The sequence below is a fragment of the Aegilops tauschii genome, chromosome 6, assembly GCF_002575655.3.
Source record: "Aegilops tauschii subsp. strangulata cultivar AL8/78 chromosome 6, Aet v6.0, whole genome shotgun sequence".
Taxonomy (NCBI): Eukaryota; Viridiplantae; Streptophyta; class Magnoliopsida; order Poales; family Poaceae; genus Aegilops; species Aegilops tauschii.
The window spans coordinates 74,629,544-74,701,632 of record NC_053040.3 but is presented as its reverse complement, the minus strand read 5'-3'; the positions used below and the strand labels follow the sequence as shown (position 1 = coordinate 74,701,632).

Sequence of the window (72,089 nt, the reverse complement as noted above, 5' to 3'; positions counted from 1 at the left end):
GAGCATCCAGGTTCCGCTATTGGTTATTGACCGGAGACGTGTCTCAGTCATGTCTACATAGTTCTCAAACCCGTAAGGTCCGCACGCTTAAAGTTCTGTGACGATCGGTATTATGTGTTTATGTGATTTGATGTACCGAAGGTAGTTCGGAGTCCCGGATGAGATCGGGGACATGACGAGGAGTCTCGAAATGGTCGAGACGTAAGGATCGATATATTGTACGACTATATTCGGGCATCGGAAAGGTTTTGAGTGATTCGGGTATTTTTCGGGGTACCGGGGAGTTACGGGAATTCGCCGGGGGAAGTATTGGGCCTTCATGGGCCTTAGTGGAAACGAGAGAATGGCCACAAGGGGAGGCCCCCCATGGGCTAGTCCGAATTGGACTAGGGAGGGGGCGGCGCTCCCCTCTTTCCTTCTCCCTCTCCTACCCCTTCCCTCTCTCCCCTCTTGGAAAAGGAAGGGGACTCCAACTAGGATTGGGAATCCTAGTTGGACTCCCCCTATAGGCGCGCCCCTCCTAGGCCAGCCTCCTCTTCCCCCCTCCTTTATATACATGGGCAGGGGGGCACCCCAAAGGCACTCCAAGATTTATCTTAGCCGTGTGCGGTGCCCCCTCCATGGTTACACACCTCGATCATATCATCGTAGTGCTTAGGCGAAGCCCTGCGCCGGTAACTTCATCTTCACCGTCACCACACCGTCGTGCTGACGGAACTCTCCCTCATCCTCAACTAGATCAAGAGCTCAAGGGACTTCATCGAGCTGAACGTGTGCTGAACGCGGAGGTGCCGTATGTTCGGTGCTTGGATCGGTTGGATCGCGAAGACGTTCGACTACATCAACCGCGTTACTAAACGCTTCCGCTTTCGGTCTACGGGGGTACGTGGACACACTCTCCCCGCCCGTTGCTATGCTTATCCTAGATAGATCTTGCGTGATAGGAAAATTTTGAAATACTACGTTCCCCAACATTCTCCACACCCTCAATGAGAGTGTTCGTGCTTTGCTCTTTCATGCACACATGCCCGCCCATTTTTGGCCAGATGCTCTCGCCACCGCCACTCTCCTTCTCAACATCCGGCCTTGCAAACCACGGTGGAGCTATACACCTCATCATCTTCTGTTCGGGTCTCCTCCATCCTATGACAATCTTCACGTCTTTGGTTGCTTGTGTTACCCCAACATCACCGCTACCGCGCCACATAAACTTGCATCGCGTTCTCGCGCTTGTGTCTTCCTTGGCTATCAACCCAACACCGAAGGATTTCGCTCTTCGCCCTGGTCTCTCGTCGTGTGTTCGTCTCGTGGCATGTTTACTTTGATGAGGTTGTTTTTCCCTTTCAGCTGGTTTCGCCGAAGGCAGCCCTGTCCTCGGACGCTCCCACCCGGCGGCCTCGGGGAGCCCTTGCGCTTCCCTCGCCGTGCCTGCATGCCACTTTAGAGGGCCCTTCGGGTCTCTCGGCGGGACCTCCCTCGCCGGCTCAGGCGGAGCTGGCCTCGCCTCGGCAAGCTTCAGCGCCAGCACCTGCTGGCCCACTGGCACCTCCCTCGCCAGCCTCAGGAGGTCTCTCGACTGGGTCCTCGGCCGCCTCTCCCGTCGCGACCCCGCCCACGTTGGTTGCGGCCCTGCCCACCACAACGCTGGTTGCGGCCTCGCCCGCCGACTCGTCGTCCTCGCCACCCACGGCCTCGCCCGCGGCACTATCGCCGTCGCCTGCGGCCTCCCCTGCGGTTCCACCCGCGGACCCATCCACAGCCTTCTTGCCGTCCTCGCCACCCGCGGCCTCGCCCGCGGTCATGACGCCGTCATCGGCGGTCTCGTCTCCGGCATCGACCGCCGCCTCGTCGCCCGTGGTTGCTTCTGCGGCCCCATCCTCGCCAGAGGGTGCGGCTCCTCCTCGACGTCGGGCTCGGCCCCCGCCTCCACCGCCTCATCACTCTATGGTGACGCGCGCCAAAGACGGGATCCGTCAACCGAACCCTCGCTATCATAATCTCAGTGTCACGGTCATCTCTCCCGTACCGCGCTCGGTGCGCTCTGCATTGAGTGATCCGCATTGGCTCGCGGCTATGTGTTCTGAGTATGATACTCTCGTCGCCAACCGGACTTGGATGTTGGTCCCTCATCCGCCTGGTGCTAACATCATCACTGGCAAGTGGGTATTTCGGCATAAGTTTCTTCCGGATGGCTCTTTGGACAGGTACAAGGCTCATTGGGTTGTTTGCGGTTTTGCACAACGTGCCGGTGTTGACTTCTCGGAGACCTTCTCCCCGGTCGTCAAACCCGCCACGATTCGTGTTGTTCTTCAGCTCGCTGCATCTCGTCACTGGCCTGTTCATCAGCTCGACATCAAAAATGCCTTTCTTTATGGTCATCTCCAGGAGCATGTCCTCTATCAGCAGCCTACTGGTTTTGTTGATCCCACTCGGCCTGATGATGTCTGCTTGCTATCACGGTTTCTATATGGTCTGAAACAGGCGCCTCGTGCTTGGTATCAATGCATTGCAACATTCCTCACTGCTCTTGGGTTTCACAGCACCACCTCCGACACGTCGCTATTTGTGCTTCATCGAGCTAATCATGTCGCCATGCTTCTTTTGTATGTTTACGATATTGTCATCGCCGCCTCTCACGCAGATCTACTTCGCGACGTCATTGGTCGTCTTGGTTCTGAGTTTTGGCTGAAGGACTTGGGCGCATTGCACTTCTTCCTCTGCATTAATGTGCGACATGATGCCTCCGGATTTTTTCTTCATCAAGGACAGTATGCTCTTGATCTCTTGGATCGTGCTGGTATGACCGACTGCAAGCCTGTTTCTACTCCTGCCGAGGCCAAGCCAAAGCTCTCTGCTACTGTCGGGCAGCCTACCACTGATGTCGCTCTCTACCGCAGTATTGTTGGTGCTCTTCAGTACCTCACGCTCACCAGACCCGACATTCAGTTTGCAGTGCAGCAAGTTTGCTTGCATATGCACTCGCCTCGTGATGTTCATTGGTCTCTGGTCAAGCGCATTCTTCGGTACATTCGTGGCACACCGACCTTTGGACTTCGTCTTCGCGCCTCCGCCTCCACCGAGTTGTTTGCTTACACTGATGTGGATTGGGCCGGTTGTCCTGACACTCGGCGATCCACGTCGAGATATTGTGTCTTCTTCGGTGACTCTCTCATCTCATGGTCCTCTAAGCAACAGCCCACCATCTCCCGCTCAAGTGATGAGGCCGAGTACCGTGCCGTTGCCAACGTTGTTGCCGAGACATGTTGGCTCCGTCAACTACATGGAAAACTTCGGGTTTCAATCCCGAAAGCTACGGTGGTTTTTTGTGATAATGTTCCTGAAGGAAATATGCCCTAGAGGCAATAATAAAGTTATTATTTATTTCCTTATTTCATGATAAATGTTTATTATTCATTCTAGAATTGTATTAACCGGAAACTTAGTACATGTGTGAATACATAGACAAACAGAGTATCACTAGTATGCCTCTACTTGACTAGCTCGTTGAATCAAAGATGGTTAAGTTTACTAGCCATAGACATGAGTTGTCATTTGATTAACGGGATCACATCATTAGAAAATGATGTGATTAACTTGACCCATTCCGTTAGCTTAGCACTTGATCGTTTAGTATATTGCTATTGCTTTCTTCATGACTTATACATGTTCCTATGACTATGAGATTATGCAACTCCCGAATACCGGAGGAACACTTTGTGTGCTACCAAATGTCACAACATGACTGGGTGACTATAAAGGTGCTCTACAGGTGTCTTCGATGGTACTTGCTGAGTTGGCATAGATCGAGATTAGGATTTGTCACTCCGATTGTCGGAGACGTATCTCTGGGCCCCCTCGGTAATGCACATCATTATAAGCCTTGCAAACATTGTAACTAATGAGTTAGTTGCGGGATGATGCATTACGGAACGAGTAAAGAGACTTGCCGGTAACGAGATTGAACTAGGTATTGAGATACCGACGATCGAATCTCGGGCAAGTAACATATCGATGACAAAGGGAACAACATATGTTGTTATGCGATTTGACCGATCAAGATCTTCGTATAATATGTAGGAACCAATATGAGCATCCAGGTTCCGCTATTGGTTATTGACCGGAGACGTGTCTCGGTCATGTCTACATAGTTCTCGAACCCGTAGGGTCCGCACGCTTAAAGTTTTGTGACGATCGGTATTATGAGTATATGTGATTTGATGTACCGAAGGTAGTTCGGAGTCCCGGATGAGATCGGGGACATGACAAGGAGTCTCGAAATGGTCGAGACGTAAAGATCAATATATTGGACGAATATATTCGGACATCGGAAAGGTTCCGAGTGATTCAGGTATTTTTCGGGGGTACCGGGGAGTTACGGGAATACGAGGAAGAAGTAATGGGCCTCATGGGCCAAGTGGTGGAAGAGAGGAGGCAGGGTGCGCGGCCCCCCTAGCCCGAACCGAATTGGACTAGGGGGCCGGCCCCGCTTTCCTCCTTTTCCTCCCTCTCCTTCCTTCTCCCTCTCCTCCTTCCTTTCCTCCTCCTAGTAGGAGTAGGAAAGGGGAGAGGAGGACTCCTCCTCCTGGCGCGCCCTACAGGGGCCGGCCGGCCTCCCCCCTTGCTCCTTTATATAAGGGGGCAGGGGGGCACCCTACAACACACAAGTTGATCAGTTGATCTTTTAGCCGTGTGCGGTTCCCCCCTCCACCATAATCCACCTCGGTCATATGATCATATCGTTGCGGTGCTTAGGCGAAGCCCTGCGTCGGTAGCATCATCATCACGCCATCGTGCTGATGAAACTCTTCGGCGAAGCTTTGCTGGATCGGAGCTCGCGGGACATTATCGAGCTGAACGTGTGCTGAACTCGGAGGTGCCGTGCGTTTGGTGCTTGGATCGGTCGGATCGTGAAGACGTATGACTACATCAACCGCGTTGTGCTAACGCTTCCGCTTTCGGTCTACGAGGGTACGTGGACACACTCTCCCCTCTTATTGCTATGCATCACCATGATCCTATGTGTGCGTAGGAAATTTTTTGAAATTACTACGTTCCCCAATAGTGGCATCCGAGCCAGGTTTATGCGTAGATGTTATATGCACGAGTAGAACACAAGTGAGTTGTGGGCGATAATAGGCATACTGCTTACCAGCATGTCATACTTTGATTCGGCGGTATTGTTGGATGAAGCGGCCCGGACCGACATTACGCGTACGCTTACGCGAGACTGGTTCTACCGACGTGCTTTGCACACAGGTGGCTGGCGGGTGTCAGTTTCTCCAACTTTAGTTAAATCAAGTGTGGCTACGCCCGGTCCTTGTGAAGGTTAAAACAGCACTAACTTGACAAAATATCATTGTGGTTTTGATGCGTAGGTAAGAACGGTTCTTGCTCAGCCCATAGCAGCCACGTAAAACTTGCAACAACAAAGTAGAGGGCGTCTAACTTGTTTTTGCAGGACATGTTGTGATGTGATATGGTCAAGGCATGATGCTATATTTATTGTATGAGATGATCATGTTTTGTAATGGAGTTATCGGCAACTGGCAGAAGCCTTATGGTTGTCTCTTTATTGCATAAGATGCAAGCGCCAAATAATTGCTTTACTTTATTGCTATGCGATAGCAATAGTTGCAAGAGCAATAGTTGGCAAGACGACCATGCGACGACACATTGATATAGATCAAGATGATGGAGATCATGGTGTCATGCCGGTGACGATGGAGATCATGACGATGCTTTGGAGATGGAGATCAAAGGCACAAGATGATGATGGCCATATCATGTCACATATTTTGATTGCATGTGATGTTTATCTTTTATACATCTTATTTTGCTTAGTTCGACGGTAGCTTTATAAGATGATCCCTTACTAAAATTTCAAGGTATAAGTGTTCTCCCTGAGTATGCACCGTTGCCAAAGTTCGTCGTGCCGAGACACCACGTGATGATCGGGTGTGATAAGCTCAACGTTCATCTACAACGGGTGTAAGACAGTTTTGCACACGCAGAATACTTGGGTTAAACTTGACGAGCCTAGCATATGCAGATATGGCCTCGGAACACTGGAGACCGAAAGGTCGAGCGTGAATCATATAGTAGATATGATCAACATAGTGATGTTCACCATTGATAACTACTCCATCTCACGTGATGATCGGACATGGTTTAGTTGATTTGGATCACGTGATCATTTAGATGACTAGAGGGATGTCTATCTAAGTGGGAGTTCTTAAGTAATATGATTAATTGAACTTTAATTTATCATGAACTTAGTCCTGATAGTATTTGCATAACTATGTTGTAGATCAATAGCTCGCGATGTTGCTCCCCGTTTATTTTTGATATGTTCCTAGAGAAAAACTATGTTGAAAAATGTTAGTAGCAATGATGCGGACTAGCTCCGTAATCTGAGGTTTATCCTCTTTGCTGCACAGAAGAATTATGTCCTTGATGCACCGCTAGGTGACAGACCGATTGCAGGAGCAAAAGCAAACGTTATGAACGTTTGGCAAGCTCGATATGATGACTACTTGATAGTTTAGTGCACCATGCTTTACGGCTTAGAATCGGGGCTTCAAAGACGTTTTTGAAATGCCACGGAGCATATGAGATGTTCCAAGAGTTGAAATTAGTATTTCAGACTCATGCCCATGTCAAAAGGCTTAAGACCTTTGACAAGTACTTTGCCTACAAGATGGAGGAGAATAGCTCAACTAGTGAGCATGTGTTCAGAATGTCTGAGTACTACAATCGCTTGAATCAAGTGGGAGTTAATCTTCTAGATAAGATAGTGATTGACAAATTTCTCTAGTCACTATCACCAAGTTACTAGAACTTCGTGATGAACTATAATATGCAAGGAATAACGGAAACGATTCCCAAGCTCTTCGTGATGCTGAAATCGACGAAGGTAGAAATCAAGAAAGAGCATCAAGTGTTGATGGTTAACAAGACCACTAGTTTCAAGAAAAGGGCAAAGGGATAGAAGGGGAACTTCAAGAAGAACGGCAAGCAAGTTGCTGCTCAAGTGAAGAAGCCCAAGTCTGGACCTAAGCCTGAGACTAAGTGCTTCTACTACAAAGGGACTGGTCACTGGAAGCGGAGCTGCCCCAAGTATTTGGCGGATAAGAAGGATGGCAAGGTGAACAAAGTTATATTGGATGTACATGTTATTGATGTGTACTTTACTAGCGTTTATAGTAACCCCTCGGCATTTGATACTGGTTTAGTTGCTAGGAGTAGTAACTCGAAACGGGAGTTGCAGAATAAACAGAAACTAGTTAAGGGTGAGGTGACGACGTGTGTTGGAAGTAGTTCCAAGATTGATATGATCATCATCGCACACTCACTATACTTTCGGGATTAGTGTTGAACCTAAATAAGTGTTATTTGGTGTTTGCATTAAGCATGAATATGATTTGATCATGTTTATTGCAATACGATTATTCATTTAAGTCAAAGAATCATTGTTATTCTGTTTATGTGAATAAAACCTTCTATGGTCATACACCCAAGGCGAATGGTTTATTGAATCTCGATCGTAGTGATACACATATTCATAATATTGAAGCCAAAAGATGCAAAGTTAATAATGATAGTTTAACTTGTTTGTGGCACTGCCGTTTAGGTCATATTGGTGTAAAGCGCATGAAGAAAATCCATGCTGATGGGCTTTTGGAATCACTTGATTATGAATCAGTTGATGCTTGCGAATCATGCCTCATGGGCAAGATGACTAAAGACTCCGTTCTCCGGAACAATGGAGCGAGCAACAGACTTGTTGGAAATAATACATACTGATGTATGCAGTCCGATGAGTGTTGAGGCTCACGGCAGGTATCGTTATTTTCTGACCTTCACAGATGATTTGAGCAGATATGGGTATATCTACTTGATGAAACATAAGTATGAAACATTTGAAAAGTTCAAAGAATTTCAGAGTGAAGTGGAAAAAATCATCGTAACAAGAAAATAAAGTTTCTACGATCTGATCGCAGAAGCGAATATTTGAGTTACGAGTTTGGTCTTCAATTTAAACAATGTGGAATAGTTTCACAAACTCATGCCACCTGGAACACCACAGCGTAATGGTGTGTCCGAACGTCATAACCGTACTTTATTTGATATAGTGCAATATATGATGTCTCTTACCGATTTACCACTATCCTTTTGGGGTTATGCATTAGAGACAGCTACATTCATGTTAAATAGGGCACCGTCTAAATCCGTTGAGACAACACCGTATGAACTATGCATAAAACAGATTTTCGATCTCGGCGAAACTCAGGTATTCCAGAACTGCAACGATAAAATTGTGACGACAACACCTCGGAGCTCAACTCCCCGGGACACTGCCACAACCCCTAAATGTCAGGAGGCACCAAGAACAATGTTCTCGTCACAAAACCATCGGAACGATTCCAAGATACCCGCGTGATCCTAAAAAATTCAGTGAAATTTGAGGAGAGGAAAGGCAAAACATCTACGTCAGGGGGCCTCACCAGAGCGACGAAGGGACTGAGGAGTAAAAAGAATCCTACTCTCCGATATATATAATCCTAAGACTCAAAACATTTTTTTTCTAGACTCAACAACGCCAGCGATTCGATCAAGCAGGGGGCTCCTAAGTCGGGGATGGCTCTGATTACCAACTTGTAACGCCCACGATGCGGCTATATCTCCCACGTGTCGAGGCACGACTTGGAGGCATAACCGCAGGGTGGTTTTGTCGCAAGAAGGGTCATCTTCACACAATCCCATGTAATGAACAAGAATGGGATAAAGAGTTGGCTTACAGTCGCCACTTCACACAATACATAAATTAAACATACATCATTCAGGGTACAATCAAGGTCCGACTACGGAACCAAAATGAAAGAAGACAACCCCAAATGCTACATCCCCGATCGTCCCAACTGGACTCCACTACGGATCATCAGGAAACGAAACATAGTAACGACCAAGTTCCTCGTCGAACTCCCACTTGAGCTCGGTTGCGTCACCTGCACTGGTATCGTCGGCACCTGCAACTGTTTTGGTAGAATATGTGAGTCACGAGGACTCAGCAATCTCACGCCCGCGAGATCAAGACTATTTAAGCTTATAGGAAGGATGGGGTAATGAGGTGGAGCTGCAGCAAGCACTAAGCAAATATGGTGGCTAACATATGCAAATAAGAGCGAGAAGAGGAGCATCGCAACGGTCGCGAAGCTAGAAGTGATCAAGAAGTGATCCTGAAACTGCTTACATTCATACATAACCCAAACCGTGTTCACTTCCCGGGCTCCGCCGAAAAGAGACCATCACGGCTACACATGCGGTTGATGTATTTTAATTAAGTCAAGTGTCAAGTTCTCTACAACCGGACATTAACAAATTCCCATCTGCCACATAACCGCGGGCACGGCTTTCGAAAGATAATACCCTGCAGGGGTGTCCCAACTTAGCCCATCACAAGCTCTCACGGTCAACGAAGGATATACCTTCTCCCGGGAAGACCCGATCAGTCTCGGAATCCTGGTTTACAACACATTTCGACAATGGTAAAAAAAGACCAGCAAAGCCGCCCGATGTGCCGACAAATCCCGATAGGAGCTGCACATATCTCGTTCTCAGGGCACACCGGATGAACACTACGTACAACTAAAACCAGCCCTCGAGCTTCCCTGAGGTGGCGCTGCAAGTGGCTCTAGTTCGGACCAACACTCAGACGAGCACTGGCCCGGGGGGGTTAAAATAAAGATGACCCTCGGGCTCGCGAAAACCCAAGGGAAAAAGGCTTATGTGGCAAATGGTAAAACCAAGTTTGGGCCTTGCTAGAGGAGTTTTATTTAAGGCGAACTGTCAAGGGGGTCCCATAAATCACCCAACCGCGTAAGGAACGCAAAATCAAGGAACATAGCACCGGTATGACGGAAACTAGGGCAGCAAGAGTGGAACAAAACACCAGGCATAAGGCCGAGCCTTCCACCCTTTACCAAACATATAGATGCATTAATTAAATAAGAGAAATTGTGATATGCCAAACTATCCTTGTTCCAACATGGAACCAACTTCAACTTCACCTGCAACTATCAACGCTATAAGAAGGGCCGAGCAAAAGCGGTAACTTAGCCAAACAACGATTTTCTAGGAAAGGATGGTTAGAGGCTTGACATGGCAACATGGGAGGCATCATATAGCAAGTGGTAGGTAGCGCAGCATAGCAATAAAGCGAACAACTAGCAAGCAAAGATAGAAGTGATTTCGAGGGTATGGTCATCTTGCCTGCAAGGTTCTCAGAGTTGTCGAAAGCTTGATCCTCGTAAGCGTTCTCAACAGGTTCCTCGTAAGCGTTCTCGTCTCCCGGCTCTACCCAAAGCAAGAACACAAGCAAAGGACCAACAATCAATCACGGGAAATGCACAAGCAACATGATGCAATAAATGGCATGATATGCGAGATGTGATATGCAATGCATATGCGTGCTCCGGAAGGGAAAAGATGAATAAGCCATCAACTTGGCCAACCAAGTATGCCGCTGGAACGATGAGATGATTTTGGTTGAAGTCGATACAAGGATCACCGGAATCGAATGCACGGTTTGCAAATGACAAGCAAAACAAGGATGGCACCAATCTGCGATTAACAGCACGATGCCACTTAGTATGCAAGAAGAAGCTAAGCTACTGCACTCCAACATAACAATAAATCATATGAAAGTGATGTACTCAAGATGCTTGACAAAACATGAACACTGAGCTACGGCTAAATCACACCAGAGCAGGTTCAAACAAGCATGGCAAAAGTGCAAAAGATATCAGCTTCACAGACACAGTGAAAATACTAACATGCTAGAAATAATATCAGAAAGCCATGTTTAGAGCAAGCAAACAGCATGCTACAGGAACATATCATAGAAAATCAAGGCATGGCATGAATCTACGAAATGCATAGAACAACATTCCCTTACTAATCATGAGTCAAAAAGGCACAGAAGATATGATGGCACCTATATAAACATAGCAAGTTTTATTACCAGATTCAGACTTGGTACAAAACAGAGCATGGCATTAGCAGAATTATGAACGCATCTTTGCGAGCTCGATTCACTCATCACAAGGCATTGCAAGACAAAATAAGCATAGAATCAGCAAGAAGACATGTTCATGAAACTAACCATGGCAAGACCAAGCTCATAGCATGCAAGGATCAACTACAACAACCTTGGCAAAATTGATTAACATGTAAACAATCCGCCAGGAACATTTTATAGCAAAAGTAGAGCAAGTTTGAGACATTCTAGGGCACTCCATAATTGCAAACAGGGGCATGGATGGATAGAGCACATCTATATGTCCAAAACATCCTTACTGAACATACTCCAAAGAAGCATGTATCTCACTGTAGCAACATGGATACATGGCATCAAAATAACAGCAGGAAAAGGACTTAGCAAAATCCCGTCCCTGAAAACAGCAACATCACGAAGCCTAGTTTGCATGCTTGTGCTAGTCACCACATAGATCACAAAAATACATGGCAAGCACCTCTGTAAAGATGGCATCACATAGATCAAAACACATGTAGAACTCATTCTCATAAGATGCACACATCAAATGCAACAAAAATGACAAAACATCATAATCTGATAAGTAACAGCAGCAAACATCATATAGCACTCTTCCAACGATGATTTAGGCACCCAATGAACTCAAACAAGCATGGCACAATGGAACAAAGTGAAGAGCATCTCATGATGAACATTTTGATATATCATGCACGCAAAACAGAGCAGTATGCAAAGAGATATGACATGATGAATAGGAGCACATGATGTGAGGATTTCGGGACTTGGAAGAAAAACGGGGTCAACCTCAGATCTAGGGTTCTTCGTGCACGCGAGCCGAGGCGGGGCCGGGCTGGCCGGAGACGATGTGGCGGCGGCCGGAGGTGCCGGATCCGGGCGACGCTAGCCCGGATCTGGCCGGAGCTAGAGCCGGCGGCGACGGGCGAGGCGCGGGGCGCTGGGCGCCGGTGCGGGGCGGCGAGGTCCGGTGGTCGGGGCGGCGAGGTCCGGTGGAGTTCGGTGGAACGCGGGGGCGGAGCGGAGCGGAGGCGCGCGGGGGCGCGGGTTCAGGCGGCGGCGGCGATGGGCTCGGGGGCCGGCCTCGGGCCCGGCGGGCTTCGGTGGCGGGAGGCGGCGGCGCGCCATGTGGCGGCCTCCAGTTGGCTCGGGTGCGGCGGCGGATGCGTTTGGTCCGACCCGTACGTGTCCGGCTGCGGAGAGGGACTAGGCTAGGGTTTGGACTGCGCGAAAATCCGGGGGGAGCACATATTTATGGGAAGAGGGAGCTAGGAGACTCCAAATGAGGTGTAGTTTTCGCCCACACAATCGTGATCCAACGACGGAGAGCATGGAGGGGGTTTAGGTGGGTTATTGGGCTGTTTTGGACGGGTGTTGGGGTGCAACACACAAGAGGCCTTTGCGGTTAACCGGTTAACCGTTGGAGCATCAAACGGCCTCCAAATGGAACGAAACTTGACAGGTGGTCTACCGGTGGTGTACCAAGGCCACTTGGCAAGACTTGGTCCATTCGAGAACGTTTAACACCCGCTCACGAAAAGAGATAAGAGGGGTGCGCCGGTGCATGTGGGAGTGTCAGATTGCAAAACGGACAATGGGGGAAATGCTCGGATGCATGAGATGAACACATATGCAAATGAGATGCACATGATGACATGATATGAAATGCATGACATGAATAAAATGCAAAACGAAAGACAAAACCCAACCACGGAGGGAATGTCATAACACATAGCTGAAAATGGCAGGAGTTGGAGTTACAAATATAGAAAGTCACATCCGGGGTGTTACAACACCCCACCACTACAAGAGGATCTCGTCCCGAGATCTAGGACTGAAAGAACTCCGGATATTCGGAACGGAGGTGATCCTCGCGCTCCCAGGTGGCTTCTCGGTCGGAATGGTGTGACCACTTCACTTTCAGGAATTTGATAGACTTGTTGCAAGTCTTGCGCTCGGTTTCTTTGAGAATAGCAACGGGATGCTCATGATAAGACAGATCTTCTTGGAGATCAATCTCTTCGAAGTTGATGGTGCGCTCTGGAGTCTTGAAGCACTTGCGAAGCTGTGACACGTGAAACACATCATGCACATTCGCGAAGTTGGAGGGAGGCTCAAGTTGATAGGCGAGGTCGCCTCTTTTGCCAATGATCTTGAAGGGACCCAGGTATCTAGGGGCAAGCTTCCCTTTGATACCGAAGCGACGAGTGTCTTTCATTGGAGAGACGCGGAGGTAGACATGGTCTCCGATTTCAAAAGCCACATCACGGTGCTTGTCATCATAATAGCTCTTCTGGCGCGATTGTGTGGCTTTGAGATTCTCACGAATGACTTTGCACATTTCTTCAGCTTCTGTGATCAAGTTGTTGCCAAGAAGTTGGCGTTCACCAGTCTCTGACCAATTGAGAGGAGTACGGCACTTCCTGCCATAGAGAATTTCGAATGGGGCCTTGCCCGCACTTGCTTGGAAGCTGTTGTTGTAGGAGAACTCTGCATATGGGAGGCAATCTTCCCACTTCATGCCAAAGGAAATGACACAAGCCCTGAGCATATCTTCGAGGATTTGATTGACTCGCTCGACTTGGGCACTTGTTTGGGGATGGAAAGCTGTGTTGAAGCAAATGTTGGTGCCCATGGCCTTCTGGAAGGAGTCCCAGAACTTAGAAGTGAAGATGCTTCCATGATCTGAAGAAATCAATTGTGGAATGTCGTGCAAGGAGACAATCCTGGAGGTGTATAACTCTGCCAGCTGAGCTGCTATGATAGATTCTTTGATAGGAAGAAAATGAGCCACTTTTGTAAGCTTGTCGATGACAACGAAGATAGCATCATTTCCGCACTTGGACTTGGGAAATCCAGTCACGAAGTCCATTTCGATATGATCAAACTTCCATTCTGGAATAGCAAGAGGTTGGAGGAGACCAGCTGGTCGTTGGTGTTCTGCTTTCACCCTTCGACAGACATCACATTCGTTCACGAATTGAGCGATTTCTCGCTTCATTCGAGTCCACCATGTTGGAAATATGCCCTAGAGGCAATAATAAAATGGTTATTATTGTATTTCCTTGTTCATGATAATTGTCTGTTGTTCATGCTATAATTGTATTAACTGGAAACCGTAATACATGTGTGAATACATAGACCACAACATGTCCCTAGTAAGCCTCTAGTTGACTAGCTCGTTGATCAATAGATGGTTATGGTTTCCTGACCATGGACATTGGATGTCATTGATAACGGGATCACATCATTAGGAGAATGATGTGATGGACAAGACCCAATCCTAAGCATAGCACAAGATCGTGTAGTTCGTTTGCTAGAGCTTTTCTAATGTCAAGTATCATTTCCTTAGACCATGAGATTGTGCAACTCCCGGATACCGTAGGAATGCTTTGGGTGTACCAAACGTCACAACGTAACTGGGTGGCTATAAAGGTGCACTACAGGTATCCCCGAAACTGTCTGTTGGGTTGGCACGAATCGAGACTGGGATTTGTCACTCCGTATGACGGAGAGGTATCTCTGGGCCCACTCGGTAATGCATCATCGTAATGAGCTCAATGTGACCAAGTGTTTGGTCACGGGATCATGCATTGCGGTACGAGTAAAGTGACTTGCCGGTAACGAGATTGAACAAGGTATTGGGATACCGACGATCGAATCTCGGGCAAGTAACGTACCGATTGACAAAGGGAATTGTATACGGGATTGATTGAATCCTTGACATCGTGGTTCATCCGATGAGATCATCGTGGAACATGTGGGAGCCAACATGGGTATCCAGATCCCGCTGTTGGTTATTGACCGGAGAGTCGTCTCGGTCATGTCTGCATGTCTCCCGAACCCGTAGGGTCTACACACTTAAGGTTCGGTGACGCTAGAGTTGTAGAGATATTAGTATGCGGTTAACCAAAAGTTGTTCGGAGTCCCGGATGAGATCCCGGACGTCACGAGGAGTTCTGGAATGGTCCGTAGGTAAAGATTTATATATGGGAAGTCCTATTTTGGCCACCGGAAAATGTTCGGGATTTTTCGGTATTGTACCGGGAAGGTTCTAGAAGGTTCCGAAGTGGAGCCCACCTGCATGGGGGGACCCACATGAACGTGGGTAGTGGGGGCAAGGCCCCACACCCCTGGTCAAGGCGCACCAAGATCCCACCTTAGAAGGAATAAGATCATATCCCGAAGGGATAAGATCAAGATCCCTAAAAAAGGGGGATAACAATCGGTGGGGAAGGGAAATGATGGGATTTCTTTCCCCCACCTTTGCCAACGCCCCAATGGACTTGGAGGGCAAGAAACCAGCCCCCTCCACCCCTATATATAGTGGGGAGGCGCATGGGAGCAGCACCCCAAGCCCTGGCGCCTCCCTCCCTCCCATGACACCTCTTCCTCCCCGCTTGCGCTTGGTGAAGCCCTGCCGGGATCCCGCTACTTCCACCACCACGCCGTCGTGCTGCTGGATCTCCATCAAATTCTCCTCCCCCCTTGCTGAATCAAGAAGGAGGAGACGTCCCCGCTCCGTATGTGTGTTGAACGCGGAGGTGCCGTCCGTTCGGCGCTAGGATCATCGATGATTTGGATCACGACGAGTACGACTCCATCAACCCCGTTCTCTTGAACGCTTCCGCTCGCGATCTACAAGGGTATGTAGATGCACTCCTCCCCTCTCGTTGCTAGCATCTCCTAGATTGATCTTGGTGACACGTAGGAAAATTTTGAATTTCTGCTATGTTCCCCAACACACCAATACGACTGCTTGAGGTCATGGTACATCTTCGTACTTCCAGGATGAATGGAAAGAAGAGAATTGTGCGCTTCGTTCATTATGACCTTTCTTAGATCACCTTTAGGAACCACAATCCAGTCCTCGAAGAATAAAGTGTCTTTCACATCAATGCGATAGCACTTGTATTTGGAAAGACCCTTGGCAATCCCAAGTTTCACCTTCTTCAACATGGCATCAAGAAGTTGTGCCTCACGAATTTGATCTTCCAAAGTAGGAGAGACTTGGAGATTGGCAAGAAAGCCTTGAGGAACAACTTGGAGGTTCAGTTTGCGGAAAACTTCACAAAGGTCCGGTTGGAAGGGCTTAAGAATTAAGCTGTTGCAGTAAGCCTTCCTTCTCAAAGCATCTGCAATGACGTTGGCCTTGCCTGGAGTATATTCAATACTCGGATTGTACTCTTGAATCATTTCGACCCATCGAGTTTGCCTGAGGTTGAGGTTGGGCTGAGTGAAGATGTACTTGAGACTCTTGTGATCGGTGAATATGTCCACTTCCTTCCCAACAAGAGATGTATCCACGTTATTAATGCATGGACAACTGCCGCCAACTCAAGATCGTGAGTGGGGTAGTTCTTTTCGTTGGGCTTCAACTGATGAGAGGTATAGGCCACAACTTTCTTCTCTTGCATTAACACAGCACCAAGACCTTGAAGAGAAGCATCACAGAAGACTTCGAATGGCTTGGATTCGTCAGGTGGAGTTAAGACAGGAGCTGTGATGAGTTTCTCTTTGAGAGTGTTGAAAGCAACGTCACACTCAGGAGTCCAGACATACTTCACATGCTTCTGGAGGAGGTTGGAAAGAGGCTTTGCAATCTTAGAGAAATTCTCAATGAATCTTTGGCAATAGCTTGCAAGTCCAAGAAAACTGCGAAGCTGCTTGACATTCTGAGGAGGTTCCAATTCACAACTGCAGACACCTTCTCGGGATTAACAGCGATGCCCTTGGCAGAGATGATATGACCAAGGTAAAGAACTTCATCAAGCCAAAACTCACATTTGGAAAACTTCGCATAGAATTGATACTCTCTGAGCTTGTCGAGTACCAATCGCAAATGTTTGGCATGGCCCTTCTTATTCTTGGAGAAGACCAAGGTATCATCAAGATACACCAAGACGAATTCATTGGTGTAGGGGTTGAAGATGAAGTTCATCATTCGAGAGAATGTTGGAGGAGCATTGACAAGGCCGAAAGACATGACAGTATATTCATAAGAACCAAAACTTGTTCTGAATGTTGTCTTGGGAATATCTTGTTCGCGAATGCGAATCTGATGATAACCCATACGAAGGTCAAGCTTGGAGAAAACTTTAGCACCTTTAAGTTGCTCGAATAGCTCATTGATGTTGGGAAGTGGATACTTGTTCTTTATTGTCTTCTTGTTCAATGGGCGGTAGTCGACACAAAGTCGGTCCGTGCCATCCTTCTTCTGGACAAAAAGAACACCACAACCCCACGGAGATGAACTCGGTCTGATCAGACCCAGACGCTCTTGTTCATCGAGCTGTTTCTTCAATTCTTTTAGCTCCTTGGGTCCAAGCTTATATGGACGCTTGCAAACGGCTAGGTTCCGTGCCAGGCTCAAGATCGATAACGAACTCGACTGGCCGATGAGGAGGCATACGCGGAAGCTCTTCTGGAAAGACATCTTGGTACTCACAAATGACTGGAATCTGAGAGATTGCGTCTAGCTCGCCCTTCTCATTGAGAGAGAATAACCGAATGGTCTCATCACGAGCGGCATAGATGATCACATCCTCAGAAGAGTGTGTCAATTGAATCTCTCTGGCAGCACAATCAAGTTGAGCCTTGTGCTTAGAAAGCCAGTCCATCCCAAGAATTAGATCAATATCCGAGTCACCAAGAACAATTGGTTTAGACAGAAATTTATAGTTTCCCATCTTGATAGAAACATCCGGGACGCAATTATTAGATGACATTTGCTTACCCGGGGACACAATCTTCAACGGGATAGGAATCTTTTCCGTCACAAACTCATGCTTGGCAAGAAAAGGTCTTGAAATGAAAGAAAGCGATGCACCAGTATCAAATAAAACTTTTGCAGGAATATCATTAACTGAGAGATTACCCATTATCACATCAGTAGATTCCTCTGCTTGAGCTGCATTCATCATGTTCACCTTTGCAGACTTGGGATTATGCTTGACCACTGCATTGCTGGAAGATCTCACGGGAGGAGGAGGCGGAAGGCGCCTTTGGTTGAAGCACTTGTTAGCATAGTGACCTTTCTGCTGACATTTGTTGCAAGTCACCTCTGAGAGCGGACGATGATAAGGAGCATTTGACCTTGGAGCTTGATTCTGAGACTTGTTCTGATAGCCAGGGTTGGGTGGGTGGGAAGATCCATGGCCACCTTTGTTCTTCTGTTGGAAAGGCTGACGAAACGGAGGAGGAGGAGGCAACCAAAACTTCCGTTGCTTAGCTACCACTAGTGAGGAAGAAGAAGACTGAACTGCGTCCCTGACTCTCTTCTTAGAAACCTCACACTTGAGCTGAGCAGCTTCTTGCTTCAGTGCCATGTTGTAGAATTCATCATACTTGGTCGGCTCAAAAAGCACGAGAGCTAATTGCAGATCTTCTCTGAGGCCACCTTTGAATTGATAGACCATACTCTTTTCATCAGGAATGTCTTGCTTAGCGAAGCGAGCGAGTTTCTGAAACTGGGTATTGTATTGATACACGGACATGCTGCCTTGCTTGAGATTGCGGAACTCCTCACGCTTGCTCTCAACAACACTTTGTGGAATGTGGTGAGCTCTGAAGTCTCAGCGGAAATCATCCCAGGTAATCACACGACCTCCTCTGGAATCTTTGTATTGTTGATACCACTCGGCAGCTTGATCCTTGAGTTGAAAAGAAGCAAACTTGACAAAGTCCTCAGGCCTGACATTGCTACATTCAAAATGCTTGTTGATGTCCACGAGCCAATCATCGGCGTCTGTGGCCTCGGCACAGTAGCTGAAAGACTTCGGCTGATTTGCAAGGAACTGGTTGAGGGTAGCGAAGTGAGGCTGATTGTTGCCTTGGCCTTGATTTCCTTGGTTGCCTTGCCCTTGGGTGCGCTCTTGCAAGAGTTGCAAAATCATCTGGGCATTAGCGTTGGTGGCTGCCATGACGGCTTGCCATGCCTCCAGAGGCGGAGGAGGTGGCGGAGGGTTCGCCTGACTCCCATCATTGTGTTCCGGATTCTGACGCGTTGGCGGAGCCATCCTGAAGAGGGTGACATCCGTTAGCATCTTGATAGACAGATAGGCAAGTTGAATCAACGGATAGAAATTGCAACATATAGTCTTCACAATAAACATTCGAACGAGGATGAACGAATGAATTCCATAGTAAATCATCACACTTCCATAAGTTGAGAAGCCACTTAGAAAAAGGTATGGAATCAACATTTGACTTCAAAGCAACTCGAATACCACAACTCAAAACAAAACAAAGGATTGGCTTGCAGAATAAGCCGGAACAAACATATGATAGAGATTTCGTCCAAAGTTTTCGTGGTGGGGCCCACACGGGCTCGATCGTACAGCACCATCATGTACAAGGCAGTGCACATGACATACGAAGCGTCCCCGAGTCAGCATAGCCAAGGACTCTTTAAGACACTACGAGACCACTGTAAAACCAATCGTGGATAGGCGGACCACTAGACGTCGAACCCCAATCTCATATCATGCATCTGTCGGAAAGATATCCTAGGAGCTACTTGATTTCCCACTTATAAACTCCCGAAACTTTCTGGTTATGCAATCAGGTGTTGGGGATACAGGGGACGCAATATATCTCACCCAAACTAACAATACCTAGATCCAGCTGTATCCATCCTTCAACACATAACCAAGAAACCTTCAGAAATCATTTACCTCAACCTTCGAAAAGCATCCGTTATACGAGTTATGGCAATACTCCCGAACTCCCGCCCCAGTACTGGGTGGCGTCGAGGTGATCTCAATAAACAACTGCATAAAAGAGATTTTCGATGTCGGTGAAACTCAGGTATTCCAGAACTGCAACGATAAAATTGTGACGACAACACCTCGGAGCTCAACTCCCCGGGACACTGCCACAACCCCTAAATGTCAGGAGGCACCAAGAACAATGTTCTCGTCACAAAACCATCGGAACAATTCCAAGATACCCGGGTGATCCTAAAAAAAATTCAGTGAAATTTGAGGAGAGGAAAGGCAAAACATCTACGTCAGGGGGCCTCACCAGAGCGACGAAGGGACTGAGGAGTAAAAAGAATCCTACTCTCCGATATATATAATCCTAAGACTCAAAACATTTTTTTTCTAGACTCAACAACGCCAGCGATTCGATCAAGCAGGGGGCTCCTAAGTCGGGGATGGCTCTGATTACCAACTTGTAACGCCCACGATGCGGCTATATCTCCCACGTGTCGAGGCACGACTTGGAGGCATAACCGCATGGTGGTTTTGTCACAAGAAGGGTCGTCTTCACACAATCCCATGTAATGAACAAGAATGGGATAAAGAGTTGGCTTATAGTTGCCACTTCACACAATACATAAATTAAACATACATCATTCAGAGTACAATCAAGGTCCGACTACGGAACCAAAATGAAAGAAGACAACCCCAAATGCTAGATCCCCGATCGTCCCAACTGGACTCCACTACTGATCATCAGGAAACGAAACATAGTAACGACCAAGTTCCTCGTCGAACTCCCACTTGAGCTTGGTTGCGTCACCTGCACTGGTATCGTCGGCACCTGCAACTGTTTTGGTAGAATATGTGAGTCACGAGGACTCAGCAATCTCACGCCCGGGAGATCAAGACTATTTAAGCTTATAGGAAGGATGGGGTAATGAGGTGGAGCTGCAGCAAGCACTAAGCAAATATGGTGGCTAACATACGCAAATAAGAGCGAGAAGAGGAGCATCGCAACGGTCGTGAAGCTAGAAGTGATCAAGAAGTGATCCTGAAACTGCTTACGTTCATACATAACCCAAACCGTGTTCACCTCTCAGGCTCCGCCGAAAAGAGACCATCACGGCTACACACGCGGTTGATGTATTTTAATTAAGTCAAGTGTCAAGTTCTCTACAACCGGACATTAACAAATTCCCATCTGCCACATAACCGCGGGCATGGCTTTTGAAGATAATACCCTGCAGGGGTGTCCCAACTTAGCCCATCACAAGCTCTCACGGTCAACGAAGGATATACCTTCTCCCGAGAAGACCCGATCAGTCTCGGAATCCCGGTTTACAACACATTTCGACAATGGTAAAACAAGACCAGCAAAGCCGCCTGATGTGCCGACAAATCCCGATAGGAGCTGCACATATCTCGTTCTCAGGGCACACCGGATGAACACTACGTACAACTAAAACCAGCCCTCGAGCTTCCCTGAGGTGGCGCTGCAAGTGGCTCTAGTTCGGACCAACACTCAGAGGAGCACTGGCCCGGGGGGTTAAAATAAAGATGACCCTCGGGCTCGCGAAAACCCAAGGGAAAAAGGCTTAGGTGGCAAATGGTAAAACCAAGGTTGGGCCTTGCTGGAGGAGTTTTATTCAAGGCGAACTGTCAAGGGGGTCCCATAAATCACCCAACCGCGTAAGGAACGCAAAATCATGGAACATAACACCGGTATGACGGAAACTAGGGCGGCAAGAGTGGAACAAAACAGCAGGCATAAGGCCGAGCCTTCCACCCTTTACCAAATATATAGATGCATTAATTAAATAAGAGATATTGTGATATGCCAAACTATCCATGTTCCAACATGGAACCAACTTCAACTTCACCTGCAACTAGCAACGCTATAAGAAGGGCTGAGCAAAAGCGGTAACTTAGCCAAACAACGATTTTCTAGGAAAGGATGGTTAGAGGCTTGACATGGAAACATGGGAGACATGATATAGCAAGTGGTAGGTAGCGCAGCATACAATAGAGCGAACAACTAGCAAGCAAAGATAGAAGTGATTTCGAGGGTATGGTCATCTTGCCTGCAAGGTTCTCAGAGTTGTCGAAAGCTTGATCCTCGTAAGCGTTCTCAACAGGTTCCTCATAAGCGTTCTCGTCTCCCGGCTCTACCCAAAGCAAGAACACAAGCAAAGGACCAACAAACAATCACGGGAAATGCACAAGCAACATGATGCAATACAAGGCATGATATGCGAGATGTGATATGCAATGCATATGCGTGCTCCGGAAGGGAAAAGATGAACAAGGCATCAACTTAGAAAACCAAGTATGCCGCTGGAAAGATGAGATGATTTCGGTTGAAATCGATATAAGGATCACCGGAATCGGATGCACGGTTTGCAAATGGCAAGCAAAACAAGGATGGCACCAATCTGCGATTAACAGCATGATGCCACTTAGTATGCAATAAGAAGCTAAGCTACTGCACTCCAACATAACAACAAAGCATATGATAGTGATGTACTCAAGATGCTTGACAAAACATGAACACTGAGCTACGGCTAAATCACAACAGAGCAGGTTCAAACAAGCATGGCAAAAGAGCAAAAGATATCAGCTTCACAGACTTGGTGAAAATACTAACATGCCAGAAATAACATCAGAAAGCCATGTTTAGAGCAAGCAAACAGCATGCTACAGGAACATATCATAGCAAATCAAGGCATGGCATGAATCTACTAAATGCATAGAACAACATTCCCTTACTAATCATGAGTCAAAAAGGCACATAAGATATGATGGCACCTATATAAACATAGCAAGTTTTATTACCAGATTCTGACAGTAGAAAACAGAGCATGGCATTAGCAGAATTATGAAGGCATCTTTGCGAGCTCGATTCACTCATCACAAGGCATTGAAAGACAAGATAAGCATAGAATCAGCAAGACGACATGTTCATGAAACTAACCATGGCAAGAACAAGCTCATAGCATGCAAGGATCAACTACAACAACCTTGGCAAAATTGATTTAACATGTAAACAATCTGCCAGGAACATTTGATAGCAAAAGTAGAGTAAGATTCAGACTTGCTAGGGCACTCCATAATTGCAAACAGGGGCATGGATGGATAGAGCACATCTATATGTCCAAAACATCCTTACTGAACATATTCAAAAGAAGCATGTATCTCACTGTAGCAACATGGATACATGGCATCAAAATAACAGCAGGAAAAGGACAGCAAAATCCCAAGTCCCTGAAAACAGCAACATCACGAAGCCTAGTTTGCATGCTTGTGCTAGTCACCACATAGATCACAAAAATACATGGCAAGAACCTCTGTAAATATGGCATCACATAGATCAAAACACATGTAGAACTCATTCTCATAAGATGCACATATCAAATGCAACAAAAATGACAAAACATCATAATCTGATAAGTAACAGCAGCAAACATCATATAGCACTCTTCCAACGATGATTTAGGCACCCCAATGAACTCAAACAAGCATGGCACAATGGAACAAAGTGAAGAGCATCTCATGATGAACATTTTGATATATCATGCACGCAAAACGGAGCAGTATGCAAAGAGATATGACATGATGAATAGGAGCACATGATGTGAGGATTTCGGGACTTGGAAGAAAAACGGGGTCAACCTCAGATCTAGGGTTCTTCGTGCACGCGAGCCGAGGCGGGGCCGGGCTGGCCGGAGACGGTGTGGCGGCGGCCGGAGGTGCCGGATCCGGGCGACGCCAGCCCGGATCTGGCCGGAGCTGGAGCCGGCGGCGACGGGCGAGGCGCGGGGCGCTGGGCGCCGGTGCGGGGCGGCGCGGGCGGAGGAGCAGGGTGGCGAGGTCCGGTGGTCGGGGCGGCAAGGTCCGGTGGAGTCCGGTGGCGCACTGGGGCGGAGCGGAGCGGAGGCGCGCGGGGGCGCGGGTTCGGGCGGCGGCGGCGATGGGCTCGGGGGCCGGCCCTGGGCCCGGCGGGCTTCGGTGGCGGGAGGCGGCGGCGCCCCACGTGGCGGCCTCCGGTTGGCTCGGGTGCGGTGGCGGATGCGTCCGGTCCGACCCGGACGTGTCCGGCGGCGGAGAGGGACTAGGCTAGGGTTTGGACTGCGCGAAAATCCGGGGGAGCACATATTTATAGGAAGAGGGAGCTAGGAGACTCCAAATGAGGTGTAGTTTTCGCCCACACGATCGTGATCCGACGACGGAGAGCATGGAGGGGGTTTAGGTGGGTTATTGGGCTGTTTTGGAGGGGTGTTGGGCTGCAACACACAAGAGGCCTTTGCGGTTACCCGGTTAACCGTTGGAGCATCAAACGGCCTCCAAATGAAACGAAATTTGACAGGTGGTCTACCGGTGGTGTACCAAGGCCACTTGGCAAGACTCGGTTCATTCCGAGAACGTTTAACACCCGCTCACGAAAAAAGATAAGAGGGGTGCGCCGGTGCATGTGGGAGTGTCGGATTGCAAAATGGACAACGGGGAAAATGCTCGGATGCATGAGATGAACACGTATGCAAATGAGATGCACATGATGACATGATATGAAATGCATGACATGAACAAAATGCAAAATGAAAGACAAAACCCAACCACGGAGGGAATATCATAACACATAGCCGAAAATGGCAGGAGTTGGAGTTACAAATATGGAAAGTCACATCCAGGGTGTTACATTGGGTCAGCTTCGTGTTCTTCATGTACCGACCACCCAGTAGTTTGCCGACATTATGACCAAGGGGCTTCTAACCGCTGCATTCCAGGAGTTCCGTTCCAGTCTTTGCATCGCCGACGCCGACGCTTCGACTGCGAGGGGGGGAGGGGTGTTGAACGTGACATATTTTGTATTGTTATTCCTATCTTCTCTAGCATTGTATAGTTGACTCCTAGAGATATGGTAGGATTAGTTTCCTTGTCACGCAAGACATCCTGTGTATATGTTGTAACCGACCCCATAGAATACAATGAGTTGCATCCTACATCTTTCTACAATGCGCAATCATAAACCGCACACACGTCACATACTTGACGCGTAGGTGCACTTCATGTTTGCTCCTTGTGTCCACTATGTATAAAGATTCTATGACCAATATCTCTATGGATATTTTGTATTTGTTTCTCCTCTTTCTTGTTTGGTCCCAAAGCACGTAGCTCTTGCATCTCGTTCTTCTTTACCCGATTATATTAGACAATGTTCTATTTCTTGTTTCTATTAGCTCTACCTGCATCACTATGCTAGGGAAGTCTCGAAGTGCCCACGTCACCAGAAGATTTCTCTTTGGTGGCAAACGGCATATTAGTTCCATAAAACATGGTTCTGGGCATGCTAGAATGCTTCACTGTGTTCCCAAAATTTTCATGGCAGAGTAACATGTTTATATTAGTCGTGATGCACAGTAAAAAAATACACATCTCACGCATATGAACATATCATTTTTTTTCCTCTTGTGTTAGAAAGACTCTTTGACCAATATCAGTTTTAATGTCATTATTGTGTTTTAATGAAGATCTTTTTGTATATTATCACAATTAATTGCTCATGATAAAATGCTTATTTCATAAATAAATTAGTAACTCGTATATATCGTTTTTTTAAGTTCTGTTAACTAGATGATACCCGATGTGTTGCTACGAGAATTGATTGCAACATATTTCATGAGAATTGATTGCAATATATTCCATGAGAATTGATTGTATGACAAAATTCAATTAATAATATATTGTATATATTTGATCGCATCATATGTGCCTTCAGTGTTGAAAGGGGGTTAGAAAAAAATGCATGCCATAGTAAGGGGAGAAAATTGTATATGTACGATGCATGTATGCACGAAATTAATTAATTGCCCAAGCTAAATGCGGGTGAGGTGGTGTAGCCGCATGTGCTCTAAAGTAACTCAGTGGGCGCTAGCTATATCGATATGAAAGATTTTTAGTTCTTTAGTAGTGTTTTGTAGATGGAACAAGTCTATAGTGTATTAATATGAATGCCTTTACCAGAGGATTTCCTTGAAGGCAAAAATGTTGTGTAGTATGTTTTTCGTCTTCCAACGTTCCCTCGATGATTACCTTTCCGCGGATATCATGATATCCTCTCCATCCCCTCTTTTTTTTCTAATATGCCTTGTATGGTGAAAAAGCGTGTTATAGAAACATACATAGCCTAATTACCAAGGCATCACATTCTTCCTGACCACTCTGATTGCGTCATATGATATATGATGAGTGCATTTTGCACTCAAAATTTCTGGGAGTTTAATCTTGATATTCTTGAGTATGACTCTGAATATCCGACTAACTGTTAAAAAATAGTGTTGATTTCACTTTATTTCTTTTGTATGGTTACTAGGTAGATTCTTCACTCCCAAGGACTTTTCACGGTGAACAGAGTCAAATAGAGCATATTTATGAAAGTTGTGAGCACCAGATTTTATATGAAGGACAATGAAGCATTTTATAATTGGAGCTCCAACAACATGCTCAAAAAGAATATCCAACACAACGCGGATGTGGGGGTCGACCGTATGAATCCAATGATCCGAAGATCACATCAATCAAAGTTTGAATGAAGAAATGGTGATCATTCGACTAAACCATTGCTTATGCCCGAACACGAGTTGGTCAGTGGTGCGACCACAGCCTTCCATACGATGCGATCACAGTCATGGAAATTGTAGAACTTGCCCATTTCAACACTAAATCGACCCAAACTGGTTTCCTTCTTTTCCTAAGAAGATAAGGCGGAATCTGGGTGGGTTTTTACTCGCCTATGTGGCATAAAGATCCGTGGAGGAGAGGAGCCGATAAAAGGGGCACCCTAATTCGCCCCAACCACCATAGTTGCATCTATACACATCTCCAAGATCCATTCCAACCATAGAGGAAGGTCCAAGAGAAGTAGGAGCAAGGAGGAACCCGTAATTTGCCCTATTTTTAAAAGATCATTTGAACATTTCCTAAATTTCGTGAACAGTTGTGGAAAACTGAAAAAAATGAAATTCCGAACATTTTCTTATAAATGCAAACAATTTATGAAATTCCAATGATGTTTAAAAATGTGGACATTTTTTCTATTTTAAACAAATTTTGAAATTCTTAACATTTCTTTTGAAATCATGATTTTATTAAAGCAAGAACAATTTCTGGAAACATGAACAATTTTGAAACTTTTTAAAATTCCAAACAGTTTTTGGAAAACATGGACAATTTTTTAAAATGTGAAAAATTGTTAATTTTTTGAACTTTTAAGAAAATTTCAAACAACTTTTGAAATTCCCTTTTTTTGGAAAACGATGACATTGTTTGAAAACATGGATATGAAATCCCAAACAAATTTGAAAAAGCAAACAATTTTTTAAGATTTTGAACATTTTTTATAATTTATGATTTTTTGAAATAACAAAAAATAAAACAGCTTAGAAAAAACTAAAAAAAGAAACCATTCAGGAACCTTCTAGAAGCTTCTAGAAGCTTTGCAAAACCAGGTTGGAACTTTCCAAAATATTCTCAAAGCCGAAACGAGAAACGTTCTTCCCGACGCTAAATGGGTTGACCCACATACTCACTAGATGTGTCACTCTTGTGCGAATCAACAACAGTTTGGCGCAATAAAGCGTCATATGGGGATTACGTTAAGTGCGGTAGAGGACCTTCCCACACCGCCGTCCTGCTCTTTCTCTGCCACACAGCGCTGCCAGGCCCGCCACCACCCTCCTATCTTCCTCTCCCCCCACTCCGGTAGCGCGCCTCCATGCGCTCTACCTCCCACAACAAACACACCACCCTCTCTTTTTTTGAAGCTTTCAACACCCCTTTATTAGCTAGCTATCAACACAACATCATTTACAAGCAAGGGGTGATGGATTCGGTGCTTCATCAAACCAAGAATTAAGGGAAATAAATTTGCATAGTCTAGCTAACTCATCAACAACAATATTTGCTTCTCTATGACAATGTTCATACCGGACATGGGTGAAGTCCCGCACCACATAAAAAACAATCATCCAGAATAGCAGCTGACAATCCTAAAGTATTACCACCATCTTGCACTGTTGAGAGCAATGCTGTCAGAGTCGATGACCAACTTTGCGCAACCAACAAATATTGAGAGGGACAACAATTGGTTCCGCTACCCTCTTCTTTAGGCCTCCTTTGGTTTGAAGAAACTTTATAGGATTTTTATAGGATATGCTTTCTGTAGGAAAAAAATTCCATTAGGGCCATTTGGTTTGTGGGAATAGAATCACATATACTCCACATTTCCTAGGAAAATAAACATTAGCCCACACTCAGTGGGAAAAAATCATATAATGTGAACCAAAGGACATCTCTATTTTATATTCATATTCATAGAATTTGAGATACATGTCATCTCATTTCGTATGGCTTTCCTATTCCTATGGGCGCCCCTATGTCTCGCCTATAGCGAGAAGAAGGAAACCCTCACGTCAAGGCAGCGTGAGATGGGTTGGCGTGCGCTGGAGGCCACAACCCTCCTTTTTTCTTTCTGTTTTTCACGTTTTTTTTATAATTTCTTGTTATACTTTTTTAACACTTCCAAATATTCTAAACATATATATTACAAATATATACTTTACAAAATCTTTTCAAAATTTTTGATCAAGCATTTGAAAAATGTTAAATGTGTATAAAAAAACGTTGACCATGTATACAAAAAAATGCAATGCATATGAAAAAAGTTGATCATGTATATAAAAATGTTAATAAAGAATTTTTACAAAAATATTAAACAAGTATTTGAAAAATGTTAAGTGTGTATAAAAAAATGTTTATCATGTATTCAAAAAAATTAATCTTGCATTTGGAAAAAATGATGATCAAACATTTGAAAAATAAATAAATATGTAAATAAAAAATGTTCACCATGTATACGAAAAATGTATACAAAAAGTACATGATGAGTGTGAAAAAAGTTGATCATGTATTTAAAACATGTTAATCAAACATTCAAAAAATGTTAAAAGAGTATTTGAAAAATGTTGACCATGTATTGAAAAAATATTAATCTTGCATTTGAAATTTTTTTGATCACGCATTTGAAAAATGTTAAATGTGTATAGAAAAACTGTTGACCAGGCATTTGAAAAATGTTAAATGTGTATATAAAAAATGTTGACCATGTATTAATCTTGTACTTGAAAAATGTTTAATCAAGTATTTGAAAAAATAATGTCAAATGTGTATAGAAAAAGGTTGACCATGTATTCAAAAAATACTAATCTTGTATTTGAAAAATGTTAATCAAGCATTTGAAAATTTTCAAAAATGTATATATAAAAAAATGTTGAGCATGTACTAAAAAATGTTAAACTTGTATCTGAAAAATGTTAAACATGTATTAGAAAAAAATGTTGACATATACAGAAAATGTAGACTGAAAACCAAAATAACAATTAGACTTGTGTTGAAGAAAAAATGATGAAAATAATGAAAGAAACAAAAAAAAAGGAAAACCTAGAAAAATGAAAAGAAAACCGAAGCATAATGAAGAAAGAAAGAAAAACCAATGACGAAATAAAAATAAAACCCAATAAAAAAAGAAGAAACAAGAAAACCGAAGAAAACCAATCCAAATAAAGGAAAGGAAACAAAAAAGGGGGAAAACTAGAGACAACTGAGAAAGAAATAAGAAACTGAAGAAAAAGAATGAAAAAGGAAAAACCAATGAAAACCTTGAAAAACAGAAAACCAATGAAAAGAAATAGGAAATAGAAAACCTCAAGAAAACCTGGAAGAAAGAAAGAAAATCATAAGAAAAACAAAACTAAACAAAAAAACAAGTTGAACGAACCTACACTACAGCGAGCCATCGAGTGAGTGATCGAAAAAATGGGTTAGCTCAGTTTACAGCGGGGGAAGAAAATTCCTACCATACATGAACCCTTTTTTTAGGAAATCCTACCCTATGAACCAAACCAAAGGAGACCGAGCAGCGATTATGTGAAGCTAAACATGGATGGCTCTTTTGACCCAAACTTACTAAAAGCCCGTATGGTGCTATCATCAGAGACTCGAATGACAGATTCGCCCCGTCGAAAAACGGAAGATCGATTGGTGCGAAGATGCGCTTATGGCCGTGGCACTGGCCATACGGTTTAGTCTCAATTTGGCAACTATAGTCATATGTAATCGCATAGAGATGAAATCTGATGACATCGGGGTGATAGAGACACTGAAGAATGGAGGTTGCTCTTTCGGTCTATCGGCGACAGTTTTTGATGATATATATTACTCTGCGTGTGATTTTTTGCATATTATTTTTGAGCATGCTCCTAGAGAGACTAATTGTGCTGCACATAATTTAGCCAAACTAGTTAGAAGTAGGGTGTGCACGGGGTGGATGAAAGATTCACCCGTAGAAATTATTGATATTTTTGTAAAAAATACTATTGTGATCACCTTGCAATAAAGGGTACTTTGATGAGGCCTTACCACTGCGGTTTGGTAACATTGGGCCGAGAACGCTGCAATAAGGGCCCAACATCGAGAGCCCGCGCCAGTATTACCGAATCTCTCTCTCTCTCTCTCTCTCTCTCTCTCTTCTCCATGCTCCGGTGGGCCGTGTCAGCTCACATTACCCTAACCCCCCCCCCCCCCCCCCCCCCCCCCCCAAAAAAAACCCTCTCCGGCCGCGGACAGAAATCCATGGCGGTGGACAAGCCCGGCGGCGGCGGCGGCGGGGCCTCGTCCTCCACGCCCTCGCCCGCCTCCACCACGGACCGCTTCCTCAAGATCGTGCTCAGCTGGGACTACCTCCGCATCGTCGCCGACTCCAAGGTACACTCGAATCCCTCCGCGCCAACTAACCGCGCCGCAATTACGCCCGGCGGAATCCCTGAACCTTCACCATCTCCTGATTGGTGGCGGGCAGGGCGCGGACAAGGCCAAGGGGCTGCAGCACGTGAAGAACAGCTACGCCTCCGTGGAGGAGTACTTGGGCGTCTTCGAGCCGCTGCTCTTCGAGGAGGTCAAGGGGCAGATCCTCCAGGGCCGCCGCAACGAGGAGGAGGGGGAGGATGATGGTGGGCTTCGCTCCACTTACCGCTTGTGTGAATTTCTCGATTTCTGCCTCTTGGTTTATTATTAAGCAGTTCTTGGTTTGTGGTTTGTGGTCTATTTGAGTAGAGGTTGGGCTGGACTGGCAGAGAGGGGCGGTGGCATCATGTGCAGAGTCCGAGGGTTTCCACAAGTTGTCCATGGTGGTGTCCGATGGCCTCCGCGACAGTGTGTGTGAGAATGACCTCCTCCTGCTCTCCAAAGAGAAAGTAAGTTCCATGCTAGCAGGAAGCAGACGCATCCCAGCCAATTTAGTGGATATTATAGTGTGCCGACTGCCGGACACTCGATCTGTTTTGTTGTTAAATCTCAAGTTGGAAAACAATGAATATCTGAGACCAACCTATATACCAGATTAAAGGTCATTGTATGCGATGAATGTTTTCAGATAATTTCCTTGGGAAAATTGATCAGTCCATCAGATCTACGTAGCATAAGTCATGATTGCATTTCCCCCACATTTACTGTGCACCAGACATGGTTAGCCATATTGATGATGAATGATGAGTTAGGATATGCCTGCATTTTGCAGTTTGAGGAGGGAGTGAATCCTACCGCGTATGCCTTTGCCGTGGTGGAACAGCGAGGTGGTAAAGATAACCTCTCTCTTAGAACATTTGTGGCGGGGGAAATCAAAAATCTAAATGTTGCACGGCCTGTGAAGTCTTTAAGGCTGCAGCGCTTTGCTTCCATTTTGTCAACATCAGATAGCTTTCTGTGGATTTTAAAGGTGAGTTCGGTTGTTACTAAAGACTGCCTGAGTTTTCATGCTTGCCTCAGTTATTAAGGGCATGTACTTCTAGATATGAACTTGATATTTCCTTTTTGGTCAATATCCTCAGATGTGCAGCTTATCTACAATACTGCGAGAGTACTCTGGAATGCACTCTGTAGCTTCACATCCTTTTAAGGATTTGATTCTTTCAGCTTCTGAGAACAACAGAGATGGAGATGATCAAAAGCGTGCTTGGAATGTACCTCAGCCACTTATGGATTACCTGAAAACAAATCTTAATGGTTCACAGCTAGATGCAGTTAATGTGAGCGTACTTCGTATTATTTGATGTTGTCGTCATATCTAGTTCTGAGGGAAATGTATGTGCCTAACAGACTAGTATTGTCTCCTGCAGGCAGGTCTTTCGCGCAGATCCTTTGTCCTTATTCAGGTTAGTTTGCTACTTTTTCCTGCTGTTCTAACTTGCAGTGTATTGTCGTTTACCTTGTCAAGAAAAATGTCAAGTGAGAGCAATTTTGGATGTATGCATTTTCTGGACAATGTATAAGCAGATCTGTGGACATTGCATTCCTTCGAAGCATGAACCATTGACTGTGGAGTTCTACTCTTATTTGTAGGGCCCACCAGGAACTGGAAAAACACAAACGATCCTTGGACTTCTCAGTGCTGTTCTCCATTCCGCTCCTGCGAGAATGCAGACTAGGTAATAATCTTCTGTTTTTCTTTTCTGTAATATCAAGTGCAATGCATATTGGTAATTTTATTTTGGAGATGACAAAAAAATCATTGTCTTTTTTTAATTAGAAATGACATAATAAAAGTTACAACAGAAACATAGACACTGTAATCTGCAGAAGCTTATTCTCTTTTGTCGTAATGTTTCTTCCAGATAATAATGAGTGTGCATGTATCTCACATGCTTCATGATCCTTTTGCAGAGGAGGGTTTGATGTTCAAAAGCATGGGCCAGAGCTGGACATAGAGAGCAAGTAAGTGCTTATTTCCTAGTTAGTTTCTGACATTCTTTGGCTTTGGAGCGCTGAAGGAAAGCATAAAATGCTGAGTGATGAGCATGTAGCGGTTACAAGATTAAGGATATTACCAGAATTGTTCATAATTGCTGCATCTGTTGCTGGCTTTTCATTTACTCACTCTCTGGCACTCGCGTTTTTCTTTGATGCCTCAAATCCATGGGTGTAACCATACTTTATCAGAAGGATAAGATTGCTGTGGTTTACATTTGCACTATCATGTATAGTGATCCTTCAGCATCTAGCTTAAGCCTTCATGTGCTGTGTGGGAACTTTTATATGTGTTTTTTGGTTGCGTTTTCTGTTGTGAAATTCTGCAAGATTCTACTACAAGTATTTGTGAGCACTTAGCACTATCTTACTGTGGAGTTTACATGATAGGCATGCAAACTGGATGAAAGCATCTCCATGGCTAATTGGTGCAAATCCTCGAGATTTGATTATGCCTGTCGATGGTGATGATGGTTTTTATCCTACTGGGAATGATCTGGTACTCTTCTATACTTGGTAGTTAACTATATTTGCCATTATGTCTGGATGTGTATGGTTCATCCCTTACATGGTTAAAACAATTCTGGACAGAAACCTGAAGTCATAAGTTCCAATCGCAAGTATCGTGCCCACGTGTTGGTCTGTGCTCCATCCAACTCAGCACTTGATGAGATTGTATTGCGTGTTCTTCAAACAGGTTAGTTTTTTTTTTTTTTTTTTGGCTCTATGTCATATGATGCTGAAAAATGTTAATAAAACTGAGTATTCTTACATCCATATGTCTGTGATCAAATACTATTGTTTGTAAGCTCGTGCTTATCATTGCTTTGGTCATGAGCAAATTAAGTAACAAAGTTATTGCATGTTTTCAGGAATACGTGATGAAAATAACAACACTTATAATCCCAAGATTGTGCGTATTGGACTAAAGGCGCATCATTCTGTCAAAGCAGTTTCCATGGATTACCTTGTATGTGATTTGAGTTTCTAAGCATTCTGTCTAACTTGTGTCAATTATAGCGAGTTCATATATTTTCAGATACAACAAAAACTTTCTGGGGTGGCATCAGATGGCGGGAGACGAGGAGCTGGTGAATACGATCGGATTAGAGCTTCACTTCTTGACGAAGCAGCTATTGTACGACATCTGTTGTTATCAATATTTGTTGATAATATTTGAAAATGTTATTCTCATTCTCAAGGAAAATTCGTAGGTGTTTTCTACCCTCAGTTTCAGTGGATCGGCCATTTTCACCAGGATGACTCGTGCTTTTGATGTTGTTATAATTGATGAAGCCGCGCAAGCTGTGAGTATATTTTGTGTGCATGTTATCTTTACATTATCAGGCTTTGATAATGGCATCATTTATGCTTCTATTTGCAAATTATTTCTGAATCTGACATGTGCACTTTGTTTTCAGGTAGAACCAGCGACTCTTGTGCCCCTGGTTCATGGATGCAGACAAGTTTTTCTTGTACGCAATCTATTTTTCTCAGATGATTTTACACATCTCTTCTATTCAGCGGTTTACCTTTTCCTTGTCAATGTGTTGTAGCTAATCACTATACTACTAGCGTGTTATAGCTAATCACTATACTACTAGTTAAGTACTTCATTTACTCAACAGCAGGATGGTATTATCGATGTCCTTGTGGATATTAAATCTAGAATCATTTCACTAGCTTAGATTCTGTAGAAATTTGTTTTCATTTCTTCCTCTACGTGTTTACGCGCACGCCGTACCTAGCCATCTGTTCCTGACCATTTCGTTTCATATCTTCTGTACTCCGTTGATATGTTGATACCTAAGGTACCTTGAGTATTTTACTCACGGTGGTTACATTGTATCCTCACTATCACTTCTGATATTCATACCAGGTTGGTGACCCAGTTCAGTTGCCTGCAACTGTAATTTCAAAGACTGCTCAGAACTTAGGGTAAGACGTCCCCTTATTTTTCTTTAATTGATTCACACTGTTAACGTGTTGCAATGCTAATACAATGCTAGCTATCCATCAGTTATCGAACAAGTTTGTTCCAGAGATTTCAAGCTGCTGGTTTTCCCGTGCAAATGCTCAAAATTCAGTATCGTATGCATCCAGAGGTAGTATCCCACTGAATTCATGTAAGCTGGAAACTGGATGGCTTTCTGATTTTATTAATACATTCAATAAACAGATTAGTGTATTCCCTTCAAAAGAATTCTATGAAGGCATCCTAGAAGATGGGGAAGGGCTCAACAAAAAACGTCCATGGCATTCCTACAGCTGCTTTGGACCATTTTGCTTCTTTGATGTTGATGGGGTTGAATCTCAGCTGTCTGGAAGTGGTTCGACGGTGAACGAGGATGAAGTGGGATTCATAACCCTCCTATATCACCAATTGGCCATGCGCTATCCAGAACTCAAATCTAGTTCTCAAGTAGCTGTTATATCACCATACAGGGGTCAGGTGAAACTCTTGAAGGACCATTTCCGGTCGACCTTTGGCGACCAATCAAAGGAAGTTATAGATGTAAACACCGTTGATGGATTCCAGGTAACTAGTTTATTAACATGCATTGCAGATCTGCTCTATGTGATGTAGTAGGTTGTAGCGATTATAATATGGCATCTTGTTGCTCACATGTAGGGCCGTGAAAAGGAGCTTGTCATTTTTTCATGTGTTCGATGCAATAAGGAGCAAAATATTGGGTTTGTTTCTGATTTTCGGCGAATGAATGTTGCCATCACCAGAGCTAGATCTGCTGTACTAGTAAGTGATCTTTATCCAAACATCAAATGTTGTCTTTTTTGATGATGCACATTGCATACACACTGGTAGACAGACACGAGTTCTAATTTTATTGGACACACAAACCGTACATGTTTGTTCATGGATTACGCGGTGTGGCAGTATGGAGGTTATAGTGCCTGAGTTTCCCTTTTAGACGAACAAGCTGTGCGATGTATAACCCGAGTTGATGTATTCTACCCATTCTACATCTCACTGGCAATCGGGGGTTGGCTTATTTGTGTAAACTATCATTCTTTGTTGGTAAATACCCAAATAACAAATTAGCGTGTAATGCAGGTAATAGGTTCCGCTTCAACATTGAAGAAAGATAAACACTGGACCAACCTTGTTGAGAGTGCCAAAGAGCGAAACCGTTATTTCAAGGTGAGATGGCTACTGTCTTTCTTTTGAAGCTTGTGTAGAAAAACAACATTTGGTGAATGTAACTAACCATGATCATCTTGCAGGTGACAAAGCCATTCACCGCATTCTTCACCGAGGATAGTTTCAAAACAATGAAGGTGGAAAGACCTGTGCCAGAGGCGAGGATATCACAGGCAATAGAAGCGATCAATGAAGTAGTTGCAAGGCAAGAAGTGATGGACGCCGACGATGCTGGTGACAATCAAGCGGATGGAGATGATTATGACGCCATGGAGGCTGACGATGGAGGAGGTGGTGATGATTAATTGTTGCCTGCAATGTATTGCTGGAGGGGGAGCTTTATCAGAGGCCAGGTACATAACATAGAAGAGCAAAAAGCTTTGCAAGTTAGAAATTCTGCTATTCTTAGCAAATTTTAGGGGGGAGAGGCTGGTGCATGCCTGCCTTGCCCGACGAATCATCTACACTATGGAACAAAAAAAGTTAACCGCAGAACTGCAGCAGCTCCGGCTTCTGCTGTGTCTATCTATATGCTTATACTCCCTCCGTTCGGAATTACTCGTCCAAGAAATGAATGTATCTAGATGTATTTTAGTTGTAGATACGTTCATTTTTGTGACAAGTAATTCTGAATGGAGGGAGTATATCGTATGTGTATGTTGTTCACTTGATTGTGTAGTACATGTGCTGGAATTTGGCGAAGAACACCAGCCGGTGCCTCCCTGGTTACATTTCTTTCTTCGCCAGAGGCTGGCACATGTTCGTGGACCTTGCTGTAGCTCTTATGGCCTAGGTGCTGCCATGTTCCCATCTCACAAAACTCGAATTTAAAAGGTTTGAAAAATTCCAAAAAAGATGTGGTTGTTCACAAGATATGTGTCTATAATCCTTGAAATTTTAGATCCAAATTTAAAATACACGTAGCCTTTGCTATTTTTTGAGGCACCTGGCATTATATTGTCCAACCCTGAAGAACTAAGAATGTGCAGTGGTATGCTCGATTATGTTCAAAATGGCTGAAATAAAATAGCCTTGTATAATCAACCAAATCATGTGCATGAAATCTGAATAGTTGAACCATCCTTGTTTTCTGATGCACTTGGCAACAAGAAATGAATCTAACAGATTGATGTAACCTATTAAAACTAAAATTTATTTGCTTAGAAGACTATAAATTGTTTACTTCGTATTGGTTGGGGTGCGCCTAGCCTGGGCAGTAGTGCAACGCCCAGGCGACACATGACGGCCCCAATGGCAAGCCATTATGATGGACCCTCCCCATAAAAAATAAATTTAATATCGTTGTGGAGACATGGCCCACATATCAGATATTAAACTGATAAGAACAGATACTACACTTGATCTTAGCCAAAAGGCCGAGAAAGGTATGCTTCAAAAGGTTGCCGTCCGCCTCTTCTTATTGCTCTCTCAGCTGCCCGTGCTGCTCGCACGGGCGAGGTGGTACTAATCAAACAGCAGCGCATTAGATACCTGCCTCTGTGCTTCCACGTTGATTTTACCATAGCAGCCCAGATGCCTTGAAGGCCCAATAGCTCAGCTTAATTCGTACCCATGGCCCAATAGCGTGGCTTCTCTCTATTCATATCAACCTGGAATGCCTAAAAAAAATCAACCCGGAAAACAGAATAAAAGCAAAAGTTTTGTCATTTGCGTGTGCAGAGATTTAACTTCAAGATTTTGACAAGATTTTGCGTGTGCAGGGATTTAACTTCGAGATTTTGATGGACGTGTCAAAGCTATTAAAACGACATAACTCCAGTTAGCGGCCTGAGACCATGATGGGGCGTGGAATAATGGAGTTCAAAAAATGTTGGCAGCTGCACAGCATATATGCCAGTTCAGTGTGCTGTGTGCCGTATCCGTACAGTTACAGAGTGCCATCCACTCGCTTGCAATTTTTTTATGAGGGAACATCAGTAGGTGATTCCCTAGTGCAAAATCTTACGTATTTACTCCCTCCGTTCCAGTTATGAAAGCTAGCATCCAGCATCTATAGAGGTTCATCTCTTACTTAAAAATTCTTCTACGTCTGTAGAGATTAGGTTGCACTCCTCTGAAGGTGAAGTCGTTCCTGCAAACTAAATGCTCCCGGCTGCTAAAGGCAACTCCAGCGCAGATCAAACTGCCCGGGCTCCGGACGTCCGAAACACCATAAACCGGCTCCAAATCGAGGGGGAGGTTTGGAGTCTGAACATCCGTCACGTTGGACTCCGAAACCCCCGGGCCACCCAAAAACCCCATTCAAAGCCCTCATTTTTTTTCAGTTCGTTCCTTCTGTCTATGTATCCATGCTCTTAGGGTTCGCTACCGCTGTTGTACCACCCTGGCCGCCGCCCAAGGCTTTGCCAGACCTCTGTCACTCCACCCAACGCCTGCCTGCCTTGTCCTACGCAGTCGAATCTAGATTCGGACGCCGACCAGGGACCCTCCGCCACTGCTGACGTCGTCCATGGCCGAGGGAGTGGCATGGACATGAGAGCCGGAGAGGAAGCAAGCGCGCGACGGACAGCGACACAATTTCCTACAAGGGATCTAGCTTCTTGTGGTGACCATTAATGCCTACATTCTACATCCATTGTTTTCAAGTTTTCTTTCATGCTATTTTAAAACCGGAGCCCTTAGGAATATATCCGTTAATTAAGAAGAAGATAATTGTCTGACTAATTAGTAGAAAACTGGACAAAATTTGTTACATCACACCTACAAGAGAGGTCACGCTGACCGACTTGGCTATCCACACAACACCGAGGAGAAAACCACTGTGAAAGTTACCTCTGTCATCGACATCACTTGGTGGCGGGCCCAGATAAAATGGCCCGGCGACCTAGCATATAATCGTTCGTAATTTTCATCTAAGATGGGGTGTCACTTACTATACTTTGCATGGAACATACAAAGGAAAAAAACATTGCATCCGATGTCATGTGCATTCGGGTAGCTCAATGTGGGTGCCACCTCTGCTTCTCCCTCAGCATGTGGCTTCGATTTCACCGCGGATGACTAACAAATAAGCTCTCTCAGCAACAGAGGCAGAGTATCAGGAAATACCACCTCCCAAATGCTCCCATGATACCATTCCAAAACATCCAACTTTCTGTGTTTTAAAAGATTATGTAAAAAATTGTGGATGTTCATCTCACATGAATGTACAACCCCTAAAAATTTCAGATTCAAATTCTAAATACGCATTGAGAAACAAAAAAGACAAATCCGGATGTGAATAGTTGCGTTTTGACTTTTGTCTTTTTTGACACTATTCATGTTGGATTTGTCTTATTTGTTTCTCAATGTATATTTCGAACTTCGACCTAGAATTTTTAGGGATTGTACATTCATGTGATGTGAACATCCACAATTTTTTTCAGAATTTTTGAAACATTAAAAAAATTAAAATTGTATCATGGTATCACCTAAAAGGGTGGTATCATGTGATATTTTCCCCAGCAACAGACACATGAGACCCCTGCTGGGCCATGCCACCAGACAATCGGCCAAATACATGACTAGGCAACTCCAATTTCATTACCGAGAATCGCGGGAAGAGATGCATGTCTTGCACCGACAGAGCAGGACGTGCCGCTGGAGACTGCCAAGCGCCAATTCTACCTTTCATGCTATTTGAAGCTGTAGCTTTGTTAGGATTTGATCTGGCTAGGTACTCCCTCTATTTTTATTTAGTCCGCTTATTAGCTTTAGTTAAAGTCAAGCTTTGTAAATTTGATAAAATTTATAAACAAAAATATTAACGTATATGATAACAAATCAATACCATTAGATTTATTTTTGAATGTACTTTCACATCATATAGATTTGTTATAGTAAATGTTTCTATTTTTTCTATAAATTTGGTCAAACTTTACGAAGTTTGATTTCAGTCAACTCTGATATACAGGGTAAATAAAAAACAAGAGTACTAAAAACATGCTTTGAACGACTATGCCGGTACAGCCAAATAAAAGTCGCTGAATGCAATGCTTCACTTTACTGGAATCACACAACAGGCACTCAATAATTGATGGCTGCCATCACAGCAGGATACTCAATAATTGAAGACTTCAGCTGCACCTACACGTGGGACTTGGACTGTCAAAAATTCAGGGTTCTCTTTTCTAAATGAAGCCGACTAAGATTGGATGTCGTGCCCTGCTTAGTGGCTTCTGGCTTGTCGACAGGCAGAATCCAAGAGGCAGAAAGATGCCGTGCCTCGCTGTACCTCGCACCGCGGCTTCCACGAAGCCACATCAAACCCAGAGACATGTAAACAAACGAGGCCTACTAAACATATGTGTACATACTGTGATTAGTACGTATAAATAAACTGATGGGGGCGTCCAAGAAGAGCGAAGCGACTCCAGGCAAGTGGGAGTTAAGAGCTTTTCTCCTGTCGGCAAGTGCCATGTCACATTGCTTAATTAACAACGATTCAGTTGTCCCTTAATTGCGTTGCAGGCCCCACAGCCTTATTTTATCTCTGTGCCCATTTGTTTGGCTATAAAAGTAGACTCCCCTAGCTCATCCCTTCTTCACACAAACACAGCACAGCTCTGTGTTTCTGTCCCCTTCTTCTAGGGTTAGATGTGATGAGAGGTCAAGAGATGCTGTCTGGTGGCAGTACGAAGATCTGATCTATATGTCCAGGTAAATACTTGAACTAATTGGGTAACAAGCTTCTGCTCTTGAACCACCCGTTATTTGATTTTCTGTGCTACATGGATCTGGCTGCCTTGCTTGCGAATCACCCAGAGCTTTCCTTTTCAAGAACTAGTCTTGATTTCCTGGATCTTGTTTTCACTTTTGATTATTCATCTGCTAACCTTTCCTTGTTTCTCGTTGCATGTATAGGTTTTCCATTTGGAGGCAGTAAACTGGAGGCAGCAACTGCATAACTTGCGAGATGCTCGTAAGATTTCTTAACTGTCCATTAAAACTAGAACATGTTCAGTTATCATCACCGGAGCTTTCTGGAGATTAATTAGTACCATAGGTTTTCATATGTTCTTTGGATTGGGCTAGCGAGTATGAGAAGATCCCGGAGAGGGAGACGGAAAAACTATTAACAGGACGGGCGCAAATAAAACCGAAGTATTCTTGGGACCGTATTTTCACGTTGATATCTAATTTTTACTCATTATCACTGTCATTTGCCACTTCTGATTTCGAAATCTGGAGCATCAATATTTCCCCTCCCGGCATTGCAATTTCAGCTAATTACTGCCCTAGATATCCCTTTGAAATGTCGGATGGTGTCCACATCATCAGTCTAAGGTAGCAACTGGCCCACCTACCAGAGATAAATCATGATAATTTAGTTTAGTTCGTGTAAAAAAAGTTGGGTCAAAAAATATATTTAGTCTATTCCTCTTTCAAGGAGGTAATAACATAAACTTTGTGGCTTCAGTGTGCCACACTAGACACAATGTATGGTCTAATTTATGCTTGAAAACTAATTATATCATTAATATGATGCAGTTCAAAGGTAATATTCAAAAGTATGTATGTTGGTCGTTCTTCCAATTATCATGTAACCTATTTATTGGGTTGGTAGGTTGGATGATGATCATGCCGATGAGTTTACCGCAAGTTATGCAGTTGCTGCCTCAAGCTTGCTGCATCCCAATGTCAAACCAGTGAGACTTAAGATGAAGAAGTCATTCGAATACGAAATCAAAGAGAAAAACAACCATGCAAGAAGCCTCTGTAATCTGCACAACCGATCATATTATTACTGCAAGCTAGCAAAGCTTTTTTTATGTACAATTTAACTTTATTTTCCCTAGCTCCGTGCTATCTATGAGCTAAAGGCACCTACAAGGCAGCAATGCAAGTGTAATCTTGAAAATGACAGTCAAAATGTTTGCATGCATGTATGTTATCTTTCAATTTATACGAGTACGTAACTTTTCTTTCAACTGATTTTCATATTATTAATTTTCATTTCAAGCTAGAATGCATTGTTAACCACCTCGGTAATTCCAATAGTGACCAATGATAAAGTGAGAGAAATAAGGTTTTTTCGTCAATCCGCATGATGAATCTGAAGAGAGGATAGAAGGGAGGATGAGGCTGAATTAGTACTAGTATTTATCTTGGTGAAAGTTAGGTGCCATGAACACGTAATTCCTACAAGAGGTAGTATTCTATGAGTTGAAGAAAAAAAAACTTCTTTAGAAGCTTTGATAAAACCCAAAACATCCAAAGAACCCTTAACTTCACTATGCTCCCTAGGACTGGAGAGCTGAGAATCGATTGAGCCCAATCGATTTTGTTGCGGGGCTCGCTGGTAAGGTGTGATTTTAAGGTGTGGACCACAGATGTTAGGGAGAGGCAGCGACAATCTCCCGCTGGCAACTGGGTGGAGGAGCAAGCGACACGCAAGTAGCAAGATCCTCCACATCCGGCACGAGCCCTATGATTCCTCAGTCGCCACGCCCGCCCCTCTGCGTTCGAGCCCGAGCAGCTAAGACACATGCGCTCCTCGAGCCCCATAGTTCCTCAGCGGCCGCTACCTAGAAAACATGGCTTAGGTCACAGGCCAGTTTTCACATTAGCCCCGGTTCAGTCACGAACCGGGACTAATGTGAGCATTGGTCCCGGTTCGTGCGGCCAGGGGCCTGCCGGGCCTCGTGGGGGCATTGGTTCCGGTTCGTCCGGATCCTTTGGTCCCGGTTGGTGGGACAAACCGGGACCAATGGCCCACGCTCCTGGCCCACCACCCTTTAGTCCCGGTTCATACCACAAACCGGGACTAAAGGGCTGGTCCTAGTTGCGGCCAGTGTTTAGTCCCACCTCGCCAACCGAAGGGTGCTCACACCAGTTTATAAGCCCGTCCCTCTATGCCTTGTTGAGCTTCTCTTAAAGTGAAAATAGATGCCCTTATACAGGGAATTTCACCTAAATTCACAGTAAATTTGAATTTAGGTTTAATTTTCTCTATAAGCGCATCTATGTTCATTTTTTTATATTTATAAAATAAATAAACCTTAATAAAATAAATAAAACTAAATAAACCTTAATAAAATAAATAAAATAAACTATAGTAACAACAATAAATAAACCTTAATAAATTAAGTAAAAATAGCAGCAGTAAAATAAATAAAAATAAATAATTAAAGTAAAATACATAAGTAATTAGAAATAAAATAAATAAGTTTTTTGTTGTAGGTAGAAACAAAACAAAAAAATAAAGCAAAAGAGGGAAAAAACACGAGCCATCAACTCCATAACCGCCATATCTGGGATAGAGAAGGGCGATCCCTTGGAGTGGGATTCACATACAGTTGCCCGTAACATCTACCATTCGAGCCTAGCAGGTGGAACTCGGATCTGTCAACAGTGTCAAAGCGACAAATAGCAGGCGGAGGAGAAGCCACCGATGTCATGTGTAGATCCCTTCTAGGTCTTGCGGATCGTGCTATTACAACAATTTTGTTGGTTGATCCAAAAAAAAGGAATTTGGTTGGTTTTCTTGAAGCCCTAGCTTGTTGTGCCGTCCTATTCTCTCAATGCAATTTAGCAAATGCTACTACAGTACAGTAAAGGGCACAAAGAAAAAGCACGCAGTGAAGGAAAATACCTCCATATCAAAGCTGCTACTTATCTTGTTGGTTATCAGGATGTGGATATGTAGAATTTTCTCTAGCCACGGCAACAGACATGCATTCATCTAGGGGGTTCACTACAGAACAAAATAAATGCTGATGTTAGTTGTTGAGGGTACGTTTGACATCCCTGAGAGACTAGATAATGAAAAGATGAATCGTCAAACCTGGATGAACAAAGACGCTACCAAGTGGATGAATCTGATGGCCTGTCCTCCCTTGAAGATCATGCGTCCTCCCTTGAAGGCGCCACCAGGGCCATGGACGCCTCATACACCGCCGCCGACGTGTTGTAGTGATGAGGTATCATGCAGGATCTGACATAGGATCACCTTCAGGCAAGATGAATAGGTCTTCAGGGGCACGACGGCCGGCCACAGCAGGCCCCTGCCATGGACGGGGCCGCCCGAGCCACAGCCGCTCGCCAGCTCGCCTCTGGAGCAGTCCAAGCTTATCCGCGAGCTCGTCCACTAGTGCCCGTCGCCGCCACGACGTCCTACAGGCTAGAGAACGGCGGTTCGCCGTTCTTATCCACGGCCGTCGTTGGAACCGACTCCGGCCGCCTATATAAGGAGCCCCCGAGTCCGTCCAGTCCCTCAGGCGACCTCAAGCTACCCCACCTTAATAAATTAAGTAAAAATAGCAGCAGTAAAATAAATAAAAATAGCAGCAGTAAAATAAATAAAAATAAAATAATTAAAGTAAAATACATAAGTAATTAGAAATAAAATAAATAAGTTTTTTGTTGTAAGTAGAAACAAAACAAAACAAATAAAGCAAAAGAGAAAAAACAAAGGAAAAAAATTATGCCACCTACTGGGCCACCACGGCCTGAATACGACTAGAAACCCATACATGGGCCAGGATTCAGGCCCGCAGAAGGCCCAGTAGGCCCACAGGCAAATAGTGACAGAATAGGCCCGTAAGCCTGCATTTGAGAGGAGCTCGAAGTGGTCAGCGCAGCTGCGCTTATAAACCACTGTCGAAGCCTCTCGGCTAGCGAGGTGGGACTAAACATCCCACCGCACCGCGCCAGTTCCAGCACAAGGCCTTTGGTCTCAGTTGGTGCCACCAACCGGGACTAAAGGGGGCATTGGTCCCGGTTCGTGGCACCAACCGGGACCAACGGCCTTTAGTCCCGGTTGGTGCCACGAACCGGGACCAATGAGTTGCCTATATATACCCCATCGCCATAGCAGAGCACTCCACAGTGCTCTGTTTTTTCTGGCCGGCGAGGGGAGGGCATTTGGGTGCTCTAGCTCACCTCCTATGCACATGAGGTGTTCGATGAAATGTCTGAGCCACACTAGTTAATCTTTGTCCTCTCGAAACTCGACCTCCGAGCTCCATTTTCCCCGAGATTTGTCTAGGTTTAGCGGTCCGTCACGTCCCGTCCCCGTCTTCACCGCCGTCGATCGCCCACGCCGATCTCGTCGCCAGCACCACCGTGGTGAGCCTCTTGTTCTTATCTTCTTTCTGAAAGGAAAAAATTCTTACTTTAGATAGTTACTTGTCTAATTTTGTTACTTTTATTATTCCTTCTTATTACATAGTGCGATGGTTTTGGTATCCGCCCCCGTCGGCCCTCGTCCTGTCTATGATTCGGATGTGGTATATATTATCTTTTTATAACTATTTGGTTCATTTATTGTTTATGACAAATATACCGACCAACGTGACATAGGAGGTGGTTGAACCGGAAATTCTAACCGACCCTATTGTCGAGAGGTTAAATTTAGTTGAAGAAGAAAACAATTACTTGAAGGAAAAAATAAAAAAAATTGAGGAGGAGAAGATGATATTGGAGTTGCATGTTGCGGATGTCGTCAATGATCACAAGATCAAGATGGATGCAATGCGCTTGAAGATTAGAAAGATTAGAAAATATGCCATTCATACCGAGGCTTGGTATCATTACGCCGTTGGATCAATTGTTTCCTTGGTTGCGATTATGATCGCATTTGTTTTCGCATTGAAATGTTTTACATAGTTTCAATGTATGGTTTAATTAATTAGATGCTCTGGAGAGCTATATATATGTTGTTAGATGAGAACTATGTATGTACTTTGGTTCTAATGTGATGATGAACTTCTATTAATTTGGTCACTTAATTATCTATTCATGATGTTCTGTAATGGTTTTTGACACACTTAATTATATATAATGCACGCAGATGAACCGGCAATGGATGTACGGTGACAGACACACCTCCGAGTACATTAAGGGCGTGCATGATTTTCTCGAAGTGGCTGAGGCAAACAAGCAGAATGGTTTTATGTGTTGTCCATGCCCTACATGTGGGAATACGAAGTCTTACTCTGACCGGAAGATCCTTCACACCCACCTGCTTTACAAGGGTTTCATGCCACACTATAATGTTTGGACGAGGCATGGAGAAATAGGGGTTATGATGGAAGACGGCGAAGAAGAAGAGGACGATGACAACTATGTGCCCCCTGAATACGGTGATGCTGCAACGGGGGAAGCTGCTGAAGATCAAGAGGAACCAGACGATGTGCCCAATGATGCTGCAAGGGGGGAAGCTGCTGAAGATCAAGAGGAACCAGTGCCCGATGATGATGATCTCCACCGGGTCATAGTCGATGCAAGGACGCAATGCGAAAGTCAAAAGGAGAAGCTGAAGTTCGATCGCATGTTAGAGGATCACAAAAAAGGGTTGTACCTGTTGGGGATTGTAGCATAATTTTAAAATTTTCCTACGCTCACCAAGATCCATCTATGGAGTATACTAGCAACGAGGGGAAAGGAGTGCATCTACATACCCTTGTAGATCGCGAGCGGAAGCGTTCCAATGAACGTGGATGACGGAGTCGTACTCGCCGTGATTCAAATCACCGATGACCGAGTGCCGAACGGACGACACCTCCGCGTTCAACACACATACGGTGCAGCGACGTCTCCTCCTTCTTGATCCAGCAAGGGGGAAGGAGAGGTTGATGGAGATCCAGCAGCACGACGGCGTGGTGGTGGATGTAGCGGGATGTCGGCAGGGCTTCGCCGAGCTTCTACGAGAGAGAGAGGTGTAGCAGGGGAGGAGGGAGGCGCCCAAGGCTGTAATATTGCTGCCCTCCCTCCCCCCCTATATATAGGCCCCCTGGGAGGGGGGAGGGCGCCGGCCAAGATCCATCTGATGGGGGGGCGGCCAAGGGGGTGCCTTGCCCCCCAAGGCAAGTGGGGCGCCCCCCCCCCACCCTAGGGTTTCCAACCCTAGGCGCATGGGGGGAGGCCCATGGGGGGGCGCCCCAGCCCACTAAGGGCTGGTTGCCCTCCCACTTCAGCCCACGGGGCCCTCCGGGATAGGTGGCCCCACCCGGTGGACCCCCGGGACCCTTCCGGTGGTCCCGGTACAATACCGATAACCCCCGAAACTTTCCCGGTGGCCGAAACTTGACTTCCTATATATAATTCTTCACCTCCGGACCATTCCGGAACTCCTCATGACGTCCGGGATCTCATCCGGGACTCCGAACAACTTTCGGGTTTCCGCATACTCATATCTCTACAACCCTAGCGTCACCGAACCTTAAGTGTGTAGACCCTACGGGTTCGGGAGACATGCAGACATGACCGAGACGCCTCTCCGGTCAATAACCAACAACGGGATCTGGATACCAATGTTGGCTCCCACATGTTCCACGATGATCTCATCGGATGAACCACGATGTCGAGGATTCAATCAATCCCGTATACAATTCCCTTTGTCAATCGGTATGTTACTTGCCCGAGATTCGATCGTCGGTATCCCAATACCTTGTTCAATCTCGTTACCGGCAAGTCTCTTTACTCGTACCGCAATGCATGATCCCGTGACTAACGCCTTAGTCACATTGAGCTCATTATGATGATGCATTACCGAGTGGGCCCAGAGATACCTCTCCGTCACACGGAGTGACAAATCCCAGTCTCGATCCGTGCCAACCCAACAGACACTTTCGGAGATACCCGTAGTGTACCTTTATAGTCACCCAGTTACGTTGTGACGTTTGGCACACCCAAAGCACTCCTACGGTATCCGGGAGTTGCACGATCTCATGGTCTAAGGAAAAGATACTTGACATTGGAGAAGCTCTAGCAAACGAAACTACACGATCTTTTATGCTATGCTTAGGATTGGGTCTTGTCCATCACATCATTGTCCTAATGATGTGATCCCGTTATCAATGACATCCAATGTCCATAGTCAGGAAACCATGACTATCTGTTGATCAACGAACTAGTCAACTAGAGGCTTACTAGGGACACGTTGTGATCTATGTATTCACACATGTATTGCGATTTCCGGATAACACAATTATAGCATGAACAATAGACAATTATCATGAACAAAGAAATATAATAATAACCATTTATGATTGCCTCTAGGGCATATTTCCAACAGTCTCCCACTTGCACTAGAGTCAATAATCTAGTTACATTGTGATGAATCGAACACCCATTGCATCCTGGTGTTGATCTTGTTTTGCCCTAGGGAGAGGTTTAGTCAACGGATCTGCTACATTCAGGTCCGTATATACTTTACAAATATCTATGTCTCCATTTTAAACACTTTCACGAATGGAGTTGAAGCGGCGCTTGATATGCCTGGTCTTCCTGTGAAACCTGGGCTCCTTCGCAAGGGCAATAGCTCCAGTGTTGTCACAGAAGAGAGTCATCGGGCCCGACACATTTGGAATCACCCCTAGGTCGGTAATGAACTCCTTCATCCAGACTGCTTCCTGCGCTGCCTCCGAGGCTGCCATGTACTCCGCTTCACATGTAGATCCCGCCACGACGCTTTGCTTGCAACTGCACCAGCTTACTTCTCCTCCATTCAAAATATACACGTATCCGGTTTGTGACTTCGAGTCATCCAGATCTGTGTCGAAGCTAGCGTCGACGTAACCCTTTACGACGAGCTCTTCGTCACCTCCATAAACGAGAAACATATCCTTAGTCCTCTTCAGGTACTTCAGGATATTCTTGACCGCTGTCCAGTGTTCCATGCCGGGATTACTTTGGTACCTTCCTACCAAACTTACGGCAAGGTTTACATCAGGTCTGGTACACAGCATGGCATACATAATAGACCCTATGGCCGAGGCATAGGGGATGACACTCATCTTTTCTCTATCTTCTGCCGTGGTCGGGCATTGAGCCGTGCTCAATTGCACACCTTGCAATACAGGCAAGAACCCCTTCTTGGACTGATCCATATTGAACTTCTTCAATATCTTGTCAAGGTATGTACTCTGTGAAAGACCAATGAGGCGTCTTGATCTATCTCTATAGATCTTGATGCCTAATATATAAGCAGCTTCTCCAAGGTCCTTCATTGAAAAACACTTATTCAAATAGGCCTTTATACTTTTCAAGAATTCTATATCATTTCCCATCAATAGTATGTCATCCACATATAATATGAGAAACGCTACAGAGCTCCCACTCACTTTCTTGTAAACACAGGCTTCTCCATAAGTCTGTGTAAACCCAAACGCTTTGATCATCTCATCAAAACGAATGTTCCAACTCCGAGATGCTTGCACCAGCCCATAGATTGAGCGCTGGAGCTTGCATACTTTGTTAGCATTCTTAGGATCGACAAAACCTTCCGGCTGCATCATATACAACTCTTCCTTAAGGAAGCCATTAAGGAATGCCGTTTTGACGTCCATCTGCCATATCTCATAATCATAGTATGCGGCAATTGCTAACATGATTCGGACGGACTTCAGCTTCGCTACGGGTGAGAAAGTCTCATCGTAGTCAACCCCTTGAACTTGTCGATAACCCTTAGCGACAAGTCGAGCCTTATAGATGGTCACATTACCATCCGCGTCTGTCTTCTTCTTGAAGATCCATTTGTTTTCTATGGCTCGCCGATCATCGGGCAAGTCAGTCAAAGTCCATACTTCATTTTCATACATGGATCCTATCTCGGATTTCATGGCTTCTAGCCATTTGTCGGAATCCGGGCCCGCCATCGCTTCTTCATAGTTCGAAGGTTCACCGTTGTCTAACAACATGATTTCCAGGACAGGGTTGCTGTACCACTCTGGTGCGGAACGTGTCCTTGTGGACCTACGAAGTTCAGTAGTAACTTGATCCGAAGCTTCATGATCATCATCATTAACTTCCTCCCCAGTCGGTGTAGGTACCACAGGAACATTTTCCCGCGCTGCGCTACTTTCCGGTTCGGAAGGGGTGACTATCACCTCATCAAGTTCCACTTTCCTCACACTCAATTCTTTCGAGAGAAACTCCTTCTCCAGAAAGGACCCGTTCTTGGCAACGAAGATCTTGCCTTCGGATCTGAGGTAGAAGGTATACCCAATAGTTTCCTTAGGGTATCCTATGAAGACGCATTTCTCCGACTTGGGTTCGAGCTTTTCAGGTTGAAGTTTCTTGACATAAGCATCGCATCCCCAAACTTTTAGAAACGACAGCTTAGGTTTCTTCCCAAACCATAATTCATACGGTGTCGTCTCAACGGATTTCGACGGAGCCCTATTTAAAGTGAATGCGGCAATCTCTAAAGCATAGCCCCAAAATGAGAGCGGTAAATCGGTAAGAGACATCATAGATCGCACCATATCCAATAGAGTGCGATTACGAAGTTCAGACACACCGTTTCTCTGAGGTGTTCCAGGCGGCGTGGGTTGTGAAACTATTCCACATTTCCTTAAGTGTGCACCAAATTCGTGACTTAAATATTCTCCACCACGATCTGATCGTAAGAATTTTATTCTCCTGTCACGTTGATTCTCAACCTCACTCTGAAATTCCTTGAACTTTTCAAAGGTTTCAGACTTGTGTTTCATTAGGTAGACATACCCATATCTACTTAAGTCATCAGTGAGAGTGAGAACATAACGATAACCTCCGTGAGCCTCAACACTCATTGGACCACACACATCGGTATGTATGATTTCCAATAAGTTGGTTGCTCGCTCCATTGTTCCGGAGAACGGAGTCTTGGTCATCTTACCCATGAGGCATGGTTCGCACGTGTCAAATGATTCGTAATCAAGAGACTCCAAAAGTCCATCTGCATGGAGCTTCTTCATGCGCTTGACACCAATGTGACCAAGGCGACAGTGCCACAAGTATGTGGGACTATCGTTATCAACTTTACATCTTTTGGTATTCACATTATGAATATGTGTAACATCACGTTCGAGATTCATCAAGAATAAACCATTGACCAGCGGGGCATGACCATAAAACATATCTCTCAAATAAATAGAACAACCATTATTCTCGGATTTAAATGAGTAGCCATCTCGAATTAAACGAGATCCAGATACAATGTTCATGCTCAAAGCTGGCACTAAATAACAATTATTGAGGTTTAAAACTAATCCCGTGGGTAGATGTAGAGGTAGCGTGCCGACGGCGATCACATCGACCTTGGAACCATTCCCAACGCGCATCGTCATCTCGTCCTTCGCCAGTCTCCGTTTATTCCGTAGTTCCTGTTTTGAGTTACAAATATGAGCAACCGCACCGGTATCAAATACCCAGGAGCTACTACGAGTACTGGTAAGGTACACATCAATTACATGTATATCACATATACCTTTGGCGTTGCCGGCCTTCTTGTCCGCTAAGTATTTGGGGCAGTTCCGCTTCCAGTGACCACTTCCCTTGCAATAAAAGCACTCAGTTTCAGGCTTGGGTCCATTCTTTGACTTCTTCCCAGTAACTGGTTTACCGGGCGTGGCAACTCCCTTGCCGTCCTTCTTGAAGTTCTTCTTACCCTTGCCCTTCTTGAACTTAGTGGTTTTATTCACCATCAACACTTGATGTTCTTTTCTGATCTCCACCTCCGCTGATTTCAGCATTGAATATACCTCAGGAATGGTCTTTTCCATCCCCTGCATATTGAAGTTCATCACAAAGCTCTTGTAGCTTGGTGGAAGCGACTGGAGGATTCTGTCAATGACCGCATCATCCGGGAGATTGACTCCTAGTTGAGACAAGCGGTTATGCAACCCAGACATTCTGAGTATGTGCTCACTAACAGAACTATTCTCCTCCATTTTACAGCTGAAGAACTTGTCGGAGACTTCATATCTCTCGACCCGGGCATGAGCTTGGAAAACCATTTTCAGCTCTTGGAACATTTCATATGCTCCGTGCTGCTCAAAACGCTTTTGGAGCCCCGGTTCTAAGCTGTAAAGCATGCCGCACTGAACCAGGGAGTAATCATCACTACGTGACTGCCAGGCATTCAGAACGTCTTGAGTTGCTGGGAAAACAGGTGCATCACCTAGCGGTGCTTCAAGGACATAAGCTTTCTTGGCAGCTATGAGGATAATCCTCAGGTTACGGACCCAGTCCGTGTAGTTGCTACCATCGTCTCTCAGCTTGGTTTTCTCTAGGAACGCGTTGAAGTTGAGGGCAACATTAGCGTGGGCCATTTGATCTACAAGACATAGTGTAAAGATTTTAGACTAAGTTCATGATAATTAAGTTCATCTTAATCAAATTACTCAATGAACTCCCACTCAGATAGACATCCCTCTAGTCATCTAAGTGAAACATGATCCGAGTTAACTAGGTCGTGTCCGATCATCACGTGAGACGGACTAGTCAAGATCGGTGAACATCTCCATGTTGATCGTATCTTCTATACGACTCATGCTCGACCTTTTGGTCCTCCGTGTTCCGAGGCCATGTCTGTACATGCTAGGCTCGTCAAGTCAACCTAAGTGTATTGCGTGTGTTCCGAGGCCATGTCTGTACATGCTAGGCTCGTCAACACCCGTTGTATGCGAACGTTAGAATCTATCACACCCGATCATCACGTGGTGCTTCGAAACAACGAACCTTCGCAACGGTGCACAGTTAGGGTGAACACTTTCTTGAAATTATTATAAGGGATCATCTTACTTACTACCGTCGTTCTAAGCAAATAAGATGCAAAAACATGATAAACATCACATGCAATCAAATAGTGACATGATATGGCCAATATCATTATGCTCCTTTGATCTCCATCTTCGGGGCACCATGATCATCTTCGTCACCGGCATGACACCATGATCTCCGTCATCATGATCTCCATCATTGTGTCTTCATGAAGTCGTCACGCCAATGATTACTTCTACTTCTATGGCTAACGCGTTTAGCAACAAAGTAAAGTAATTTACATGGCGTTATTCAATGACACGCAGGTCATACAAAATAATAAAGACAACTCCTATGGCTCCTGCCGGTTGTCATACTCATCGACATGCAAGTCGTGATTCCTATTACAAGAATATGATCAATCTCATACATCACATATATCATTCATCACATCTTCTGGCCATATCACATCACAAAGCACTTGCTGCAAAAACAAGTTAGACGTCCTCTAATTGTTGTTGCAAGTTTTTACGTGGTTTGTAGGTTTCTAGCAAGAACGTTTCTTACCTACGTATGACCACAACGTGATTTGCCAATTTCTATTTACCCTTCATAAGGACCCTTTTCATCGAATCCGTTCCGACTAAAGTAGGAGAGACAGACACCCGCTAGCCACCTTATGCAACTAGTGCATGTCAGTCGGTGGAACCTGTCTCACGTAAGCGTACGTGTAAGGTTGGTCCGGGCCGCTTCATCCTACAATGCCGCCGAAACAAGATACGACTAGTAGCGGCAAGAAGAATTGGCAACATCAACGCCCACAACTGCTTTGTGTTCTACTCGTGCATAGTAACTACGCATAGGCCTGGCTCATGATGCCACTGTTGGGGACTGTAGCATAATTTTAAAATTTTTCTACTCTCACCAAGATCCATCTATGGAGTATACTAGCAACGAGGGGAAAGGAGTGCATCTACATACCCTTGTAGATCGCGAGCGGAAGCGTTCCAATGAACGTGGATGACGGAGTCGTACTCGCCGTGATTCAAATCACCGATGACCAAGTGCCGAACGGACGGCACCTCCGCGTTCAACACACGTACGGTGCAGCGACGTCTCCTCCTTCTTGATCCAGCAAGGGGGAAGGAGAGGTTGATGGAGATCCAGCAGCACGACGGCGTTGTAACACCCTGAGGATCATGCTACAGTAACTCTTTGTGATTAAGCTAATCATGTTGCTAAACAGGGCTTGATCACATTTGAAACACATTTCTTTTCAAACTCCTAATTCAAACTTCAATTAAAATTAAAGTGGAAAATAAAAGTTTTCAAAAATATAAACAAAAATGTTCGGTGGGTGCCAAATAATACACTGGTAATTATGGTGGAGAAAACACATTTTTATAAAATACCTAAATACTTTTAAATGAAATAAAACAGAAAAGAAAATAAACAAATAAAAAGAAATGCAAAAGGACACAGAACAAAGGAAAAAGAAAAAGAAAAAGGAGGAGGACCTCCCCCCCACTGGACCCCTGGCCCGACTGGGCCGACCCCCGGCCCAGCCCACCTCTCCCACTCGCCCCCTTCCCTGTTCCCCCGACCGGGGTCGGAACAGGGGCAGTCCCCGCCGCACCCCCTCGCCGGCGACGGGGAGGATAAGGACGCCAGCTCCCCCCCGCCTCCTCGGGCCTCTCTCCCACTCACCCCCGCTCACCTCTCGGCCTCTGCGCCTCTCTCTCCCCCCCCAGATCCACGCCGCTCCTCCCTTCCCCACGCCCGACGCGGTCGCTGCCGTTCACCGTCGTTCCCGCGGCCACCGTGCCCCAATCGCCACTTCGCCGTGTCGTACGCCGTCGCCGCCCTCGACTACACTACCTCCACCTCTCCGTTGGAGCTCTGAGCCACTGCAACGGCCTCCCCGAGCTCGTCTTCCCCGCACGGCCGCCGTCGATCGCCGCCCCGTTTCGCCGCCTCGAGCCTCCCCGAGCACGCTGCCGTCCCCCTACAGCCTCGCCGTGAGCCTCTCCCCCTCCTCCCCTGTCCTTTCTCTCTCGCGCGCCCCCTAGCGGCTTCCCCACGCACGCCCGAACGCCGCGCCGCGGAGCTCGTCGCCGGCGGGTCTCCGGTGACCATTTGGTCATGGGCGTAGGCCCGTTAGCTCGACCGCACCGTGTAGCACCCGCCTAGCTAGCTAGTTCGGCCGCTCGCGCGCCCTAACGCCGCACCCGCCCCAGCCCGAAGCACTTCGCCGCCGGCGAGCTCGTAGCGCTCGCCCCCGCCCGTTCCAGCCGCTCCGGCCACCACCGTTGGACGCGCGGCGCCGAGCCGCGTCGAACGCGCCCAGCCACGACCCCGCAGACCCCCTGTGCGCGAAACCCGCGCCCCTCCCGAACCGCGCCGCCGCGTTTGGCTCGTCGGAGTTGCTCCGGCGCCGGCCGCCGACGTGGCTGGCCTGGGGCCACCCCAGGGCCACTGCCAGTGGGCCCCGTGGGTCCCAGTTGACTGGGTTGACCCAGTCAACTGCTGACTGGGCAGGCCCAGCCACTGACATGCGGGCCCCGCCGCAAAATTAAAAAAAAAGAAGAAAAGAAAAATGTTTTTATAAATAAAAATAATTAGATTAACTAATCACTCACTGACATATGGGGCCCACCCCTCTAATTAGACTGTTAGTTTAGTTTAAATTACTGTTAAACTAACAGAGGCTGACATGTGGGTCCCACTGGACCCACCTGTCTGGTTTGACTGGTCAGCCGACCTGTTGACCTGCTGACGTCAGCATTACCTCATGCTGACGTCATAATTCATTTTTTTGCTTAATTCAAATAATTCCAGAAATTCAAATAAACTTTGAAAATTCATATCTTTTAAACCGTAACTCGGATGAAAATGTTTTCTATATGAAAGTCGCTCAGAACGACGAGACGAATCCGAATACGCAGTCCGTTCGTCCACCACACCTCCCTAACCTATCGAACTAGCAACTTTCCCCCTCCGGTCCGTCTGTCCGAAAACGCGAAACATCGGGAATACCTCCCGGATGTTCCCCCCCTTCACCGGTACCACCTACTGTCGCATTAGGACACACCTAGCACCGCTCATTGTCATGTCACGCATCGTCATGCTTATGTTTGCATTGTATTTACTGTTTCTTCCCCCCTCTTCTCTCCGGTAGACTACGAGACCGACACTGCTGCTGCCCAGTTCGACTACGGAGTCGACGACCCCTCCTACTTACCAGAGCAACCAGGCAAGCCCCCCCTTGATCACCAGATATCGCCTATGCTTCTCTATACTGCTTGCATTAGAGTAGTGTAGCATGTTACTGCTTTTTGGTATCCTATCCTGATGCATAGCCTATCCTTGCCACTACTGTTGATACCTGTACCTGCAATCCTACATGCTTAGTATAGGATGCTAGTTTTCCATCAGTGGCCCTACATTCTTGTCCGTCTGCTGTGCTATACTATCGGGCCGTGATCACCTGGGCGGTGATCACGGGTATATACTTATATACTATATACATGACACATGTGATGACTAAAAGTCGGGTCGGCTCGTAGGAGTACCCGCGAGTGGATCTTTGTGGCGGAGCGACAGGGCAGGTTGAGACTGCCTAGGTGAAAGGTGGGCCTGGCCCTGGTCAGCGTTCGCGGTTACTTAACACGCTTAACGAGATCTTGGTATTTGATCCGAGTCTGGCCATTTGGTCTATACGCACTAACCATCTACGTGGGAGTAGTTATGGGTATCCCGACGTCGTGGTATCAGCCGAAGCTCTTTTGACGTCAGCAACTGAGTGGCGCGCGCCGCATTGGACCGTAAGCTCGCGCTTGTATTAAGGGGGCTAGGTCTGCTTCCGGCCGCGTACGCAACGTGCAGGTGTGCATAGGGCGATGGGCCCAGACCCCTGCGCGCATAGGTTTAGACCGGCGTGCTGACCTCTCTGTTGAGCCTAGGTGGGGCTGCGACGTGTTGATCTTACGAGGCCGGGCATGACCCAGAAAAGTGTGTCCGGCCAAATGGGATCGAGCGTGTTGGGTTATGTGGTGCACCCCTGCAGGGAAGTTTATCTATTCGAATAGCCGTGTCCCTCGGTAAAAGGACGACCCGGAGTTGTACCTTGACCTTATGACAACTAGATCTGGATACTTAATAAAACACACCCTTCCAAGTGCCAGATACAACCCGGTGATCGCTCTCTAACAGGGCGACGAGGAGGGGATCGCCGGGTAGGATTATGCTATGCGATGCTACTTGGTGAACTTACAATCTACTCTCTTCTACATGCTGCAAGATGGAGGTGGCCAGAAGCGTAGTCTTCGACAGGATTAGCTATCCCCCTCTTATTCTGACATTCTGCAGTTCAGTCCACCGATATGGCCCTTTACACATATACCCATGCATATGTAGTGTAGATCCTTGCTTGCGAGTACTTTGGATGAGTACTCACGGTTGCTTCTCTCCCTCTTTCCCCCTTTCCTATCTATCTGGTTGTCGCAACTAGAGGTTGGAGTCCAGGAGCCAGACGCCACCGTCGACGACGACACCTACGACACCGGAGGTGCCTACTACTACGTGCAGGCCGCTGACGACGACCAGGAGTAGTTAGGAGGATCCCAGGCAGGAGGCCTGCGCCTCGTTCGATCTGTACCCCAGTTTGTGCTAGCCTTCTTAAGGCAAACTTGTTTAACTTATGTCTGTACTAAGATATTGTTGCTTCCGCTGACTCGTCTGTGATCGAGCACTTGTATTCGAGCCCTCGAGGCCCCTGGCTTGTATTATGATGCTTGTATGACTTATTTATGTTGTAGAGTTGTGTTGTGATATCTTCCCGTGAGTCCCTGACATTGATCGTACACATTTGCGTGCATGATTAGTGTACGGTCAAATCGGGGGCGTCACAAGTTGGTATCAGAGCCGACTGCCTGTAGGAATCCCCCTTTCCACACTCCTTGGCCGAAGTCGAGTCTAGACATTACGAAAACTTTTACTAACATGGCTGTGTGTCTTACGGGCCCACGTCGCCATTGGGTGGTACTAGGATCTTTTACTCCTCGACCTTTACTCTGGGACTCTGAACTCTCTTCTACTCGGGTTAAACGAATTTACTAACTTTAACACTAGGATCCCGTGACCGCATTCACCCCAAAGTTGGATAAGCCATAGTTGTTTCTTAGAATAGTATTTTGAACAATTCACACACTGTCATTTGACTCCTTTGAAACGTCTTTGCTTTCAGATGGAACCCATGAGGCAGGTCGTTCGCCACACGACGGCCATTGGTGCCTCGGGATCGCCTGCGGTGCTAGCTGAGATGATGACCTATCTGGGTTATCGCTGGCACCCTGAGTACACCGTCTACGAGGAGTACCAGGACTTTAACCAGGAGCAGTACCGTGCCATCGTCCACCTCTACTCTCGGGAGTACGACTCCACTACTGTGCTGCACACCGCACATGGTGTTGGTGTGACCATCGATATGGCTATCCACGATGCTGCCTATGCTGCTCTGACACGTCTTCGTGGAGAGTATCAGGAGTTGGACACCTCCCCTTTCAGGCACATTGCTATCGCATCTGATGTTGGTGCGGAGGGATACTATACTGCTGCCTACTCCACTGTCACCCGAGAGCCCTTCTACCATTAGCACCTGGTTCTGCATGCTGATGGGCTGGATCGAGCTAACCGAGCTCTTCGCCACGAGATGTACACCACCCGTCAGCACCTTTACCGTGCTCTGACGCTGCTGCACCCCTTTGTCCGATCTGGACAGGTACCGCGTACTGCGATCTACCCAGCCAGGACCGTGATGCCCCACGGTGTCGGTTGGCCAGAGGTGGGAGGCTACTCTCCCGCACTTGGTCCTATTCTGCCACCTGAGCGTCGGGCTCTACACCTGAGTATCCGCGGCCCCCAGTCTGCTGATGTCGAGGGCTATCCGTTGCCTCACTACCAGCTGTCGGGCTACGATTACCTCCACAGTACCTCTTGGGACTGATGTAGGCTTGCTTGTAGTGTTAGATGCATTCGCCGCGAGCCTGTGTGCCGCCTATGATGTTTTAGTCTATGTACTGAACTCTATGTACTGAACTCTATGCATGACCCCTTTGTAAGTTATGCCGACTACTATGTAGTAGCTATCGTGCTCCTTTCATTATGCATGTTTTATCATGAATGATCCTTGTCTTTGCAAATTTCTCAATGCTGAACCCCTGTTATATATTAGCAGGATGGTTAGACCAGGTGGTCGTGGTCGTGGTGGCGATGCCCCACCACCACCTGAGTACATGGCTGGTATGATCCAACAGTTTGAACTGAACCGCCAATTCATGGAAAATATGATGGCTCAGTTTCCTCGCCCCAATATGAACCAGCAGCCAGCTCAAGTGACTCTTCAAGATTTCATACGCCTCAACCCAACCATCTACCGCAGCTCAACTCAGCCTCTGGATGCTGATGACTGGCTCCGTGACATCACCTATGAGATGGAGTCTGCTAATGTAGCCCCTGCCAGCTATGTCACCTTTGCTTCCTTCTTCTTGAAGGGACCCGCAGCTCAATGGTGGGACAGCCACAGGCGTACTCTGCCAGCTGGAACAATCATCACATGGCCAGACTTCCAAGCTGCTTTCCATGCCCGCTTCATTCCTCAAGGAGTCATGGACCGGAAGAAGCGTGAGTTCCGCAACCTCACCCAAGGCAACAAAACTGTCGAAGCTTATCAGCGGGAGTTTCTGGACTTGTCCCGCTATGCTGAAGAAGACATTGCAACTGATGCACGAAGACAGGAGAAGTTCCGTGATGGCCTTCAAGCTGACATCAAGCTCGCACTTCTAGTGCATGACTTTGCTGATTTCGCCACCTTGGTGAACAAGGCCATCAATGTCGAAACTGGTCTGCAGGAATATCAGAGCTCTCACAGACGCAACCGTGACACGGGCTCATCTTCGGGCTCGCCTTCACAGAAGCGTAAGATATGGATCCCGAACAGCATGTACCGTCCAAATGCATCTGCCCCAAGGCAGAACTATGCTGCACCTCGTCTGCCTCCACCACCATCTAGGCAGTCAAGGCTTCCAGCTCCACCATCCCAAGCTCCTGTTCCCACTCCCAATAATGGTCTGTGCTACAAGTGTGGACAACCAGGTCACCGTGCCAGGGACTGCCATCAGAATCAGAATCAACTTGCCCTCCCAGCAACTGGCCGTGGTAACAATCAGCCCCGCAACAACAATGCTAAGTCTTATGGTCGTGCTCATGCCAACCACGTTGATCTCAACGAAGCTCAAGACCAGCCTGCTACTGTGATGGGTACACTCCTCATAAATTCAGTACCAGCATCCGTTTTATTCGATACAGGTGCATCGCATTCATTCATGTCAGAAGATTTTGCATACAAGCACGACGTTAAATGTGAGGAGATGAACACCTCTGTATTGGTAAAAAACCCCGTGGGACAGTGTCAAACCTCCTTGGTTGGCATCGATGTCCCCGTGGAAATCGAAGGGCTGGAATTCTATGCCTCTCCCATTATCCTGAAGACGTCTAACATCGACCTCATTTTGGGTATGGATTGGTTGAAAGCGCATACTGCTTCTATAGTTTGCGCCACTAAGACCGTCCATCTGCTACACCCTTCAGATGAAATAGTTGCTTACCAAGCTCATCTGGTGCAAAATGCCGAGGCAAGGCTCTATGCATTGAATGCATTGAACGCTGCACCACTCGAGGGCATTGAAAACATTCCCGTCGTGCGTGAATTCCTCGACGTCTTCCCTGAAGAACTTCCAGGGATTCCCCCTGCTAGAGCTGTCGAATTCATCATCGACTTGAAACCAGGCACCACTCCTATAGCCAAGCGACCCTACAAAATGCCGCCGCATGAACTCCTTGAGCTTAAGGAGGAAATCGACAAATCTCTTCGCAAAGGATTCATTCGCCCAAGTTGCTCTCATTGGGGAGCACCTTCTCTCTTTGTCAAGAAGAAGGATGGGACAAACCGGTTAGTTCAAGACTACCGTCCTATAAACCAAGCTACCATTCAGAATAAATACCCTCTTCCTCGGATCAATGATCTGTATGATCAATTGGCGGGTTCGTCAGTGTTCTCTAAGCTCGACTTGAGGTTGGGCTACCATCAGATCCGTGTTCGCGAAGAGGATATCCCAAAGACCGCCTTCGTGACTCGCTATGGTTCATACGAGTACACCGTCATGTCTTTCGGTTTAACCAATGCTCCAGCCACCTTCTCTCGTCTGATGAACTATATATTCATGGATTACCTCGACAAGTTCGTCGTGGTTTATCTGGATGATATCCTGGTATTTTCCAAGAACGAAGAAGAACATGCTGAACATCTTCGACTTGTGCTGGAAAAGCTACGAGAACATCAACTATATGCCAAGTTCTCCAAATGTGAATTCTGGCTACCGGAAGTAACCTATCTTGGGCATGTCATCTCTAAGGATGGTATTGCCGTCAACCCCGAGCGAGTTCAGGCTATTCTTGATTGGACTCCTCCCAAGAACGTTAAGCAAGTCAGAAGTTTTCTCGGTCTCGCCAGCTATTGCCGTCAATTTGTCGAGAACTTCTCTAAGATCGCCAGGCCTCTGACTAACCTGTTGCATAAGGGTGTCAAGTTCCAATGGACAGACAAATGTCAGGAAAGTTTCCAGGCACTCAAAGACAAGTTGACTTCTGCCCCAGTTCTAGCTCCACCTGATACTAAGAAGGACTTCGTCATTTACTTCGACGCTTCCCGTCAAGGATTAGGCTATGTCCTAATGCAAGACCGCAAAGTGATTGCTTATGCCTCTCGACAATTGCGCCCTCACGAAGAGAACTACCCAGTTCACGACCTCGAACTTGCTGCTGTCATTCATGCGCTGAAGCAGTGGCGACATTACCTTCTCGGTAATCGTTGCGAGATCTTCACTAACCACCAAAGCCTGAAGTATCTGTTTACTCAGCCAGATCTGAACCTCCGTCAGCAGAGATGGATGGAGCTTGTTGCAGACTTTGACTTGGGTATTTCCTATACGCCAGGCAAGGCTAATGTAATGGCTGATGCCTTGAGCCGCAAGTCTTACTGCAACCACCTCCAGGTTCATAAAGTTCAGCCCTCGCTTGTTGAAGAATTCAGGAAGCTGAACCTCCATATTGTTCCTCCGGGTGCACTCACTCCCCCTCCTAAGGAGTTTGGCAAGGTGAACCTCCACGTTGTTACCCAGGGTTCCCTCAATACCCTAGTTGCTAAACCAGATCTCGAGGACAGCATCAAAAGGCTACAGAAGTATGACTCTGAAGCCCACAAGATTAAGCGCTACCTCGCAGAAGGAAAGCCCTCATTCTTCACCATTGCTGAAGATGGCACCTTATACTTCAAGGGCCGCCTAGTGGTGCCATGTGCAGAGAAAAACCTGGATATGACACAGGAAGTTATGAAAGAAGCTCATGATACACCTCTATGTATCCATCTTGGTAGTACAAAGATGTACCAAGACATCCGTCAGAGATTCTGGTGGTCTAATATGAAGCAAGCCATTGCTCGTTATGTTGCTGAGTGTGACGTTTGCCGTCGTATCAAAGCAGAACATCAAAGGCCTGCTAGAACTCTGCAACCTATCTCTATTCCTGAATGGAAATGGGACCATGTTGAGATGGACTTCGTCACTGGATTTCCCAAATCACAGAAAGGTAATGATGCTATTCTTGTCGTCATTGACCGACTTTCCAAAGTTGCACATTTTCTGGCAGTCAAAGAAACGATCACTGCTAGCCAGTTGGCAACGCTCTATATGTCCAGGATTGTTTCACTCCACGGTATTCCATTGGTTATCAGCTCAGACCGTGGCAGCTTATTCACTTCAAGATTCTGGGCAAGTTTCCAAGAAGCTATGGGAACTCATCTGTCATTCAGTACTGCGTTTCATCCTCAATCGCAAGGACAAGTTGAACGCGTCAATCAAGTTCTCGAAGACATGCTTCGAGCTTGCGTTATTTCCTTCGGCAAGAAATGGGAGGAATCTCTCCCGTATGCTGAGTTCTCTTATAATAATAGCTATCAAGCTAGTCTGAAGATGGCCCCCTTCGAAGTGTTGTATGGACGAAAGTGCCGAACCCCTCTGAACTGGTCAGAAACTGGGGAACGTCCACTCTTCGGTCCGGATATTATCCAAGATGCCGAAGAACAAGTCCGCATTATTCGTGAGAATCTCAAGACTGCTCAGTCACGTCAGAAGAGTCAGTATGACCGTCATCATAAAGACATGGTCTATCAACCTGGCGAAAAGGCTTATCTTCGAGTCACACCTATGAAGGGTGCTCACCGCTTCGGGATCAAGGGCAAACTAGCTCCTCGCTATATTGGCCCATTCACTATTCTCGAAAGGCGTGGAAAAGTGGCATACCAACTGGAGCTACCGCCGAACCTTTCTCAGGTTCACGATGTGTTCCATGTGTCACAGCTCCGCCGTTGCTTCAAGGATCCAATCCGAGCTGTGGATCATGAAGTGCTCGAATTGCAGCAAGACCTCTCCTACAAGGAGCATCCGGTCCGTATTCTAGACCAAGCTGAACGCCGCACGCGTCAGAAGGCGATCAAGTTTCTCAAAGTCCAGTGGTCGCACCATTCTGAAGATGAGGCCACTTGGGAACGAGAGGATCGTCTGCGCGAAGAATACCCCGCACTGTTTCCTTCTACCTCCTAAATCTCGGGACGAGATTTCTTGTAGTGGAGGAGATTTGTAACACCCTGAGGATCATGCTACAGTAACTCTCTGTGATTAAGTTAATCATGTTGCTAAACAGGGCTTGATCACATTTGAAACACATTTCTTTTCAAACTCCTAATTCAAACTTCAATTAAAATTAAAGTGGAAAATAAAAGTTTTCAAAAATATAAACAAAAATGTTCGGTGGGTGCCAAATAATACACTGGTAATTATGGTGGAGAAAACACATTTTTATAAAATACCTAAATACTTTTAAATGAAATAAAACAGAAAAGAAAATAAACAAATAAAAAGAAATGCAAAAGGACACAGAACAAAGGAAAAAGAAAAAGAAAAAGGAGGAGGCCCTCCCCCCCACTGGACCCCTGGCCCGACTGGGCCGACCCCCGGCCCAGCCCACCTCTCCCACTCGCCCCCTTCCCTGTTCCCCCGACCGGGGTCGGAACAGGGGCAGTCCCCGCCGCACCCCCTCGCCGGCGACGGGGAGGATAAGGACGCCAGCTCCCCCCCGCCTCCTCGGGCCTCTCTCCCACTCACCCCCGCTCACCTCTCGGCCTCTGCGCCTCTCTCCCCCCCCAGATCCGCGCCGCTCCTCCCTTCCCCACGCCCGACGCGGTCGCCGCCGTTCACCGTCGTTCCCGCGGCCACCGTGCCCCAATCGCCACTTCGCCGTGTCGTACGCCGTCGCCGCCCTCGACTACACCACCTCCACCTCTCCGTTGGAGCTCCGAGCCACTGCAACGGCCTCCCCGAGCTCGTCTTCCCCGCACGGCCGCCGTCGATCGCCGCCCCGTTTCGCCGCCTCGAGCCTCCCCGAGCACGCTGCCGTCCCCCTACAGCCTCGCCGTGAGCCTCTCCCCCTCCTCCCCTGTCCTTTCTCTCTCGCGCGCCCCCTAGCGGCTTCCCCACGCGCGCCCGAACGCCGCGCCGCGGAGCTCGTCGCCGGCTGGTCTCCGGTGACCATTTGGTCATGGGCGTAGGCCCGTTAGCTCGACCGCACCGTGTAGCACCCGCCTAGCTAGCTAGTTCGGCCGCTCGCGCGCCCTAACGCCGCACCCGCCCCAGCCCGAAGCACTTCGCCGCCGGCGAGCTCGTAGCGCTCGCCCCCGCCCGTTCCAGTCGCTCCGGCCACCACCGTTGGACGCGCGGCGCCGAGCCGCGTCGAACGCGCCCAGCCACGACCCCGCAGACCCCCTGTGCGCGAAACCCGCGCCCCTCCCGAGCCGCGCCGCCGCGTTTGGCTCGTCGGAGTTGCTCCGGCGCCGGCCGCCGACGTGGCTGGCCTGGGGCCACCCCAGGGCCACTGCCAGTGGGCCCCGTGGGTCCCAGTTGACTGGGTTGACCCAGTCAACTGCTGACTGGGCAGGCCCAGCCACTGACATGCGGGCCCCGCCGCAAAATTAAAAAAAAAGAAGAAAAGAAAAATGTTTTTATAAATAAAAATAATTAGATTAACTAATCACTCACTGACATATGGGGCCCACCCCTCTAATTAGACTGTTAGTTTAGTTTAAATTACTGTTAAACTAACAGAGGCTGACATGTGGGTCCCACTGGACCCACCTGTCTGGTTTGACTGGTCAGCTGACCTGTTGACCTGCTGACGTCAGCATTACCTCATGCTGACGTCATAATTCATTTTTTTGCTTAATTCAAATAATTCCAGAAATTCAAATAAACTTTGAAAATTCATATCTTTTAAACCGTAACTCGGATGAAAATGTTTTCTATATGAAAGTCGCTCAGAACGACGAGACAAATCCGAATACGCAGTTCGTTCGTCCACCACACCTCCCTAACCTATCGAACTAGCAACTTTCCCCCTCCGGTCCGTCTGTCCGAAAACGCGAAACATCGGGAATACCTCCCGGATGTTCCCCCCCTTCACCGGTACCACCTACTGTCGCATTAGGACACACCTAGCACCGCTCATTGTCATGTCACGCATCGTCATGCTTATGTTTGCATTGTATTTACTGTTTCTTCCCCCCTCTTCTCTCCGGTAGACTACGAGACCGACACTGCTGCTGCCCAGTTCGACTACGGAGTCGACGACCCCTCCTACTTGCCAGAGCAACCAGGCAAGCCCCCCCCTTGATCACCAGATATCGCCTATGCTTCTCTATACTGCTTGCATTAGAGTAGTGTAGCATGTTACTGCTTTTTGGTATCCTATCCTGATGCATAGCCTATCCTTGCTACTACTGTTGATACCTGTACCTGCAATCCTACATGCTTAGTATAGGATGCTAGTTTTCCATCAGTGGCCCTACATTCTTGTCCGTCTGCTGTGCTATACTATCGGGCCGTGATCACCTGGGCGGTGATCACGGGTATATACTTATATACTATATACATGACACATGTGATGACTAAAAGTCGGGTCGGCTCGTAGGAGTACCCGCGAGTGGATCTTTGTGGCGGAGCGACAGGGCAGGTTGAGACTGCCTAGGTGAAAGGTGGGCCTGGCCCTGGTCAGCGTTCGCGGTTACTTAACACGCTTAACGAGATCTTGGTATTTGATCCGAGTCTGGCCATTTGGTCTATACGCACTAACCATCTACGTGGGAGTAGTTATGGGTATCCCGACGTCGTGGTATCAGCCGAAGCTCTTTTGACGTCAGCAACTGAGTGGCGCGCGCCGCATTGGACCGTAAGCTCGCGCTTGTATTAAGGGGGCTAGGTCTGCTTCCGGCCGCGTACGCAACGTGCAGGTGTGCATAGGGCGATGGGCCCAGACCCCTGCGCGCATAGGTTTAGACCGGCGTGCTGACCTCTCTGTTGAGCCTAGGTGGGGCTGCGACGTGTTGATCTTACGAGGCCGGGCATGACCCAGAAAAGTGTGTCCGGCCAAATGGGATCGAGCGTGTTGGGTTATGTGGTGCACCCCTGCAGGGAAGTTTATCTATTCGAATAGCCGTGTCCCTCGGTAAAAGGACGACCCGGAGTTGTACCTTGACCTTATGACAACTAGATCTGGATACTTAATAAAACACACCCTTCCAAGTGCCAGATACAACCCGGTGATCGCTCTCTAACAGGGCGACGAGGAGGGGATCGCCGGGTAGGATTATGCTATGCGATGCTACTTGGTGAACTTACATCTACTCTCTTCTACATGCTGCAAGATGGAGGTGGCCAGAAGCGTAGTCTTCGACAGGATTAGCTATCCCCCTCTTATTCTGACATTCTGCAGTTCAGTCCACCGATATGGCCCTTTACACATATACCCATGCATATGTAGTGTAGATCCTTGCTTGCGAGTACTTTGGATGAGTACTCACGGTTGCTTCTCTCCCTCTTTCCCCCTTTCCTATCTATCTGGTTGTCGCAACCAGAGGTTGGAGTCCAGGAGCCAGACGCCACCGTCGACGACGACACCTACGACACCGGAGGTGCCTACTACTACGTGCAGGCCGCTGACGACGACCAGGAGTAGTTAGGAGGATCCCAGGCAGGAGGCCTGCGCCTCGTTCGATCTGTACCCCAGTTTGTGCTAGCCTTCTTAAGGCAAACTTGTTTAACTTATGTCTGTACTAAGATATTGTTGCTTCCGCTGACTCGTCTGTGATCGAGCACTTGTATTCGAGCCCTCGAGGCCCCTGGCTTGTATTATGATGCTTGTATGACTTATTTATGTTGTAGAGTTGTGTTGTGATATCTTCCCGTGAGTCCCTGACATTGATCGTACACATTTGCGTGCATGATTAGTGTACGGTCAAATCGGGGGCGTCACAGGCGTGGTGGTGGATGTAGCGGGATGTCGGCAGGGCTTCACCGAGCTTCTACGAGAGAGAGAGGTGTAGCAGGGGAGGAGGGAGGCGCCCAAGGCTGTAATATTGCTGCCCTCCCTCCACCCCTTTATATAGGCCCCCTGGGAGGGGGGCGCCGGCCAAGATCCATCTGATGGGGGGGGGGCGGCCAAGGGGGTGCCTTGCCCCCCAAGGCAAGTGGGGCGCCCCCCCCACCCTAGGGTTTCCAACCCTAGGCGCAAGGGGGAGGCCCATGGGGGGCGCCCCAGCCCACTAAGGGCTGGTTTCCCTCCCACTTCAGCCCATGGGGCCCTCCGGGATAGGTGGCCCCACCCGGTGGACCCCCGGGACCCTTCCGGTGGTCCCGGTACAATAGCGATAACCCCCGAAACTTTCCCGGTGGCCGAAACTTGACTTCCTATATATAATTCTTCACCTACGGACCATTCCGGAACTCCTCGTGATGTCCGGGATCTCATCCGGGACTCCGAACAACTTTCGGGTTTCTGCATACTCATATCTCTACAACCCTAGCGTCACCGAACCTTAAGTGTGTAGACCCTACGGGTTCGGGAGACATGCAGACATGACCGAGACGCCTCTCCGGTCAATAACCAACAGCGGGATCTGGATACCCATGTTGGCTCCCACATGTTCCACGATGATCTCATCGGATGAACCACGATGTCGAGGATTCAATCAATCCCGTATACAATTCCCTTTGTCAATCCGTATGTTACTTGCCCGAGATTCGATCGTCGGTATCCCAATACCTTGTTCAATCTCGTTACCGGCAAGTCTCTTTACTCGTACCGCAATGCATGATCCCGTGACTAACGCCTTAGTCACATTGAGCTCATTATGATGATGCATTACCGAGTGGGCCCAGAGATACCTCTCCGTCACACGGAGTGACAAATCCCAGTCTCGATCCGTGCCAACCCAACAGACACTTTCGGAGATACCCGTAGTGTACCTTTATAGTCACCCAGTTACGTTGTGACGTTTGGCACACCCAAAGCACTCCTACGGTATCCGGGAGTTGCACGATCTCATGGTCTAAGGAAAAGATACTTGACATTGGAGAAGCTCTAGCACGATCTCATGATCTTTTATGCTATGCTTAGGATTGGGTCTTGTCCATCACATCATTCTCCTAATGATGTGATCCCGTTATCAATGACATCCAATGTCCATAGTCAGGAAACCATGACTATCTGTTGATCAACGAGCTAGTCAACTAGAGGCTTACTAGGGACACGTTGTGGTCTATGTATTCACACATGTATTGCGATTTCCGGATAACACAATTATAGCATGAACAATAGACAATTATCATGAACAAAGAAATATAATAATAACCATTCATTATTGCCTCTAGGGCATATTTCCAACAGTACCCCAATTGCGAAGATGGCAACACAAAGCTCGGTACCGTACTGGAATCGCTGCAGTGGAAGGCAGAGAATGCTGTGCCTGATAAAGGATTTGAGAAGCTATTGAAAATATTGAAGAAGAAGCTTCCAAAGGATAACGAATTGTCCGACAGTACATACGCAGCAAAGAAGGTCGTATGCCCTCTAGGATTGGAGGTGCAGAAGATACATGCATGCCCTAATGACTGCATCCTCTACCGCGGTGCATACAAGGATCTGAACGCATGCCCGGTATGCGGTGCATTGCGGTATAAGATCAGACGAGATGACCCTGGTGATGTTGACGGCGAGCCCCCCAGGAAGAGGGTTCCTGCGAAGGTGATGTGGTATGCTCCTATAATACCACGGTTGAAACGTCTGTTCAGAAACGAAGAGCATGCCAAGTTGATGCGATGGCATAGTGAGGACCGTAAGAAAGACGGGAAGTTGAGAGCACCCGCTGACGGGTCGCAGTGGAGAAAAATCGAGAGAAAGTACTAGGATGAGTTTGCAGCTGACCCAAGGAACATATGGTTTGGTTTAAGCGCGGATGGCATTAATCCTTTCAGGGAGCAGAGCAGCAATCACAGCACCTGGCCCGTGACTCTATGTATGTATAACCTTCCTCCTTGGATGTGCATGAAGCGGAAGTTCATTATGATGCCAGTTCTCATCCAAGGCCCTAAGCAACCCGGCAACGACATTGATGTGTACCTAAGGCCATTAGTTGAAGAACTTTTACAGTTGTGGAATGGAAACGGTGTACGTACGTGGGATGAGCACAAACAGGAGGAATTTAACCTGCACGCGTTGCTGTTTGTAACCATCAACGATTGGCCCGCTCTCAGTAACCTTTCAGGATAGATAAACAAGGGATACCACGCATGCATGCACTGTTTAGATGACACTGAAAGTATATACCTGGACAAAAGCAGGAAGAATGTGTACCTGGGCCATCGTCGATTTCTTCTGACCAACCATCAATGTCGAAAGAAAGGCAAGCATTTCAAAGGCGAGGCAGATCACCGGAAGAAGCCCGCCATGCGTACCGGTGATCACGTACTTGCTATGGTCAATGATTTACACGTAATCTTTGGAAAGGGTCCCGGCGGACTAGCTGTTCCGAATGACGCTGAGGGACACGCACCCATGTGGAAGAAGAAATCTATATTTTGGGACCTACCCTACTGGAAAGAGCTAGAGGTCCGCTCTTCAATCGACGTGATGCACGTGACGAAGAACCTTTGCGTGAACCTGCTAGGCTTCTTGGGCGTGTATGGGAAGACAAAAGATACACCTGAGGCACGGGAGGACCTGCAACGTTTGCACGAAAAAGACGGCATGCCTCCGAAGCAGTATGAAGGTCCTGCCAGCTACGCTCTTACAAAAGAAGAGAAAGAAATCTTCTTTGAATGCCTGCTCAGTATGAAGGTCCCGACTGGTTTCTCGTCGAATATAAAGGGAATAATAAATATGCCAGAGAAAAAGTTCCAGAACCTAAAGTCTCATGACTGCCACGTGATTATGACGCAACTGCTTCCGGTTGCATTGAGGGGGCTTCTACCGGAAAAAGTCTGATTAGCCATTGTGAAGCTATGTGCATTCCTCAATGCAATCTCTCAGAAGGTGATCGATCCAGAAATCATACCAAGGCTAAGGAGTGATGTGGCGCAATGTCTTGTCAGTTTCGAGCTAGTGTTCCCACCATCCTTCTTCAATATCATGACACACGTCCTAGTTCATCTAGTCGACGAGATTGTCATTCTGGGGCCCGTATTTCTACACAATATGTTCCCCTTTGAGAGGTTCATGGGAGTCCTAAAGAAATATGTCCGTAACCGCGCTAGGTCAGAAGGAAGCATCTCCATGGGCCATCAAACAGAGGATGTCATTGGGTTTTGTTTTGACTTCATTCCTGGCCTTAAGGAGATAGGTCTCCCTAAATCGCGGTATGAGGGGAGACTGACTGGAAAAGGCACGCTTGGAGGGGGGACTCAATAATATGCAGGGACGGATATTCTTGGTCTCAAGCACACTACACAGTTCTACAGAACTCTACCTTGGTGACCCCGTATGTCGATGAACACAAGAACAGTCTGCGCTCCAAACACCCGGAGCAGTGTGACGACTGGATTACATGTGAACACATCAGGACTTTCAGCAGTTGGTTGGAAACACGTCTCAGAGGTGACACCACTGTTTGTGATGAGTTGTACTCGTTGTCCAGGGGACCATCTTCGACTGTATTGACTTACAAAGGATACGAGATAAATGGGAATACATTTTACACGATCGCCCAAGATCAAAAGAGCACCAACCAAAACAGCGGTGTCCGCTTTGATGCAGCAACCGAGAGGGGAAAGGACACATATTATGGTTACATAATGGACATATTGGAACTTGACTACGGACATGATTTTAAGGTCCCTTTGTTTAAGTGCAAATGGGTCAATCTGTCAGGAGGCGGGGTACAGGTAGACCCACAGTACGGAATGACAACAGTGGATCTGAACAATCTTGGGTACACTGACGAACCGTTCGTGCTAGCCAATGATGTGGCACAGGTTATCTATGTGAAGGACATGTCTACCAGGCCGAGGAAAAGAAAAGATAAGGAAGCGAATACATCATACGATGAGCCAAAGCGCCACATAGTTCTTTCAGGAAAAAGGGACATTGTGGGAGTGGAGGGCAAGACAGACATGTCTGAAGATTATGAAAAGTTTCATGAAATTCCTCCCTTCAAAGTCAAGGCTGACCCAAGCATCCTGATAAACGATGAAGATTATCCATGGTTACGGCGCAATAAGCAAATGACACAAGCGAAGAAAAAGTGAAGACTTTCTCCCGCAACTATTATGATGATACCATGCCAACTTTGTAATAGACGAGTATGATACCATTGTCCATTTTGTACAAGAAGTGCATCTAGTTTTTGCCGTAACCCTCTCAACTTTCTTGCACATGCTATGTGGATGGAATGATGATACCATGCCAACTTTCAACCTTTTTAGAGTTCATTTGAAATGCTTTTCAATTTTAGGGTCTTATAGCTCAAAATAATTAGTAAATGCATGAAAAATAACAGGCCAAAAATTAAAAATTATGCCACCTACTGGGCCACCACGGCCTGAATACGATTAGAAACCCATCCATGGGCCAGGATTCAGGCCCGCAGAAGGCCCAGTAGGCCCACAGGCATGTACAGAGAGGTTAGGCCCGTAAGCCTGCTTTAGAGAGGAGCTCGACAGTTCAGGCCCACCGCACCTTATAAATAGGTGCGGCTCTCTCTTAGCTAGCGAGGTGGGACTAAACTCTGAACCATGCCACTGTGCAAGGCCATTGGTCCCGGTTGGTGGCACGAACCGGGACCAATTCCACCCTTTGGTCCCTGTTGGTGCCACGAACCGGTACTAATGAGGCTGTGGCCCCACGAGCACCTTTAGTACCTGTTCATGGCACGAACCGGTACTAGAGTTTCTTACTAAGCAGTTTTTTAGTCCCACCTCGCTAGCTGAGAGGCACTAGGAGCGGTTTATAAGCCCTGAGTGCAAAGACGATGAAGAATAGGCGCAATGCTCACGTTGCTTAGCTTCAAGCCTTGAGGAATAAGGTAGACTGCATCGAGCTATGTGCAGTGCAGTATACACTATTCCGAAAGGCTTGAAGCAAATCAACGAGCATTGCGCCTCTTTTTTATTTTTAATCATTCAAAGCAAAAAGAATTTTCATAAAGAACTTTTTTTGATAGAAACTTTAATAGCAAAAAGAATTATCATAAAGTAAAATAAATAAGTAATTAGAAACAAAATAAAATAAAATAAATAAGTTTTTTGTTGTAAGTAGAAACAAAACAAAATAAATATAGCAAAAAAGAAAACAAAAAAACTAAATACAGCAAAAAGAATTTTCATAAAGAACTAATGGC

At 46.4% G+C, this 72,089-nt stretch overlaps 1 protein-coding gene, 1 long non-coding RNA gene and 1 other non-coding gene across 3 annotated transcripts; 2 read left to right on the top strand and 1 right to left on the bottom strand.

The window, feature by feature from the left end:
- The first annotated feature begins 30,423 nt into the window (after positions 1 to 30,423).
- Positions 30,424 to 37,758, top strand: LOC109759756 (probable helicase MAGATAMA 3). Its single transcript, XM_020318596.4, has 21 exons — positions 30,424 to 30,588; positions 30,683 to 30,833; positions 30,937 to 31,076; positions 31,400 to 31,597; positions 31,710 to 31,907; positions 31,998 to 32,033; positions 32,221 to 32,306; positions 32,542 to 32,592; positions 33,016 to 33,124; positions 33,217 to 33,322; positions 33,498 to 33,595; positions 33,665 to 33,763; positions 33,840 to 33,932; positions 34,047 to 34,100; positions 34,505 to 34,563; positions 34,646 to 34,730; positions 34,805 to 35,164; positions 35,258 to 35,380; positions 35,699 to 35,785; positions 35,869 to 36,138; positions 37,507 to 37,758. The coding sequence occupies exons 1-20, from the start codon at positions 30,457 to 30,459 to the stop codon at positions 36,088 to 36,090; spliced, it is 2,487 nt and encodes an 828-aa protein (XP_020174185.1). The 5' UTR covers positions 30,424 to 30,456; the 3' UTR covers positions 36,091 to 36,138; positions 37,507 to 37,758.
- Positions 36,979 to 37,174, bottom strand: LOC120967746 (U2 spliceosomal RNA). Its single transcript, XR_005761463.1, has one exon. It is a non-coding gene; the product is annotated as a U2 spliceosomal RNA (small nuclear RNA).
- A 2,430-nt stretch (positions 37,759 to 40,188) lies between the features above and the next one.
- On the top strand, positions 40,189 to 45,470 carry LOC109759757 (uncharacterized). Its single transcript, XR_002232185.4, has 4 exons — positions 40,189 to 40,444; positions 40,649 to 40,706; positions 41,352 to 45,015; positions 45,089 to 45,470. It is a non-coding gene; the product is annotated as an uncharacterized lncRNA (long non-coding RNA).
- Positions 45,471 to 72,089: the final 26,619 nt, after the last annotated feature.

Coding starts and splice junctions, on each gene's coding strand:
- LOC109759756 (XM_020318596.4), top strand. CDS start 30,457: ATGGCGGTGGACAAGCCCGGCGGCGGCGGCGGCGGGGCCTCGTCCTCC. Junction 33,596..33,664: donor CAGTTTCCATGGATTACCTT/GTATGTGATTTG, acceptor ATATATTTTCAG/ATACAACAAAAACTTTCTGG. Junction 33,764..33,839: donor TTCTTGACGAAGCAGCTATT/GTACGACATCTG, acceptor GAAAATTCGTAG/GTGTTTTCTACCCTCAGTTT.